This window comes from Scyliorhinus canicula, chromosome 17 (genome assembly GCF_902713615.1).
Source record: "Scyliorhinus canicula chromosome 17, sScyCan1.1, whole genome shotgun sequence".
In the NCBI taxonomy this organism is placed as follows: Eukaryota; Metazoa; Chordata; class Chondrichthyes; order Carcharhiniformes; family Scyliorhinidae; genus Scyliorhinus; species Scyliorhinus canicula.
The window spans coordinates 61621910-61693998 of NC_052162.1; the positions used below are offsets into that span (position 1 = coordinate 61621910).

Here is a 72089-nt window from a genome sequence, read left to right on the forward strand (position 1 = left end):
CCTCAACCTCTGCGGGGAGAAGAAACCTAATCACTATATAATTATGTGAGCAGCAGCTGAGGTTTGACGGTGAGTATGCTGGACTGTTAGAATAGTGGACTGGCTATCCAACCTCATCGAAGAACTGAAGCTGAGGCAACAGGCTAAGAGGTTCTATTTTATCACTCCACAGTGCAATAAGGAGATAAATCCAGGTTAAAAAAAGTTGTAGGCAACAATTTCTTCCTGTTGACAACAGTGTTGTGTCAGTGGTACATGTGGCTACTCAGTGTCTGCAATGCAGTGGATGGACCAAATGTCCTTTTTCTATCGCTCCTTTCATAATTGCACATGCAATGAGGTTATGGTCCAGGTTTGGTTAATAGAATTGACAGGTTATGGATTTAGCCCAGATTATGAGAGGTGAACTTCAAAGTATGGCTGTGGGGTTTGATTTAACATTAGTTAGGATTCAGATTTGTATGAGGCTAATAGACTTCGCAGAGTTGTCGAAGGGAAGCTGTTCCAGGACAGTTCAAGGACGCTGTCAGAATCCTTTCAGGGAAGTTAAATAAGTTGTCTGATAAGTTACTTTTCCATTGGATTCACTGTTAGCTGAACAGTAAAACATGTGTAATTTCAAACTTGGAATAGTAATTCTATACATTTGGAACGTTTGGTTGGATCACTACTCTCTACAGTGAGACGACTGGGAAGTGGTTGCATATAAAATGCCCTGGACAGTGTCAATTAATGAGAAATTACAGCTCTATATGATGGGAAGCAGTTGGTTCCCGCAGTGCTTTGTATAGTAAGAATAAATAGGAAAGTAATTAGTTCAATTGAATGATATACACTAAGAAGAACTGGAAAGCACTAGCTGCTGTAACAGGCTGTACAGGAGGTATGATTGAGGGCTTGTTGGGTACATTATACAATATACATTAACAATCTGGAAGAAGGAACTGAAGGCACTGTTGCTAAGTTTGCAGGTGATACAAAGATCTGTAGAGAGACAGGTAGTATTGAGGAAGTAAGGGGGCTGCAGAAGGATTTAGACAAGCCAGGAGAGTGGGCAATGAAGTGGCAAATGAAATACAATGTGGAAAAGTGTGAGGTTATGCACTTTGGAAGGAGGAATTTAGCCATAGACTATTTTCTAAATGGGGAAATGTTTAGGAAATCAGAAGCACAAAGGGACTTGGGAGTCCTTGTTCACTATTCTCTTCAGGTTAACGTGCAGGTTCTGTCAGCAGTTAAGAAGGCAAATGCAATGTTAGCATTCATGTCAAGAGGGCTAGAATACAAGACCAGGGATGTACTTCTGAGGCTGTATAAGGCTCTGGTCAGACTCCATTTGGAGTATTGTGAGCAGTTTTGGGCCCTGTATCTAAGGAAGGATGTGCTGGCCTTGGAAAGGTTCCAGAGGCGGTACACAAGAATGATCCTTGTAATGAAGAACTTGCCGTATAAGGAATGGTTGAGGACTCTGGGTCTGTACTCGTTGTAGTTTAGAAGGATGAAGGGGGATCTTATTGAAACTTACAGGATACTGCGAGGCCTGGATAGAGTGGACGTGGAGAGGACTTGTAGGAAAAACTAGAACCAGAGGACACCATCTCAGACTAAAGGGACGATCCTTTAAAACAGAGATGAGGAGGAATTTCTTCAGCCAGAGGTGGTGAATCCATGGAACTCTTTGCCGCAGAAGGCTGTGGAGTCCAAATCACTGAGTGTCTTTAAGACAGAGATAGATAAGTTCTTGATTAATAAGGGGATCAGGGGTTATGGGGAGAAGGCAGGAGAATGGGGATGAGACAATATCAGCCATGATTGAATGGTGGAGCTGACTCAATGGGCCGAGTGGCCTAATTCTGCTCCTATGTCTTATGGCCTTATGTTGGGTACGGTAGAATGTTGTAGCGCATGATTGAGTGGAAATCAGCTGAATGCAGTAGGATTCTATAAATCAGTTTGTAGTCATTGTATACAGTTAAGTACCAAAGTGTTGGAGTGGATAGGAAGATGCAATGTGATGTTATAGAAGAGTGAATTGGAAGAGATTATGTACAATGCAATACTAAATTGTGAAATTAATGGAAATCAGTTGGATATAATGAATGGTTCATACAGTGCATATCTTTTGCCTGCTTGAGGTCGCAACTTGTCGTTCGCCTATGAGCTTGCACCGTAACACCTGATTTGCTGCCTTAAAAGAATTTGGCCAGGAGTTTGTTCCCATTCTGAACCGTGATGCTTTTCTCATTGTCAGTTTCTTGACCCAGCTCCGCCCTGATGTTGTTGCTTCACTCCCACATTGTAAATGGGAATTTCTGATCTAGAAATATAGAAAAATAGGTGCAGGAATAGGCCATTCGGCCCTTCAAACCTGCACCACCATATAATATGATCATGGCTGTTCATGCAAATTCAGTATCCCACTCCTGCTTTCTCTCCATACCCATTGATCCCTTTAGCTGCAAGGGCCACATCCAGCTCCCTCTTCAATATATCCAATGAATTGGCCCCAACAACTTTCTGTGGTAGAGAATTCCACCTGTTCACAACTCTGTGAGAGAAGAAGTTCTTCCTCATCTCAGTCCTGAATGGCTTACCCCTTATTCTTAGGCTGTGACCCCTAGTTCTAGAATAGCTTTTGAACAGGTCAGGAATTCCCATCTGAAGCAAGGGCTGAAAGCTCACTTGTGGAGTGATTGATTCCCTCAGTCAGCAGTTGGAATCAGAATCTGGCACTGAGAAAAGCATCAGAGAGGAAGACTGGCTGTGATAGGTGGGAAGTGTACAGGGGAGTATATTTGAATGGGTGAAGGAAAGAACCTGGGAAGGCTGGGAACGCAAATGTCGGATTGGATGACAGGGAGTTATTATCGCTGCTGCAAGCCCAGCTCCAACCATGTAGCCGGAGAGCAAGTGATAGGAGCCGCAGCTAGGGTTCGTTGGTGGTCGCTAACAATCGGGAACCATTGTGTGTTGGAGGTGGGAAGTCAGGCCGGAAATCAAGAGGTTGGGAGAGGACGTTGTGGGCTGGTGGATTGAAAATTGTCTCGGAAGAGGGAGGAGGCACCAGGAAACAATTTAAGGGTGATGGGGAGAGTGCCAATAAATCTTGGCAGAAGATTTGATTGCGAGGCTAGGGGAAGCATCCCTGTTCCTCTGGGCCCACATGTGATGCGGCAAATAGCTTGATCCAGCTGCACCTGTTTTCCTTCAACTGCTGGGTTTTCCAAGTCCTGGGTACCTGGTCTGACCAGTGTTAAATTCAGACCCTGCTAAAATATGATGAATATACCCTAAATTACATATTATAATTATAAACCTTGCTCTCCAGTGTTGGTTACTTCGACAGTCCAAACTTGGTGCAGTTTAAATTAAATTGGTACATTCATGGTGATTTCAATTTTTGCACGTGCTCAAATTTAACCACTTGCCCGCTGCCTCCCCTCCTGACCTTCTTGCCCCTCTTGCTGGGAGAGGGGACATTAAAAGTACTCAGCAGTGTCTCCTGGTGAATAGGGGGCAGCAAGCAGGGAGAACTCCCCTTTGTGAAATTGTGGGGTATGGTTACAGTGATAGAAACATTTTTGTGAATGGGGTTGGAGGAATGAATGATGGTGAGGAGGTTGAAAAGTACCTGGTTTAGCTCACTGGGCTAAATCGCTGACTTTTAAAGCAGACCAAGCAGGCCAGCAGCACGGTTCGATTCCCGTACCAGCCTCCCCGGACAGGCGCCGGAATGTGGCGACTAGGGGCTTTTCGCAGTAAATTCATTGAAGACTACTCGTGACAATAAGCGATTTTCATTTCATTTCATTTCATCTATCCCCTACGGCTATTGCGTCATTTCTGACCTGTTTTCCCAACTGTACACCTAATTCTCCATAACATCCTGTTTGAATATTTTGTCCTGCTTTGCTCCCTTACAAAAATCCCCTTCACATGGTATAGAGTATTAGAGAAACTCAAGGGGCTAAAGGCGGGCAGGTTGGCAGGACCCGATGAACTGCATGCTAGGGGTTTTACGGAGGTGCCTGCAAAGGTAGTGGACCCATTCGTTGAAATTTTCCGTAACGCGCTAAATTCCGCGAGGGTGCCGGAAGATTGGAAAACAGCCAATGCGACTCGCTTGTTCGAAAAGAGAGAAAGGCAGTAGGCAGGGAATATAGGCCAGTTAGTTTAACATTTATTATTGGCAAGATGCTGGAGTCAATAATCAAAGAGGAAATAGATAATCATTTAGGAAAGCTGAATATAATCAACATGATTTTATGAAAGGTAAATCACGTTTGACAGCTTTGCTCTAATTCTCTGAGGACGTAACAAGGAGAGTGAAGAGAAGAGAACCTGTAGATGTAGTTTATTTAAATTTTCAAAATGCATTTGACAAGCTGCCGCATAAGAAGCTGGTGCATAAATTCAAAGCCCATGGGATTGGAGAAAGTGTGTTAGCAAGGACTTCAAACTGGCTGTTGTCGTGATAAGCACACTGAGATAATATGGGCTGCAACTGGATGCAGCTATAACTGAAAGATACTCCAGACCTTGAAGTTAGTTGAATTTATGATTTGATTTATTGAACCTGTCACACAGTTAGCTCAGTTCTCTGTGAGTTCGACTCTCTGATAAACTAAGTGTGACTACTCTATCTGACTGAACCAGACTAGCCCTTAGCCACATGCTGTCGGTGTTATGTGATATACACACCTGACGCACTCTGTAGATGTAGTGGAAAGAGGCGGAGTATGAGTGCCTCGTGCCTTTTATAGTGGGAAACCACCCCCAAGTGTTCTGCCTGCTGATTGGTTATGTCCTGCTCTCTGTGTTCATTAGCTGCCTGTCTGTATCTCATTATGTGCATGTCTGCATATCATGACAGCTCTCACATAGTAAACAGAGAATTGGAATAAATTGGGTCCTCTTCAGAGTGGAAAGATGTAACTAATGGAATACCTCAGGGATTGGGTCTTGGCCCGCATTTGTTCACTATTTAATTGAATGACCTGGAGGATGGAACAGAATGTAAGGTTTCCAAATTTGCTGATGATATGAAAATAGGTGGAAGGGCATGCTGTGATGAGGATATTTTGATTTGGCAACAGGATAAAGATAGATTGGATGACTGGTTGAATGTGGGGTTAATGTTGGGCAGTGTGAAGTCATGCCCTTCGGTAGGAGGAATCAAAAGGCAGATTATTATCTAAATGGAGGGCGACTGCAGGCGAGTGAAGTTCAGAGGGATCTAGATGTTCTAGTGCATGAATCACAAATAGCTCTCAGGCAGGTCCAACAAGTAATTAAGATAACAAACAGCAATTTTGCCTTTATTGCAAAGGGGTTGCTGTTTAAATATAGGGAGGTTTTGTTGCAAATGTACAGGGTGTTGGTGAGGCCTCACCTGGAATACTGCGTACAGTTTTGGTCCCCTTACTTAAATAAGGGTAAAGTAACATTGGAGGAGTCAAAAGGAATATCATCAGGCTAATTTCTGGGATGAGAGGTTTGTCCGATCAAGAGAGATTAACTAGTCTGGCTGCGTATTCCTTGGGGTTTAGAAGAGTGAGCGGTGACCTTATTTAAACATATGAGGACCTGAGGGGGCTTGACTGGGTAGATGATGAGATGTTTTCATTAGCGGAAGACTCTCGAACAAGGGGACGTGGCTACAAGATAAAGGGCCAATCATTTAAAACTGATGTGCGTAGAAATTTCTTCTCGCAGAGGGTGATGAATCTCTGGATCTCTCTGCCCAGGAGGGTGGTGGAGGCTGAATCATTAGAAGCATTTAAAGTGGAGATGGGTAAATATTTGATAGATTGAGGAATAGAGGATGATGGGAAAATGGTACAGAAAAGGAGTTGAGGGCGGCATTGATCAGCCTTGATCTTGTTAAATGGCGGGGCAGGCTTGAAGGGCCAATTGGCCTACTCCTGCTTCTATTTCTTGTGTTCTTGTGTGATCACGCAGCAAGCCCATTCTGGTCAAATCACCAACATTATCTTTCCTTTTTGATGGTAACCAAGTGGATGATACTTTTACGTCTCCCTTAATTTCTCTGTGGTGTTTAACGTAGTTGATCACTCCATTTGACACAGCTCCATACGGCAGTTCATTGGAACTGTCTTTGTCTCGTTCCAGACCTCAGCCTCAGCATATCTTTTGAAGCAGGTTTATTTGCCTGAGTCTTCTGGAGTCACCTCCAGGAATCCCCAAAGGCCCATCCTTGGTGCTCTTCTCTTTTTCATCTTCCTGCTACCTCGCTGACATTAATTGCATGTGCCGATTGTTTATATAGTTAGATATATCAACACCCTCTTCTCTTGACTCTTTAGATGCTCCAGCTCTTTCAGACTGCTTATTTGACATATTGATGGACCAAAGTTTTTCCAGTAGAACTTTGAGTATACTAAAGCAAATTGATTGTTCCATATATCCTGTTCTCTCAGCATTGATTCAGTTCCCCTCTTCCACTGATTGCTCAGGCTTGACCAGACTTCATACTAAAACAAAAGCATAATTTGTTTCAGCTTGTTATCACAAGCGCACTTTTTACCCTTTGGGGAGTAGTGACGTATTCCTGAGCTGATTACCAGCCCATGGAACGGCATTATGAACGCTCCTTCTGTGGTCAACCAGTCCTGGTATTGGACTTGAACCGGAGCTTCCCAGTTAGGGACACTACCGATGTGTCATAGATACATAGATGCATAGAAGATAGGAGCAGGAGGAAGCCTTTTGGCCCTTCAAGCCTGCTCCTCCATTCATCACGATCAATGGCTGATCATCAAACTCAATAGCCTAAACCTGCTTTCTCCCCATCGCCTTTGATCCCATTCTCCCTATCTAGCCGCCTCTTGAATATATTCAATGTTTTAGCATCAACTACTTCCTGTGGTAATGAATTCCACAGGCTCATCACTCTTTGGGTGAAGAAATGTCTCCTCATATCTGTCCGAAATGGTTTACCCTGAATCCTCAGACTATGACCCCTGGTTCTGGACACACACATCATTGGTAACATCTTCCCTGCATCTACCCTGTCTAGTCCTGTTAGAATTTTATAAGTCCCTATGAGATCCCCCCTCATTCTTCTGAATTCCAGCGAGAACAATCCCAACCTAGTCAATCTGTCCTCGTATGACAGCCCCGCCATCCCTGGAATCAGTCTGGTAAACCGTCGCTGCACTCCCTTGAGAGCAAGAACATCCTTCCTCAGAGAAGGAGACCAAAACTGCACACAATACTCCAGGTGTGGCCTCACCAAGGCACTGTACAATTGCAGCAACACATCCCTGCTTCTATACTCGAAACCTTTCGCAATGAAGGCCAACATACCATTAGCCTTCTTTACTGCCTGCTGCACCTGCATGCTTACCTTCAGCAACTGGTGCACAAGGAAACCCAGGTCCCGCTGCACACTCCCCTCTCCCAATTTATAACCATTCGGATAGTAATCTGCCTTCCTGTTTTTGCTTCCAAAGTGAATAACCGCACACTTATCCAAATTATACTGCATCTGCCATTGATTTGCCCGCTTGCCCAACCTGTCCAGATCATGCTGTAGGATCCCTGCATCCTCGTCAAAGTTCACCCTCCCACCCAACTTGGTATCGTCTGCAAACTTTGAGATGTTACATTTTGTTCCCTCATCCAAATCATTAATATATATTGTGAATAGCTGGGGTCCCAGCACCGATCCCTATGGCACCCCATTAGTTACTGCCTGCCAATTTGAAAAGGACCCTTTAATCCCTACTCTTTGTTTCCTCTCTGCCAACCAGTTTTCTATCCGCCTCAATACATTTCCCCCAATCCCGTGCGCTTTAATTTTGCACAATAATCTCTTATGCGGGACTTTGTCAAACGCCTTCTGAAAGTCCAAATATACCACATTGACTGGCTCCTCCTTGTCAACTGTACTGGTGACATCTTCAAAGAATTCCAACAGATTTATCAAGCATGATTTTCCCTTCATAAATCCATGCTGACTCTGACTGATCCACCTTGATAAAAAATTCTATCATGTTATGGTCACTCATTCCCAAGGGGTCTTGGACAGCCAAATTGGCAATGATTCCCTTCTCATTACACAGTACCCAGTCTAAGATGGCCTGCTCTCTAGTTGGTTCCTCCACATATTGGTCAAGAAAACCATCCCGTATACACTCCAGGAGTTCTTCCTCTACGGCATTGTGGTTAATTTAATTTGCCCAATCTATGTAAAGATTAAAATCGCCCATGATCACTGATATTCTCTTATTACATGCATCTCTAATTTTGTGTTTAATGCTTTCCCAACTTCACCACTGCAGTTTGGGAGTCTATGTATGACACCTTTGCCCCTTGGTATTTCTCAACTCTACCCATACGGACTACCCATACATTGTCAGAGCTAGTATCCCTTCTCACTACTGTGTTAATTTCCTCTTTAACCAGCAGTTCCACGCCATCACCTTTTCTTTAAGGCCTGTCCTTCCTAAATACTGAAAGCCCTGGGACATTCAGTTCCCATCCCTGGTCACCCTGCAGCCATGTAATCCCAATTATATCATACCCATTTATACCTGTCTGCGCGATTAGTTCACCCATTTTATTGCAAATACTCCGTGCATTAAGGCACAGAGCCTGTAACTTTGTCTTTTTCATATTGTTTGTCTTGCTCCCAATAGTTTTCTCTTTTGCCTTGTTTGAATTTTGCCCTTGGTTTCTCCACTTATCACTTTTCTTATTCACTTTTCTGCCTTTTGTTTTTCTCCTTGCTCCTTCTTTCTCTGACTCCTTGCACAGGTTCCCACCCCCCTGGCATATTAGTTTAAACCCTCCCCAACTGCTCTAGCGAATAACCCCCCCCATGACATCAGTTCCTGCCCTGGTGTAACCCGTCCAGTTTGTACAGGTCCCACCTCCCCCAGAAATGGTCCCAATACCCCACAAATCTGAAACCCTCCCCCTGACACCATCTCTTCAGCCATGCATTCATCCTATATATCCTGTGATTTCTGCTCTAACTAGCACGTGGCACTGGTAGTAATCCTGAGATCACTACCTTTGAGGTCCGATTTCTTAACTTCCTTCCTAGCTCTCTGTATTCTGCTTTTAGGACCTCATCCCTTTTTTTTAACCAATGTCATTTGTACTGATGTGTACCACGACCACTGGCTGATCACCCTCCCCCTCCAGAATGTCCTGTACCCGCTCCGAAACATCCTTGACCCTATCACCAGGGAGGCAAAATACCATTCTGGAGTCTCGTTTACGGCCACAGAAATGCCTGTCTAATCCCCTTACAATTGAGTCCCCTGTAACTATTGCACTGGAACACTTATTACCTCCTCCCCTCTGCAGCAGAACCAACCATGGTGCCACGAGTTTGGCTGTTGCTGGTTCCCCTGAGAGGCCATTTCCCTCAGCAGCATCCAAAATGGTGGGCGCGATTCTGTGATCCTGAGGCTAAGTGTTGATGCCGTTGTAAACAGCGTCACATTTCTCGACGGCGTCAAATACAGCCTCAGGATCAGCAATTCTGGCCCCTATTGGGGGCCAGCATGGCATTGGAGCGGTTCACGCTGCTCCAGCTGCTGATCCGGGCATGGCACCAGCGCCAACGCACGCATGCGCAGTGGCTTCCTTCAACACATCGCCCCCCCGACGCAACATGGCGCAGAGCTACAGGGGCCGGTGCGGAAGAAAGGAGACCCCCAGCCAGAGAGGCCGGCCTGCAGATCGGTGGGCCCCAATCACGGGCCACGGGCTCATCGGAGGTACCTCCTGGGGTCTGAGGCCCCCCGCCCCCCCCCCCCCCCCTCCACAGGCCACCCCCCCCAACCCTTCCATGCCGAGTTACCGCCGGCTGAGAGCAGGTGTGGACGGCGTCAGCGTGACTTGGCTTTTTTACGAAGGCCGCTCGGCCCTTCCCGGGCCGAGAATTGGCGGGCTGGCCGTCGGGGTGCGATTCGCGCTGGTAGCGGGGATTCTCTGGCCCGGCCCCAGGCTGAGAAAATCTCGCCCTGTATATCTGTTCTGCAGGGGGATAGCCACAGGAGATTCCTGCACCACCTGCCTCGCTCTCTTGCTCTGTCTTGTGGTCACAAGATCTCCAGCAACAACAGGAAAAATTTATGACGAGAGATTAAGCAGTTTAAGCCTTAAGTTTAGAAGAAGGAGAGGAGATCTAATTGAGGTAGATAAGATGATAAAAGGTATTGACAAAGTAGACGTCGAGCGGATGTTTCCTCTTGTGGACCAATCCAGAATGAGAGGTCATAGTTTTAGGATAAGGGGTAGCAGATCTAAAATGGAGATGAGGAGAAATTGCTTCTCTCAAAGAGTCGTGAATCTGTGGAATACACTACCTCAGATGCAGTCGATGCCGGGTCTTTGAGTGAATTTAAGGAGGAGATTGACAGATTTTTAATCAGCAATGGGTTGAAGGATATGGAGAATGGGGAGGAAGCGGAGTTGAGGCCGAGTTGAGATCAGTCATGATCATATTGAATGGTGGAGCAGGCTCAAACAGCTCCTAGTATGTTCTTATATTTATATAATGCATTAAATGTAAGAATTGTCCCAAGCCACTTTACAGGAGTATTACGAAACACAGTATAACAGCTTGGTCACATGACCAAAAGCTTGGCGAAAGAATGCCTGAAAGGGGAAAAGTGAAGGAGAGAGGTGAAGGGAGGATATTCCAGTCTTGGCATTTTCTGACCCACAGCAGCATTTGTTACTGCATCTCCTAACTTACTACCACTGCTGCAACATGGCTTACCTCATTTTGTCTCAGATTAATCGCTGTCAAACCCCTTGTCCATGCTTTCATCACCTGTATCAGTATCTTCTCGGTTCTCTTTGCTGGCTTCCAAATGGCTAACTGATTGCAAACTCCATTGTTCAGATTCAGTCATATAATAAATCCTGTTCACCGATCCTTGCTGTCCTTACATTGGTCCCCTATCCCCAAAGAATTGAAAACCTTCTTGCTCATCTACAAATCTGCCTCATGGCCTTATTGCACCCCACTATCTCCGACCTCAAGGTTTCTCCCGTGACCTCTGGTCTTCTAACCACCTCTGTATTTCCCTTTTTTGCCCCACCATTGGTGGTCGAGCCTTTGTCTTCATGGACTTATTGCCTGAGGCTCCTTTCCTAAGTACCAATGACTCTGTTCTTCTCTGTCCTTCATTAAAATGCTTCATCAATCAAGCTTTTGGCCATCTTTTCCAATTGACCCACAGCAGTTCAGGTTGATTTACGTTTTTCTGTCAAATGTTAAAGATTCTGTAAATATCCAAATTGATGTTATTTCTGTGATGGGGAGGAGGATATCTGTTCAGGCAGAATTTAGGGAAACAATGGTATGGACAGTCTTTTTAATATGGATAAACCCACATGTCATCAGATTTTCCTGTACTTCTGTAAATTAAAATTTGTGTTCTACAATTAATCAGATGTGCTATTTATATTATTGCATGCAAGCAGATTACAGTTACATTTTATTGAACCATTTGATGGAACCATCAATTCAGCGAACACGTGTAGTTGGATCTGAACAGAGGCTTTAATACACTTACAACAGAGCCAGCCTATTCGTTGTTGAACTTCAGATGAACTGGCAGGCTGGCTCTAAGGCACTGATCTTTATACATCGGTCCCAGGGGGAGGAGTCCTGGGCGGAGCCAAGGGAGCAGCCCAGTACAAACTCTCGAGTACTCCAAGAGCGACTCCCCTTGGTGGTCGGATAGTGCAACTGCACTTACAATGGTGGCTAGTGAACATATATACACAGAGTTATATTGGCAACTATATACAGCATTGATCTTACAACGGGTAGATAACGAACATATATACATGGAGTGATATTGGCAACTATATATAGTGTGAATCACATTCACCACACCATTATACATCTAAATGTCCATTTACACATTTTCTGAACACACATTTACATTTCTAAAATATGTTAAAAGTTTGTGCGTAAGTGTGCATCTGGCATTAACCATTACACTCAAATGTCACATTTTAAGAACTCCACTGTGACTCACAATGATCAAAACCCTGAACAGGAGATATGTTTACATATTTATTAAAACACAGGTACCACCTCTGGTATAATATTAATACATTTCTTGGGGAGCATGAGTTCGGACGCTCTAGAAATGCATGTGTAAGACATGTAGGTGTATCAGGATTGAATGTACACTATCCTAATTTTCCTGCTTCAGTGAAAATGAATGGAAAATGACTGGTGATCATAGAATACAGTTGGCCTGAGTTAGTTACGACATCAGAATAAAATAAGTTAAAAGTTTAAAAATGCTATTCAAATCTTTAAACGTCACTGTCATCAGCTTGTTTAAATCTGTGTTTTGCTGTGAGTGTCAGGAATCTTCTTAGATCTCAAACTTGTTTTTACCTCCTACTGTTAGCTGCAGGTTGTTTTGTGGCTGCTACTTTTATCTTAGCAGAAACTGTTAGACAGTGCTGTGCACTTTTTATTTCTCTGAGAGCGAGACAGTTCTGTAGCATTTGAAGAACAATGAGTGATGATTACAATTTTTGTCAGAGAGCTTTTATTTCCTGCACATTCACCAAATATATCCCATCTTTGATCTTTGTTTCTTTAGGAAACAGAATACAGACGAGCATTGAAATGCCGCTGGATACAAAACGTTTGTTGTTAGCCTGGGGCTGAAGTATTGGGCAGACTTGTCTGTTCGTTGTTTGATATTACAGTACCGCACGTGATTGAGTGGCAGGTTTTTGCTAAGATGTGCCTCTGGTATCGTCAGTCCAGTTAAATATTGATGTTGCAACAGAGAGAAAATATTGGCTCATTGTGATGTCCTGTCTCATCTTGAATGGCTGTTGCTGCTTTCTAAAAAGTATATGTAAACCAATAGAAACTGTAAAAGCAATTCAATATATTCAAAGTAACAAACTACATTTCTGGTGAGAAAATCTGACAATTCTGACCAAAATGAAGGATAAAATGTTAACGTTCTTCCCTTGTGTGGTAAAACAAAAACTCTCTTTCTCTCCATGGAAATGAAGGTATTCCCATTGACAATTCACTTGTATCAGTGGAAAGAGATAGGAACCCTAGAAGTACCTACTCACATCAATGATCGGTAGTCTTCAAAGTTTTCTTCTTGTAAAGTAAACTCAAATTTTTGCACAGTCTCCCTTTATGCAGTCTTTGCATTTTTTATAATGTGTGCATCGGTCATTATTGTGGTGTTGGGCTGAGGTATTGCAGGTTCATGCTGCACTTTGTATGGAGAGGGATCTTACATTCAATGAATTGTGTGAGCATTCCAACTTTGGCCTCTTAAAATTCTAATGTCAACTTTGACCTTCAATGACTATATTAACAGTCAATGATTAGTTCTATGCAAGTGTGCCGGCAGACTACAGATTCCGCCTAATAGGTTTTACAGGCCACCTATGGGCGGGAAAGCAGACATGGGGACCTGCAAATTAGTTGATATGCCATCAGCGGCAAGATGGCACAGTGGTTGACACTGCTGCCTCACAGCTCCAGGGTCCTGGGTTCAATTCCGGCCTTGGGTGTATGTCTGTTTGGAGTTTGCACTTTCTCCCCGTGTTTGTGTGGGTTTCCTCCGGGTGCTTCGGCTTTTTCTCACAGTCCAAAGATGTGCAGGTTAGGTGGTTTGGCCGTAATAAATTGCTCCTTACTGTCCAAAAAAGGTTAGGTGGGGTTACTGGGTTACGGGGATATGGCGGAGGAATGGGCTTAAGTAGGTTGCTCTTTCCAAGGGCCGGTGCAGACGCGATGGGCCGAATGGCCTCCTTCTGCACTGTAAATTCTATGATTCTATGCCTGCCTGACCCCACACCCACCTTGATTTTATCAATGAAGGTGAGGTGTTGAATGGATCACCCGCCCATGGCCCAGTTGAAGACCTTATGTTGGAGTTAATGCCCCCACTTTAGGGCCTCATCCCAAAACCACTGTGATGTAATGGATGGCAAGAGATGGCTGCATTCAACATGCAGCCCTATAGGTTTAACATTCTGGGCTGCTGGACAGTTAAAGGTGGGTGGGGGGGCTGAGGGCACCACTTTCCAGGCCCCCAACCAGTTGGAAGACCCCCTCGCCACAATTGCACAGAAACTCCTATTCTCCAACCAGTTCTTCTTCCTTGTTTTCCAAATAGCTGTACATTTTATTATTTCATGGTGAGCGATCGTATAATATCAAGCAATGCACAAAATAAATACAGACATTGAAAATAGGGACTGAATTACTTCTGGTTCAGTTATCTGCTGACCTCTCATCGGAAGGTTGGGTTTATTCTCGACTCTCGTACGCAAGATCGGGGGAGAATAACTTTTCTTCTGTTTCACCTCCCAATTTCCCATCCATTACGTTTCAAGTGCAATTGAGTATGCTTGGCCTTATTTTCTCGAATGGAGATTGAGCTTACCTTTTTTTGTGACCAGAAAAGTTCACCTCTCCTCTAATAATCCTGGTAACTCTTCTTTTTCCATCAGAAATATCCAGCACAATTTGATCAACCCCCCATCGTCTCTCTCTCATTAGTTAGTACATTTTGAATAGACGTGGGAAGGAACATCTCACCCTGAAAGTATAATGTAGAGTCTGGGCTTAGGAGGTAATACGCAAGGCACCTGGCATTGAAATAGTCTGTATTTTGCAGTCTCTGATGAAATGTCCTAAAAGAAAGCTGCCAACATAGACCCTGATGTGGAGTGTTTGAAACAAACCTGTTGGACTTTAACCTGGTGTTGTAAGACTTCTAACATAGACCCAGCAATCTCTGAGATGTGGATTTCTCCTTTCCTGACATTAGTTTGAATGAGGAATCAATTCAAGAGGATCCAGCAACAGTGATGTCATCAATCAAGTAAGGAACTAATCACATTGAAATATTCCCACAGTCAGCAAACCAGGAAACAATTTTCCTTCACTTTCAATTAATTTTACAGTGAATGATTGGGACATATACATTAGAAGCTGAAATATCACAAATAGACTTCATAACAAATTATTCATTAACTTGAAATTTTAATTCGAATGGGAAAAAATTGACTATTCCACAAATATAAAATTAATTTTCCAAGGTCAGGGAGGTTCTTCATTAGTAAAAAAAATCAGGTTTATGATTTTTTTTAACAGCGATATTTCAGTATAAAAGAGAATGCGTGAGATTCTCCGGAAAAGTTTCTAAGTGTGCTAGCGAGCGGGAATTGCTGCGGGTTTCCCAGCGCTCGATCCAGTTAGGCCGGCAACGCTATTCAACGTTAATTGGTCCACTTAACAAGGCCTCATTGGCCTCCCGCCCTGAATACCGCCCCCCCCCCCCCCTTCCGCTAACAACGTCGAGCAGCACTTAAACTGCACTTGTTCAGCCAACTCCAGCCAGCTCTCAACAATGAGCCAAGGAGGTCGGCCCCAAGATTCGGGGATGCTGGCCTGGGGAAGCTCCTGGATGCGGTGGAAGCCTGGAGGGAGGTCTTGTTCTCCCCAGGGTCCCGGAGGGTAAGCCACAAGGGCGGTAGCAGTCAGCCAAGGAAGTGTGACCAGGAGGAATGGCGTCCAGTGTCACAAGAAGATCAACGACCTACACCAGGCAGCATGAGTGAGTAGACACTGTTCCCCCCCCCCCCCCCCATACCCCGAGGGTGCATCCCCCCGGGCAACCCTCACCCCCCTCCCCTTCAATCCTCCCTCCAGCCACCTCCCCCTTCAATCCACTTGTGCTACGGTGGGCAGCACGGTAGCACAAGTGGCTAGCACTGGGGCTCCACAGCGCCAGGGTCCCAGGTTCAATTCCCCACTGGGTCACGTTCTCCCTGTGTCTGCGTGGGTTTCCTCCGGGTGCTCCGGTTTCCTCCCACAGTCCAAAAATGTGCAGGTTAGGTGGATTGGCCATGCTAAATTGCCCTTAGTGTTCAAAACGGTTAGGAGGGGTTATTGGGTTACAGGGATAGGGTGGAAGAGAGGGCTTAAGTGGGTCGGTACAGACTCGATGGGCCGAATGGCCTCCTTCTGTACTGTATGTTCTATGTAATCCTCCCTCCACTCCTTCAATCCTCCCTCCAGCCCCCTCCCCCTTTAATCCTCCCTCCACCCCCCTTGCCCTTAAATCCTCCCTCCACCAACTCCTTCAACCCTCCCTCCACCCTCCTTGCCCTTAAATCCTCCCTCCACCAACTCCTTCAACCCTCCCTCCACCCCCTCCCCCGTCAATCCTCCCTCCACCCACCTTGCCCTTAAATCCTCCCTCCACCCCCTCCCCTTTCAACCCTCCCTCCACCCCAACCCGCCCTTCAGCCTCACCCTACCCCCCCCAACTGTGAACCACTCTGTGTCTCCTCAGGAAAACCTCTCCCATAATCAATGGGAGAGGGCCCAGACTGGTGGTGTGGTGCCGGAATTGAGAATCCTCACCTCCTCCTGGAGGTGACTGGTGTGGCGGAGGACAGAGCGGTCACCAACGCGGAGGCTGGCGGACGCCGCAGAGGTGAGGAACCACCAGGCTCCACCCAGAGGACCTGTCAAACATGAGTTGTTATTCCCTTACTGACTGACCCATCCATCCCCCTGGCCCCATGTCCATTCTCCCAAAGGTCCAGCAGCTGGCGCCGCTGCCCCATCCCGGGTGGCACCTTCTCCTGACCCTGAGGAGACCACCTCAGAGGAGAGCGCCGAGGACGCAACTGTTAGAGTCGAGGCACAGCTGTCATCCCCACCGTCCACCAGTGCAGATACACACACCTCAGTGGGAAATGTTAGTGGGCAGGTTTCGGGGGCACAATCTGCTGCTGAAGTACATCAGGTGGAGGTAGGAACTCCCAGACGAGACAGCAGTCGGAGGTCTGCTGGATCCCTGGGCCCAACTGGGTCCCAGCCTGATGCTGAGCCTCTGGAACAGGGTTACCCGGAGATGATGGAGATAATAGGGAGCGGCCGGAACATCCATATGTCAGCATCACTCCAGCAGATTCGTAGCTGATTGGCGGAGTCCCAGAGACTACGGACATAGGAGATGACACCGGCAATGAGTGGCACGGAGGCCAACACTGCTAGGGTCGCAAACGCAGTGGAGAGCCTGCTGCCCGACGTCGGCACCATGAGTGAAGGTGCCCAAGGCATTGCGCAGTCGGTGACGGCCGTGGCTGATGGTCTCGGCAGTATCTCTGCCTTACTGGGGATATCACCCAGTGCCAGGCCGACCATAATGAGGTTCTGCAGAACACGTCCGCTCTCAGGTGGGCATTGTCGAGGCGCTGCAGAGCATGGCCCATTCACTGAGGAGCATCACCGAGGGTATCAACACAATGGTGCAGACCATGGGGAACCGCCAGAGCCAGTCGATACCGGGGCTTGAACCAGCTACCCCTCCATCACAAGGTGAACCCCAGGGCCTTATGGGCACCGACTGGGAGAAGGAGGGCCAGCCCGAACCCGTCCCATGGAGCAGCGATGGTGGCCACAGCTCCCCCCAGGTTCCATCCCTCTGATGAGGCCACGTCTCGGGGTCAGTACACGGGACAGGGCGGCATGGCAGTGCATGTGCCATCGGCAAGTGAGCCGGGGCCCCAGAGCCCCCAGAGGACGCCCGCCAGGGGCCTTGAAGTCCGCAGGACGAGGTAAGAAATTGGCTGCCTCCATTTCAGATGTGCATCCTGGGGACACACCTAGACATAGTGGTAGAGCTCGGAGGGCAAAGCACACCGAGAATGGGCACTGGGGGAGGGGAACAGGGTAGGTAGGGGGGTAAAGGGTGGATGGGGTTATGGGGGGTGGGGGGGCTGCACCATCGGGAGAGTGGGGGCATAGATTGAACAATAAATACACTCGTGCACAACCAGTAGGAAGCCTCTGTCACTTTCTTCCGCAATGCATCACCGCGTGCAGGTGATGGGTGTGAGCGATCACTCAGCAGACAGGCAGGGGTCAGACTATGGCATGGATTGAGCAGCACCAGCATCCAGCTCTCTGCGGGTCATCATCACCCCCCTGCCCTCAATAGTGACTCGCTGACGGTGCCGACACAGTCCCAGCACCCTGGAGTGATGCGCTCCTTACCGTGGGAGGGTGGGAAATGGGGGTGGTGGGTGGGTAAGGACGCGACGATGGACCAGGCCACGTGCTAATTGAATCAGGCTTCCTGGACTCTCACCGCTGCTGCCTGTCCTGCGGCATCCGGCAGGGCCTCAGGTTCCTCCCCGGCCTCGTCCTCCAGCCCCTGCTGGTCCGGCGCCTCCTCGTCATCCTCGTCCACATCCCCCTCCTCCTCCACCTTCTCCTCCCCCTCCTCCTGTGAGGTGGCCACATGCACCTTGTCACTAACCTCTAGCACGTCACCCCGCTCCTGTGTGAGTTTGTGGAGGACACAGCAGACCACCACAAAGCTGGTGGCCCTCCAGGCGGTGTACTGGTGCACCTCTGGAGTAGTCGAGGCAACGGAACCCATCTTCATGAGTCCGATACACCACTTAATGACAGTTCGGTTGGCCGCATGGGCCTTGCTGTAGTGGTTCTCCGCTTCAGTCTCCGGCCTCTGTACTGGTGTCATTAGCCAGATCCTCAGTGGGTAACCCTTATCTCCCAAGAGCATTATTTTCATCTGGTGGTCGCACATGAGCTGTATGTTGAACCCCTTTCGGTTAACATTGGGCACACCCAGATGGCCCAGTCCGTGGCAACTATGACTCCCTGGACCTGGGGCATGCCAGGTAGATGATAGAGAAACCTGCTGCCCGTGCATCCTGTTGGGCCTGGTCCTTATCAAAAACTATGTAGTCTTCCGCCTGTGCATACAGGGAATTCGTAACGTGCCGGATGCCCCTGTGGGCTGTGGCCTGTGAGATACCACACAGGTCCCCACTCTAGCCCTGGAATGATCCCGTGGCATAAATGTTCAGGGCTGCAGTGACCTTGCTGGCCACCGGAAGCCGATATCCTCCTCCTCAATGTGGTGCCAAGTCCGCGAGGATATGGCACAGGTGTCGCACTGTCTCCTTGTTGAGGCGGAACCTCCTGCGGCACGCGCTGTCCATCATTTGCTTGAATGACCAACGGCGTCTAGACACCCTGGCCCGTCACGGCCCCCCCCACCCCCCTGGATCCTTCCCTAGCCTGATGGTTGGCTGGGTCCTCAGGGTGTGGGGCGGGGTCCGCCACATGGACTGCTGTCTCGGGCATGTGCAGACGTTGCTGCTGCTCCTGACTTCTCTGGCATCTGGCTGCATCGCGTAGCAGCAGCACCATTAGGGCTAAGTCTGCATCCAACATCCCTGCCCAGCATTCAATATCTGTAAGGCATTGGGAGAGGATGTTAGACTGACAAACAGCAGTGGCTCCCACCCTGGGACCCTCCATTCCCCCATTGATTCCTCCCCACTACCCGACTCGGAACGTCCTCCCCACGTACTCCATGCCTCAGCCAGCCTCCTCACCAGGCCCCAGACCCTGCACCCCAGACACCCGCTCATAACATCAATGGACCGGGTGCTGGCCCGCTCCCCGTGGCACTCACCCACCCTCCGGCCTTGGACATGTCGCTGGAGCTGTGTCCCACCCTCTGGGTGTTTGGATGTTGGCTGCTGCGTGTGTGGTGTTGTCTCCCGCAGTCTTCAGATACTGTCCAGGCATCACGGTCTGATTGGGATTCTTGGCAATGACTCCCACAAGCTACATGGCCTGCCTATCCACTGGAATACACTTGGGTTGTGTGAAGTGCTCGCTTAACCACGATTACCAATTCCCTTATTAACAATAGCCTTCAGCCACATGGCCAGAGGCCTCGGCAGTCGGTGGGAGTTATGGGTGGTCCGGGGGCAGACGGGCAGGGACCAGTGCTGCCCCTGGAATGGGTACACATGATCCAGGGGTTGGCATGGTGGTGCAGCGAGTGGTTGGCCCCCACCCTCTCATGGAGGCCCACCCCATCGGAGGTTCCCCGCACCTCCAGCTGAGGGTCCCCATCGCCCACCGAGCACGGGCAGCAAGCGCAGCATCCCCTGGGCTCTTTAACTGTGATCAAAGATGGGCACTCATCCCCACAGAAGCCCTTCCGCCAGGTTCTCGTTTTCCAAAAGGACTACTAATCGGCGCCAGTGTGACCACTTGCTAGGGAGGCCGCTGAATGACGGGAGGCCATTGGATATGAGGTGGCTCTCGTTAATTGTATGGAAATGGGCCTAAAGTGGTGATAATTGGTTTCTCGTCACACTACGGCGGGATCCCGATGTCGCCTACGAGAGTGGGCTGGTTGCAACACAAACTGTTTGCCGCCTGATGCGATTCCCGTTTTTGGCCTCTCTCGCTATTCACCGGCCTCGTTACGCTTGAGAGTGAGTGTAATGAGGCCGGAAGATTGTGCCCAATGTTTCCATCAGTTCAGTGATTTCTAATTTGATTGTCATCAGCTGGGACTTCAAACGCACGCCATATGAAGAAGCATAGAATCACTGACAGAAATGTTTGGATTTCTGCCTTTAACTTCACATGTGCATTCTCCAGAAGCGGTTCTCACTTTCAGAGGATAAACATTTTTGCCCTCATTACTATTGCAATATCAAGGTCAATAAGTGTACTCAAGAGCTGACACAAATTATCTGGTGTGGCTATGTCATTAAATATATTTATTTGACTGATATTCTTGCTGTTCGGACACTGGCAAAGAAAGCACGGCTCCACAAAGTACTTTTTCCAAGCTTTATAGCTGGGGAAGCAAATTTCTGTTCCGGGATAAAAGCAAAATACTGTGAAAGCTGGAAACCTGAAATTAAAACTGGAAGTGCGAGAAAAACTCAGCAAATCTGGCAGTATCTGTGCAGAGAAAAACAGAGTTAATGATTTGACTCCAATTTGACTCTTCTTCTAAAGATTAAAAGTACTGAAAATACAAGTGTGAATTTTAGTCACATGTGGCTTCCTAAAGGCTCAGGTGATGCCAGGGGCCTATGTCTGTCCAAGAGGATGAGCTTATTCGGAAGGAGAGTCATACTGATTCCGAACATTTCCTCGCTCCACCGATGCTGCCTGACCTGCTGAGTTTTTCAAGGGCTTTCTTTTTTAACCTAAATTTTGGGAGACATCCGGACAATCTGAAAGTACTATCAACCCGAACGTCTTGAATGCTGTTTTGCTCCAACCCTGACCTCTGGGGCGGGATTCTCTAATCCCGCGGCAGAGTGTCCACGCCATCGTAAACGGCGTCACGTTTTATGACAGCGTGAAAGGGCCGACCCCACAAACTATTCTAGTCCCTACAGGGGGCCAGCATGGCAGTGGAGCGGTTCACGCCTCTCCAGCTGTTGTCCCAGGGCAAACAGGGCACTGCGGGATCCGTGCATGCGCAGTGACGCCGGCACCAACGTGCGCATGCGCAGTGGCTTGCTTCAACGCGCTAGCCCCGATGCAACATGGTGCAGGACTACAGGGGCCGGCGCATAGTAAAGGAGGCCCCCGGCCAGAGAGACCGGCCCGCCAATTGGTGGGCCTCGATCGCGGGTCAGGCCACATCAGAGGACCCCCCCCTCCCCCCCGGGGTCGGACCACCCCTCCTCCCTCACAGACCTGTTGCTCTCTTTTGTGGCTATAAATATAGCAGTTAATAAGGTCGCCTTTCTTAATCTTCATTATGACTATGCTTTCAGAGTCGCCAGGTATCTCTTGATACCGCCACAAGGTTCAACCAAATATCGATCAAAGAGCCAATACACCAGTTAATTAGTTCAAAGTCAATTACACACAGTAAGATCTACTCATGCACAATAACACTACAGGCTAAACTACGTCTATCACTAACACCTATACTTAACATCGGGTGCCCACTTAAGTCAGAGGAACAATGGGTGTTGTTCGGATCTGAGGCTGTTGGGTTCGAAGAAGTAGAAGGAGTATAGCTATGGTCATCCGTCTGGTAGCGAGCGTTGAACTTGAACTTACTTGCTTCTGGTGGTGCAGGTGGAGGGGTCTCTCCAGTTGAGAGCGGATTCCAAGAGAGAGAACACATGGCGGGGGTTCCTTCTTATACTCGGGGGGGGGGGGGGGCCTTTGCGTGTTTTTAGGCGGGCCTTAAACTTTGTCGCAATTAATTGGGCAGCTTCTCGATCACCACCATCGATCTGAGCCAATAAAGGGGCGGGTACCTTAATGGCTGGGCGTGTCCTAAGTGGCTGTTGACCTTGCTTTGTTTGTATCTTCTTGCTGAGGTAGTGGCGCCGGAATGTCTGGGACGGTATCGGCTACCTGAGCACTAGTCTTTTGTTCATCGGAGATGGGCCATCAATGTGCAAATCGGCCAAGAGTTTCGGTTCTGTCTGCAGTCTGTCTTCGGAATACACATTCAGGCTCTGTGCCTGCTTGTTTGCTTTGCATTATCCATTTTTCCCTGTATGCTCTGCGAGTGTCCATTTTATATGCTGAAAGTGGCCATCCCAAATGGCTACAGGCCACCCCCCCGACCCTTCCACGCCGAGTTCCCGCCGGCTGAGAGCAGGTGTGGACGGCGCTGGCGGGACTCGGCTTTTTCACGACGGCCGCTCAGCCCATCCTGGGCCGAGAATCGGCGGGCCGGCCGCGTAGAGCGACCCGCGACCAGTGCCACGCCAATCATGCCAGCGCCAATGATGCCGATTCTCTGGCGTCGGGGCGGCATGGCGTGATTCGCGCTGGTCGCGGGGATTCTCCGGCCCAGCCCCGGGCTGTCCCCCTTTTGCACCGGCCATCTCCGGCCCGGGAGCCACCTTGCTGAACTTCACTTTTAAAATTTCTTCAACCAAGCCTTTGGTCACATACACCATTTATCCCTTCCTATCCACATGCCCATTTCCCTTATTCTGAGGTGGGAAGGGTCCTTGGACAGTTCCTTGGGATAACGCTCCTGTGAAGTCTTGGGCTGTTTTACGACATTTAGGAGGATGTCTAAATGCAAGTTGTTGTTGTTAAATACACAACATGGATATACCAAATGGAAATCATGCTTGACAAATATACTGGAATTCTTTGAAGATGTAACTAGTAGAGTTGACCAGGGAGAACCGTGGATGTTGTTTATTTAGACTTTCTGAAGGTTTTTGACAAGGTCTCACACAGCAGATTACAATGAAAAGTTAAAGTGCATGGGATTACGGGTAGTGCCTTGAGATGGTAGAAAGCTGGTTAGCAGACAGGAGGCAAAAGGTTGGAATAAATGGGCCTTTTTCCGATTGGCAGGCAGTCACTAGTGGGGTACCACAGCGATCTGTGCTAGGACCCCAACTGTTCACATTATATATTAATCATTGGATGAGGGAATTAAATGCATTGGCGGGATTCTCTCAGCCCAGGCCGGGCTGGAGAATAGCCGGGATAGGCGCGAACTGCGCGACGCTGCCCCGACGCTGGTCCGCTGATTTTCCGGACAGTGGAGAATCGGCGCCATTGGTGCCGGTGCGGTCGGTGCGGCACTGGTCGGGGGCCGATCTATGCAGCCACCCCGGCGATTCTCCGGAATGGGCCGAGTGGCCACGCAAAAAATCCTAGTCCCGCTGGCGCCATCCACGTATACTCTTACCCTGCGGGACCTCGACGTGCATACATCTGGGGGAGGCCTGGTGGGGGGTGGGGAGGGGGGGGGGGGGTGGGGGGGGGGGGGGGGGGAGGGTGGTCCAACCCCGGGAGGGGCCTCCGCTGTGGTGGCCTGGCCTGCGAACTCTGGACAAGTTGAGAAGATTGACAACCCTAGCTTTGAACTGGTTCTTGGATCGGTATAGCCCTCTCTCTGGACCAATTCCTCCATTTCATACATACAGCGCTCTGGTCTGCTTCCACCGTGTTAAGCAGGCTCAACATTAGGCAGAAAATAAAACCAGAAAGTGGTGGAAATGCTCGGCAGGCCAGGCAGCATATTTGGAGAACGAGGTAATAGTTGGAATTTTACCTGCCCTGGGTGAGAAGACCACAGGTGGGAGTGGGTGGTGGGGTGGGGGTGAGGTGAGGGGGGGGGGGGGGGGGGGGGGAGAAATCAATTTCTGTAAGCAAGTACTCTATTAGGGACCATGAAGAGAGGTCACTGGCATTTTGCTGGTGGTGGAGCAGCTCACGCTGTGGAAAGGCTGACAGCTTCATGCAGGTCCCCTTTCTGAGGCAGCTCGGTGGGGAGGTGGTGGAGTCCTCAGAGTCTGAGGTTACATGCCCCACAAAGGAGTTTGCTGGGAGGACGGTGAACCCTTTATGGCCTACACTTCCCCTGAGAGTGCCTTCCCCTCCAAGTAGCGGGGTGTTCCATCCACGGTCAATCTGAATTTTAAGTTATACTTACTTGTCCGAGGGCACCCCCATGTTGATGTGCCCTTTTGAACACCAGCCTGCCTCAGCAGCACCTGCCCCTTCCATTGGGGCTGCAAAGGCTCTTGAATTGCTGTCCTTCTGGGCGGCATGCCTGCTAGATTTAATGGTGGACCCAGAGACGGCCAATTAGGAGGCTCTCTCCAGGAGAATTGCTGAGCTGACTCCACTGTTGGAATGGTTGGGCTCAGGACCCCCATTTGGTTCTGATGTTGGTATGTTGAAGCCTGCGGTAAAATAATGTTGCAAGTCACTGACCTTTGATCAGAACCTTTGTCCAGAGTGGAATTAGTGTCTTTAGTAATCATTGATGAAAATGTAGCTCATGTTTGGGCCATACTCCTGTAGCACTGCTGCATTGATGAACAATGTGAAACCAAGGCAACATAACTATGCAAACATAAAATTATCATGTGGATATGTAAACAAGTCAATTAAATTAAGCATGTTAAGAATTTTAAAGGCTTGCGTTGAGCGATAAAAGCAACTGATGAAATGTGAAGACTGAAACGAATATTGCAGAAGTCACTGGAAAAAATCCCTGAGAATCAGTTTGAAGTTCCACAAAACACAGAGGAAAAATATCCTTTTATCCAACACTGAAGGGAATTTCAGAGATGCAAACTGAATACAGATCACGTCATCTCCATTCACTGGGCATCAGACTGCATTCAAACCTCATTAGAGCATGGCCCTGAGGATTCAAGTATTATGTGTTATAGGGGTACATGCAGCAGTAAATCCAATAATATTAGCAGCAGCATAATGCAATAGGAAACATCAAGGGCTGACGTCTATGAGGTTTATAAGCACAAAAGCTTTATTATGTGAGGTATATGGAATAGATGGTGTTCTCGCCAAGAACATTATAACAAGGATAGATGTGCAACATAATATTGGAACTAAGATCATTCAATGAAAGTAGATTGTATCGTTAATGTTGTTGCAAAATTATTGCCAACATGTTAAATTGTTGAGGAAAGTGGTATATGATCGATTGGGTGTTGTAACTAAGAATCTTGTAATGAGGGTAAGATGTGTTAAAGCTGAAAGCCTTATGAGGGAAATGGAGTGTTTCACATCAAATCAAAAGCCTTATAATGAAAGGTAGGCGCATTGCAAAGAGAATTACTGAAAAATTTATATTGAAGCTGAAACATAACGCAGAGAGAGACCGTTGTTTCAGAAACTCTCAAAAGGAGGGCAGAAACATTCAAGGAATTCTCTCATAAAGAATATTACCAGGAGAGTGAGTGTACAAGCAACAGAACATCTCTGTTACAATGAGTGAGGTGACAGTGTAACAGAGATTTTCACTCCCTAAACCGAGCTTCAGTTTAAGCCCATGTCCCAGGGAGCAAAGGACAATGTTGAAATCGCCTCAGCCCTTCAAACTGTAAACTTTGAGAGAAATGTCTAATTTATAAAAGCATTAAGAGAAATTTATGCAGTGCAAGTCGCAAATTGAATCTAACTTTGCTTTAAAGTGTGACTATGGGACGTGCAATAATAGTGTATTGCAGAGATTCAAAGTCCAAAGAATTTAAATCGTCTAGTTCTGTTCATCTCTCTGACAAATGCGCATAGTAATAATTCTCAGCTTCAGTCCAAATTCATGAGTTCTGTAAATAAAAACCTTAGCAAGAATGAGATATACAATAGAATTGATATCTTTGTTCTACTGATGATTTCCCAATGCAGGCTGTAAATGATGGCTTTGAATAGTTAATGACAACAGCCTGTAATTGAGAAGACACTGATCTGAAATTTCTCCATCCCAATGCTATGTTTGGCAGAGTGTTCTCAGAATTCAGGAGGAAAATTTATGGAACTTTAGCATTCTCATCCTCATGTAATTCCTGTTACTCAAAACCCTAAGCCCTAATGCTTCACAAAGGAGAATTAGAGACTGAGTAGTGGTAGCAGTATTAAGGGGAAAAGTGTGGTTAAACAGTACCTATTGAGGAGATTAAATAAATGGCAAGGTAGAATAGTTTATGGATCAAGATCTAGAGAGCAATGCCTATTTGGCTGACGCTTTAGTCACTTATATCGGAGTAGAGAGAGGGGGAGAAATACAGAGGAGGCCAGAGTCTGAGATCCGACTCAGCTTGAGAGTCCTGGAAGAGGCTACAGGGATAGCTGGGATAAGGTTGTCCAGGGATTTATAAGTGAGGATTTAAAACTGAATACAATGTGGAATAGGTAATTGATAGAGATCGATGAGGACGGAAGTGATGCACAAGCAAGACTTAAATGCGCGATGGAATGTGGGGGCTAATGTTTTGAATGCATTGCAATTTTCATAGGCTGGAGTTGGGGAGGCTGAGGGGGGGATGGAAAGTTTTGAAATCTAGTCTGCAAGCAACAAAACATGTAATACGTGGAATTAGATGATGTTGGGGAGGTGAAAATAAATAATCTTTGAACTGGATAGGACATAGGGTCCGAAGCTCAGATCAGGATCAAACAGAACACTGAGCCTGACTGAGCAACTATGGAGGGGGGTGGAGCCTCCATGGTTGGAATCAAATTATAAATTTTGATGGGAACTGAAAAGTGTTGTCCTTGGTGTTTCCAAAGTTCAAGTGCAAAAGTCCCCAGTGCTTTCATGATTTAATGTTGCGCAAGCAATCTGACAACATAGTTGTAGTCACTGAGTTGAGGGTGCCAGCAGGAAAGTAGAATTGAGTGGCATCTAGCCCAAACTAAATTTCACAGAGGCACTGGAGTGTGAGCAGGAAGAAGAAGTAATACAGTTCCTTGATCACTTGGATTCGAAAAATTGTTTTTTTTTTGAGGAAATAGCATGTGCTGTGGATATAGGGGAACTGTTGGATGTAAATGGACTTAGATTCCCAGGAGGCATTTGATAAAGTGCCACATCATAGGTTAGTGTGGAAAATAAAAGCTCATATTGTAGGAAGTAACATATTGGCATGGATACAAGATTGGCTGGCTAATGGGAAGAAGACAATAGGTCTAAGTTGGTCTTCTTCAGGTTGGCAAGATGTACTGTGTGGTGTGCTAGAGGGATCAGCGCTGGGACCTCTGCCGTTTACGATTTATATAAATGACTTGGATGAAGGGATGCAAGGGGTGGGTGCCAAATTTCCTGATGGCACAGAATTCGGGAGGAAAGTAAGTTGTGAACAGGACATAAGGAGGCTACAAAAAGATATAAGTGGCTAAGTGATTGGGCAAAGATATGGCAAATGGAGGATAATTTGAAAAAAAGTGAAATTGTTCATTTTGGGCTGGAAGAATAAAAAAGAAGGTTTTATTGGTGCAAGATTTCAGAGCTTGGAGTTGTAGAGGGACCTGGGTACTTTAGTGCATGAATCACAAAAGGCTACTATATAGGCACAGCAAGTAATTAGGGAAGCAAATAAAATTTTATAATTTATTGTGAGGGGAATTGAGTACAAAAGTAGGGAAGTTGGGCTTCAGTTGTACTGGCACTAATCAGATCCCATTTGGGGTACTGTGTGCAGTATTGTTTACCTTATTTAAAGAAAATTGTGAATGCGTTGGAAGGAGTTCAGAGAAGGTTTATCAGGCTAACACCTGGAATGGGTGGGTTGTCTTATGGGTGAAGGTTGGGCAAGCTAGGCTTGTATTCACTGAAGAGTAAAAGGTGACTTGATTAAACCGTATAAGATCCTGAGGGGTCTTGAAAAGGTGGATGTGGAGAGGATGTTTCCGCTTGTGGGAGAATCCAGCATTAGGGGCCACTATAAGGGGTCGCCCATGTAAAATGGAGATGAGGCAATTTTATTTACTCAGAGGATTGTGAGTCTTTGGAACTGTCTTCCTCAAAAGGCAGTGGAAGCAGAGTCTTTGAATATGTTTAAGGCAGAGCTAGATAGATTCTTAGTAAGCAAGGTAGTGATATGTTATCGGGGGCAGTGGGATGCAGATTTTAGCTCACTATCAGATCAGCCAAGATCTTATTAGATGGCGGAGCAGCATCGAGGTACTGAATGGCCTACTCCTGCTCCTTGCTCGCATGTTTGTATGCTCAGAATTTATAGAATTTACAGTGCAGAAAGAGGCCATTCGCCCCATTGAGTCTGCATCAGCTCTTGGAAAGAGGACCCTACTTAAGCCCACACCTCCACCCAATCCCCGTAACCCAGCAACCCCATCTAACGTAAGGGCAATTTAGCATGGCGAATTCACCTAACCTGCACATCTTTGGACTGTGGGGGGAAACCGGAGCACCTGGAGGAACCCACACAGACACGGGGAGAACATGCAGACTCCACGCAGACAGTGACCCAAGCGGGAATCGAACCTGGGACCCTGGCACTGTGAAGCCATAGTGCTAACCACTAATAATCTTTATTTTTATTGGGGACTTGTGGGAGGAAACCAGAGCACCCGAAGGAAACCCACGCAGACACAGAGAGAACTTGCAGACTCCGCACAGACAGTGATCCAAGCCAGGAATCAAAGTGGGACCCCGTCCCTCTGAAGCAACAGTGCTACCCATTGTGCTGCCCCATGCCACCCTGCTGCCATGGTAATAGTATGAGGCACTAATAATAGTGATTGAAGGTCTGACCTCCATGTTTAGCCGATATTTTTGTTACTTTTTATAAAAACATGTTCAAGATTTTGGAAAATAAATGCTTAATATTAGATAACAGATTGAATTTGCTGGGTGACTTTATTACTGAGAAACTTCAGGATCTTCATGTACTCATTATATTTAATAGTTATGTTCTCAATGTGATTGATAATTGTTTAGCATTCAAACTAGCCAACTTCTCATTATATCAGTAAAGCTAGTTTAATTAACTGCTTTAATATTATTAAATATTGCCTTGTCAAATAATTGAAAGCAATCATGTCAATCCAGTTGAGTCAACGAGAGTATGAAACAATCTGTCTGAGCTAATTAAACCACTTCACCTCTTAATAGGCAAAATGGCTCCACAAAACATTTTCTGCATTATTCTGCATATTGCTTTGTATTTTTGTTCTGCACCTCAGTTATTTCAGTATTTTATACATTATCCTGTGAATATTATCTTTCACAATATTCTCTGCTTAATACGATGTAACGTATTTTCAGTTGATTCACACATTGCCCCATGAAATGTTCTGCGTAATTTTAATCATTCATGGAATGTGGGTTTGCTGACAAGGCCAACATTATTTGTTTATTTTTAAAAACTATTTTTATTGTCATTTTCTAATTGTAACAGTTTAAAAAATAGACATATAAAACACGTAGGGCTGGATCCTCCGATTTTGAGGCTATGTCCGGAGCATGTGTCTAGTCTTACAAGCAAAATGTCGACGGCACCCCCGCACCGATGCTCCGCCCGGTGGGGGGCTAGCAGCCACGCCACGTAAAGCACTTTACCTGTAGATACGGATGGAGAATCGCCAGGTCTATGGCCGCTTTTGCGCACAGCGGCGACCTGCGGTGGTCGGTCAGTACAACATGGCGCTGGTCGCATGCGAACGTGGCCTGCCAGATAGTGTCCCCATGTAACCCCTCTCGCCACCCCTGGACCACCCCCCACAAGTCCTCCCAGCCCCCGCCGAACTGCACTGGCCAGCGGAACGGCTCCCCCCACCGACTGTGGCAGCGCTAGATACAGTCCGCAGCCACCACACGAGGTTGACGAAACCTCAGAGCACACGTACCCTACGCCATGAGGAAGTCGGTCCATCGAGGGCGGAGCATCGGGGGAGGCCCTTCAGGTAACACCCTGAGGCTGTCCTAACGGCGTGTGACGTACTCACCGATGACACTGCTATGGAGGGGGCGGATCATCCGAAAGATGGCACCGCCCCCGATTTCGCCATCAAAACGAATTCTCCGGCCAATCGCCGAATGCGATTTCGGCATCAGCAATTGGAGAATCCAGACCATAATATTTACAGAATAAGACGTTTCTTATGTACAATTTCACATGTACCTCTTTTATTGGCCCTCCCCCTTTTTTTGCTCCCTCTCACCCTGCCCTTCCCCTATTGCTAGTCGGGCTTCATCCTGGCCCCATCTTCCTCCCTGGGTGTTGTATTGTTATATTCTTTCCTTCATGTTATGATTTTTGCTATTACCCCTGTGGCTTTTCTGGGGCTGTGATGACTCTCTAGCTCCTCACCCTCTCTCTTTTCCCATGTCCCTTCCTGGTTTCCTTCATTGCCTTTGCCTGCCTCCCCCCCCCTTGTCCCTCTCTGCTCTGCGCGCTTGTCTGCCCTCATCGGGTCCCCCCTCCCTTCTTTCATCCTAACCACTATTGGCTTCAAACTGGTCTTGGAACAGGCTGATGAATAGTCGGCATGTTTTGTGGAAGCCCTCGTCTGACAGGTCTGCCAGCCAGACTGCAGCTGTGGGTGGTGCTGCTGATTGCCAGCAGAGCAGAATTCCCCGGCATGCTGTTGAGGAAGCAACAGCAAAGGCATCGGCCCTCTTCCCATATGTAGTGCTGGCTGGTCCGATACTTTGAAGCCCGCCACTCTTGGGCACGACTCCACCCTCACCCCTACAACCTTGGACATCGCCTCGAAGAAGGCTGGCCAGAACGTGACAAGTCTGTGGCAGGCCCAGAACATGTGGGTGTGGTCGGCCGGGCCTCCCTGGCACCGTTCACATTTGTCCTCCACCTCCCAGAAGAACCTGATCATTCGGGTTCTGGTTAGGTACCCCCTGTGCACCACTTTGAGCTGCATTAGGCATAGTCTTGCGCAGGAGAAGGTGAAGGTGACCCTACTTAGTGCTTCGCTCCAGAGTTCCCACCCTACTTCCGTCCCAAGTTTGTCCTCCCATTTCTGTCTTGCTCTGCCTAATGGTGTTCTTGCCCTTTCCAAAAGTCGTCCGTACATGGCCCCACAGTGCCCCTTCTCTCTACTGAGCGCGTCCAGCAGTTCCTCCAGCAATGTGTCTCTCAGTGCCCGAGGGTACCTCGTAGCCTCCTTCAGGAGAAAGTTTTTGATTTGTAAGTACCGGAGATCCTGTCCGTTCAGTAGCTCCAATCCTTCTGTTAGTTCGTCTCGCGTCGTTTGTCTGTCCTCCTTGTAAATGTCCCTGACCGCGAACATACCCCCGTCCTGACTCCACTTCTTAAAAGTGGCATCTCACATGGCTGGTTTTGAATTTGTGGTTACTGCAGAGGGGAGCCATGGAGGACACCTCGGTTAAACCAAAATGTTGTCTCCTTTCGTATTTTGCCAAGGGGGATGGGAGCACTGCTTTGACCAGAGCTCGGAGGGTCGATCCCTTGCAGGAGGACTACTCCAGCCTCAACCATTCCGTATTCAGTTCTCTCACCCATCCACTCACTCTCTCGGCTGTGGCTGCCCAGTGGTAATATTGCAGGTTCGGAAGGGCCAGGTGGCCCATGTTTCTTCTCCATTGCAGTGTAGTTTTGGGCTTCTTGGATTCTTCCCCCACACAGAAACGCCATGATCATTTTGTCTATTCCTTTGGAAAAAGGCCGTGGGGATGAAGATCAGTATGGATCTGAACAGGAAGAGGAACATGGCAGTACGTTCATCTTGATCGTCTGCACCCTCCCGTCTAGGGAAAGTGGGAGTGCATCCCTTCTCTGTAGGTCCTATTTAACATCCTCTGTCAGACTGGTCAGATTCTATTTGTGGATCCTTAGCCAGTCATGGCTATCTGGATCCCCAGGTAGCGATATTTTATGTGGGCTAATTTGAATGGTAGACCCCTCAACTCTGTCCCTCCCCCTCTCCGGTTCACCGGGAATACCTCACTCTTGTCCAGGTTGACTTCCAGGAACTTCATGATTACTTTCAGGCTGTTCTGCGAGTCCAAGATGTAGAGGAGCAGATCATCCGCATAGAGTAAAACTCTGTGCTCTCTGCCTCCTCTTCAGATACCCGTCCAGCCTTTCGCATCTCGCAGGGTGATCTCCAGGGTTTCGATTGCGAGGGGGAACAGGAGCAGGAACAGTGGGCACCCTGCCTTGTGCATCTGTGCAGCTAGAAATGTTCAGATCTGGTGGTGTTGGTCCGAACACTCACTTCAGGGGCGTTGTATAGGAGTTTCACCCATGAGGTGAACCCAAACTGATCCTGTACCTCCCTGAGGTACTCCCATTTGACTCTGTTGCAGGCCTTTTCTGCACCCAAGGAGATGATTATCTCTGGTGTTCCCTCCCCGCATGGGGTCATTACCACAAACAATGGCCGCCTGATGTTTGCAGTGTGCTGTCTATCCTTGACAAAGCCTGTCTGGTCCTCTGCAACTACCTCTGGTATGCAACTCTCCAATCTCTTGGCCAGGACTTGCGTGAGTATTTATGCATCCACACTGAACAGCGAATGGGTCTGTATGATCTGCATTTCGTTAGGCCTTTGTCTTTCTTGGCTATCAGCGATATTGTGGCCTGAGTTAGCGTTGGAGACAGGATGCCCCTCGCTAGCGAATCTGTGAACATGTCCTGTAAGTGCGAGGCCAGGGGTTGGTGCAAATTTTGTATCGAAGTCTGCCGGGTGTCATGTTATTCACCCTGGGGCAACATGGGTTGCAATTGGATGCAGTTGCACTTGAAAGTAGACTCCAAACTGTGATGTTAGTTCAATACGCTTTATTGAACTTGTTAAGCAGTGCACACAGTTCGCTGTGGGTTTGACACTCTACTAATCTAAGCGTGCTTACTATAACTAACTGGACCAGACTAGCTCTGAGTCACATGTAGAAGGCGCTAACTAATATATACATCCTGACTGTCACTACAGTTATCACCAGTGGAAAGAGGCAGAGTGTTTTATAGTGGGAGACCACCCTCTCGTGTTCTGCCTGGTGATTGGTTGTGTTCTGTCCTGTGTGTTGATCGGCTGTACTGGGTGTCTGTCACTGCCTGTCTGTACCGCATTATGTGCATGAGTGCATATCATGACACCAGGAACACATTGGGTCCCGGGCCTTCCCCATCTGCATGGAGCTGATACTCTCCATGATCTCTCCCAGTTCTTTGGTGCTTCCAACTCCCTCCATCTGTTGTCCCCCACGATTGGCATCTCCAGTCCATTGAGGAAGCGTTTCATCCCTGAGTCTCCGTCGGGAGGCTCGGAGGTGTATAGGCCTTCTTAAATGGGCGAAGGCTCTGGATCTTTTCACTGGGCACCCTAATATTCCAGGAAATAATTATGGGTGGGGGTGGGTTTCTGTCTCCCCCCTTCCTGCGGGATCAACCATACTTACCTGGTGAATGTGCCCCTGCACTCCGGGGTTTTCCTTTGTTAGGGGGCCATCCAAATGGCCATAGTCACTGCTCTCACCATGAGGGTGGGCCCCTGTACTTTGATGTTTCCCTTTGTCCAGGGGGCTCCCAACATGGCCACCAACTGTGCGTCTGCCACGTGGGTGTGCCCCTTTGTTTAGGGACCTTCCAAAGTGGCTGCTTGCGGCGCCATTTTGTATCCCCAACCTGCTCTTTACCTGCCGAAACAAATCCGAGACCCTTCCCTTTCTTCTCTTCATGTTCCCTTTGTGTTCCTTCTCTCCCCTCTGTCCCCCCTACTATCCCCTCCCTCCATGTTCCTCCCCTCTCCGTCCCCTCCTTAACGTTCCCTTCCCTGTCCCTGTGTTCCCCCCCACACTCAGGCGCTCCCTCCCGGCCAGTTACGCCGTGGCCCAACTTGCTATCATACTTCCTGCACTAACTTTCCCCGCTCGTGTGGTGGCCCCCTTCTCGGGACTGGTCTTACCCCTGTCTCATGCCCACTGACTGTCTACTCCCTCTGCCTGTGCCTCACCCTCACCTGCATGCCACTGCTCTCGCCCGTCCCTGTGACCTGATCATTCTGATCAAAACGAGGCAGTGGGGTCCGACGCAAACATAGTGTGTGTCCGTCATGGTTCTTTCTTTCTCTCTTTCCTCCTCTGTTTCACCTTCAGCATTGCCTTGCCTGCCCCTTGTCCAGACAATTCGTTCGAACAACCACCTGCACCGAGGTGTTGAAGGAATGTTCTTTATTCTGGAACGTGCCCCAGAGCCTGGCTGGGAGCAGCATTCCAAATTTTACCCCATTCCGGTACAGGCCCGATTTCGCCTGGTTGAATTCAGCCCTGCATTTTGCCAAGTACGCCCCAATGTCTTGATAGAATTAGATTTCAAGCCCCCTCGCCTCATGGGTCTGTGACTCGCGGCCTTTTCCTCTGCTCCTGCCGTCTCTTCGGCCTCTCAAGCTCCCATTTGCTGGCATGCTGGTTCTGTTCCTTCTCTTTCTTAATTGAGGGTGAGACACGACCGAGTTTTCGGCTAATTTCACCTAAAAGTGCCTGTTTGGCTATGTCCTGAAGGAGAGCCGAATGAGGTGTGCCTGCCCAGCTCATGACTGTCCCGGATGTCCCAAGGTCAACATTTATTGCTGTCCCTAATTTACCTTGAGAAGGTGGTGGTGAGCCACCACCCTGAACTGCCCTTAACTCCCTTGTCAAACAAAAATCTATCTAACCTAGCGTTGAATATATATAATGATACAGCATCCACTGCTATTTGTGGAAGAGAATTCCACAGAATAATGACCCCTGAGAGTAAAAAATTCTCCGCATCTCGGGTTCGATTCAACTACCTTGTAGCGCCCAACTTGGTGCCGGGACGAGACCGTTGAACGTTTGCGACGCTTAAAATGTCTGGATTGGTCCAACGGAATCTTTAGACTTTTCAATCTGTATCTCGCCCTCATTTGGCATGACCCAGTTCAGCTGGATTATCCCGGTGACCGGTACACAATGGCCGTGCCTGCGAGTCCTTTCCACGGTGCCGTTTCGTACTGGTCCACACAAACTTGGGTGTTCCAGACCCCCAGATGGTCGGGGACTGAGAAGTGTGGCACTCTGGCACTCCCACTGGCACCCTGGCACCCAAGCACCTTGGCACTGCCAACCTGGCACCCTGGCAGTGCCATCCGGAAACGGGCCAGGTAGAGGGAGGGTGAGGGGGGGTTCCCGGGGCCTCACCAAAGTTGGGTTGGGGGGGGGATCGAAAATGGGGGGGGGGGGGGAAGGCGTTGAAAGTGGGGGGAAGATCAGGTCAGCCAGCCAAAGTGGTGCCCTGATCTGCGAGGAGCCTATCTTGCTGGCGAGCTGGAAACCCCCTGAGTGCGGCCTCAGCGGAGAGAAACTCCCTGAATCCAAAAAAAGGCAAAGTGCCGTAGAATAGTGAGATGTTTCTTGGTGCTGCAGCTGCCGAGAAACACCCCTCTAAACACACCCGAAATCGGGCACAGAAACCTTTCGGATGAATCGCACCCCTCAATTTGAAGTGGGAGACCCCTAATTTTTAAATTATGTCCCCTGGTTCTAGACTCCTAAAAAGGGAAACACCCTTTCAGTATTCACCCTGTTAAATACTCTAAGGATTTGATATGATTCAATAAGATCACCGCTCATTCCTCTAAACTCTATAGGGTATAGACCCAACCTGCTCAACTTTCCTCATAAACTGGCCACTTCATCCCGGGAATCAGCTGAGTAAACTTCCTCTGAGCAGCCTAAGAAGGACAAAAACTGTACGCGGTCCCACGGAGGTTCTAAATCACTATAGCACTGGTGGGCAACCTGTGGCCTGGGTTGTGGCCCATCTGGGTTCTTAGTGCAGCCCACAAGACTGTTACCCGTGTGCAGGGTTGCCGCTTTCTGCTGATTTCCGCCCAGCATTTTTTTCCTGCTGGTATAATTGAAGTAATATATACGTAAAGCAAAGGCAAATTAAACAAGGTGTAGGCTGATTGCACACAACATTGACTGTGAGAGCCTTTTGTGTGCCGTCTGCTTCCAAAGTGTAAATATTTCTTTTGTTATTATCATTTGAAGTTGATGATAGTTCTATTAATATATAAATGATTAAGCATTTTTTATAACTTGCTATGAAATATTCAGCATGTATTAAATGTATTTAATCTTATTCACAGGGCCGTGGTTAGTGAACAAACATGATTTCAATCTTGCTGCCCACTGAAATGAAGGAGGGCCATTCATGCGGCCCACTCACCAGGCTAGGTGTCCCATTCTGGAATGGAAAGATAGCCTTAGACTTTTTGTTTCTACTGCAAACAGACTTCTTAAAACCCTCTCCCCTCCTCCCTCACCTCCATCAAGTGCCTGGAGCTCAAGGACACCTTTGTCACCCCATCGACTGCCATCGGCTGCCATTTGCTGCCTTTGCCACTACCCTGTCTTCCACCAGCGCACTGGGACAAACTTCCTTTAATGCTGCCCTTCCCCTAGCTCTGAACTTTCATCTTTCTCTAGTTTCTCTCATGATCTCTCTGAGCTCATCCAGTCCAATGTGTCTCACATCCTGTTCCCTCAATCCTACTCCCATTAAATTGATCACTACTTTTCCCTTCAACACCATTAGGCAATTTTAACCTGCCTTCATCACACTTCTCCTGGAAAAAGGTTTGACCCCCCCCATCCATGCAAACTACCACCCATCTCCAACCTCCCTTTCCTCTCTAAAGTCCTTGAAGGTGTCGTCACCTCCCAAATATGATCCTATCTTACCCAGAACTCCATGTTTGAATTCCTTCATTCAGGTTTTGAACCATCCAAAGTACTAAAACAGGAGGAGAATTCAGAATGTCTAATTCACTGAACAAACGTCCTTCGGGACTTGTGGGAGGAAACGGGAGCACCCAGAGGAAACCTACGTAGACACGGGGAGAACGTGCAGACACCGCACAGACAGTGACCCAAGCAGGAATCGAACCCGGGTCCCTGGAGCTGTGAGGCAACAGTGCTAACTACTGTGCTACCGAGCCACTATTATCACTATTATGGTCACTATTCCCAAAGTGTTTCCCCACTGAAACTTTGATCACCTTTACTTATAAGACTACCTGCCCATTCCTGGTAGTAGTCTAGTAAATCTTCACTGAACTGCTTCTTATGCATTTTCATTGTTTTTTTAAGAAAGGAGCCAATATTGTACACAGCATGACAGATGTACAACTAGAATTCCATGGGAATCAACTTTGCTGAGAGACATCGGCAGGATTCTCTGTTCCCCGGCGCCGATTTCATAATCAGCGATCGGGCAGAGAATCCCTTTTTACGATGGAATCGGGGGCGTTGCCTGTTTTCGGATGCTTCGCCCCCTCCAAAACAGATAAGCGATGAGTGCACCGCACGCTGTTGGGATGGCCTCAGGACATTACCCGAAGGCCCTCCTCAATGCTCCGCTCCCGATGGGCCGGGTTCCCGACTGCGCGGAAGACGTGTGATCTCAGTGGTCAGGAACCCGACATGGCGGCTGCGGACTGTGTCCAGCGCAACCAATAGTCGGGCGGGACCCATGCTGCTGGCCGGGGGGGCTTCGGCAAGTGCTGGGGACACTGGCGTGGGTGTGGTCCGGGGGTGTCCAGGGGGCCACTAGCTGGCAGGTCGGGTCCGCACACGGCCGCCACCATGTTGTGCGGTGCGACCACTGCAGGTCGCCGCCGTGCTCATGTGCAACCACTGACCCAGCAATTCTCCAGGCGTTTTTATCGGGAAGGCCGTGCATTTTATGTGACACGGCTGCTAGCCCTTTACCAGTCGGGGTATCGGTACTGGGGCCGTGCCGATTTTTGCCAAATAAAATGCCACAGATCCTTCGGGCATAGCCTGGAAATTGAAGAATCTGGCCGCTATTATTAAAACTTTATCAAACACTTTTGGAAGTCCACGTACACCACATTAACCGCATTGGCCTATAATTTCCGAGTATTGGTGGAAAGCCATGGCCCGCTATTACTTGGCCAGAAATTGTGCACTTACCAGCACGCAAAAAGCCCGGCGAACCTTCTAACTCCATTGGCAGCCACGGCCTCCAGCACGACAGTCTGTGCAGGCTCCAGTATAGTTTTGATATAGCCGTGTCTCCTTGTGACGCAACAGCTACGGGAAGCCCATTGAGGGGAGGCATTTAAACTGCATGATTTATATTCAAGACGCAACAAGTTTTACAAGTGTTTTAAAGGTATGTAGAAGTACGTTTTAACAGTTTTGCCCTTTCCTTTGGTTGTTGTTATTGGTTATTTTAAAGTAATTTTTAATTTTATGCTTAAAGGTGATTATTATTTATTTATAAGTGAGCATGGGTTTTGTTATTTGTTTTAAATCTGTGAAACTATTTAAATCTGCACTATATTATGATAGAATTTTACATGTGGCATGCTTAAAAGTGTTTGTATGCTTTAATTTAGATTTTCACAACTGAAAATTTAGTTGGAAAGCAGAGAAGTTAGAACTTCTCGGACCATGAACAATGGAGATTCTTGAAGCCAGGACAAAATGTAAATAACAACGTCTCCTTACAGTCCTGCAGGAAGGGTCATACAATGTTGTTATAAGATGGTTCTGACCTGGTCATATGATTTAGAAAGTGTCTCCCCAGGGCTTTTTGCTTTTAGCTGTCACTGTCCTTGTAACATCTGATTTTTAAAAATTTGTGTTTGTCATTATTACTTTTTTGCTTTGTCTACCTAAATTATGTTACTAAGTTCAAATTATCGGATGCTAAGTTTAAATACTATGCTTTGATGTTTGAATAAAACATTTACAGAATTTGTAAAGTTTAATGCAAAGCATTTATTACCAAAAATTATTTTATAAATACCAAACGTTGAAAGCAGTTAACATTTCGCTTAATGTTTATCAGCTGAACAATGACATTTTGTGTCGTAACAACCTCAACTTTCACAAATTTTTTGCAATAAAATAAACACAAGTCAATAAAATATATCTTTCACATGGTCCTGTCTGTTTGTAAATGAGAGGGAAGGGAAGGGGGAGAGGGGTGGGAGGGAGGGTAGGGAAGAGGGAGGAAATGAGGTGAGGAGGGAGAGAGGGTGTTGACATATCAATTATTAATTTTACAAGCTCCAAGTCTGAAAGTAGAAGCTGCTGAAGTGCAGTGACCTGGCACACATCTCCTCTGACATCATTTCGTATGATGTCCTTTGCCATAATTAGGGGTGGGTAATTGATTTGCTTCCTCACCAGGCAGAGATGTCGCCTGAATCTTCTCTCATGATCCCTGTGCCTACGTTGAACCCTCAAAAGAACGTCAAGGATTTAAAGAAGCCAAGCCAAGCGTGATGCCCCAGCAAAGGTGAAACATGACTACAGAGTGTTATCCGAACGGGGTTCTGCAAAATATCTGTCTCACATTAGCTTACAGGAGGCTTGCATACATCAACAAACGCTTTGTTAAAAATTTGTTAAAGCATTTGAAGTAATCACTGAGGCTTGTAAGGATAAGCATTACATCAAGGAGACTCTTAAGCAACGCAACTTAAAATACATTACAAACTCCGAATGTATTTAGCTCTGAATCAGCTGGGAGGACAGGCCTGCTAACATTAACAGGAGTCAAAAGCGCCAATATTGTGGCCATGATCATCTGAAACTAACTCCGCTGGGCTGTCCAGAAGCTTAGGATGCCAGAGTCCTGACTGCCAAAGCAAATCTTTTTCACCCGTCTCAAGGCAGGATCCCGAACCAGAGGAGGACAAAGGAAGCTCTTCAAAGACACCTTGGAGACTTACCTCAAGAAATGGAACATAGACGTCAATACCTGGGAGACCCTTGCTCAGAAGAGACCTACTTGGAGCAACCTCCTGATCAAAGGGACTCAATTCTTGGAGAACACCCGACAGCAAAAGGAGGCCCAGGAAATCATAGAATTAGTACAGTGCAGAAGGAGGTCATTCGGCCGATCAAGTCTGCACTGGCCCTCTGAAAGAGCACCCCACCTTGCCCCAATTCCCCCACCCCATCCTTGTAACTCCACTAGGGATAATTTAGCCTGGCCATCCACGTAACCTGCACATTATTGGGCTGTGGGGGGAAACTGGAGCATCCGGACGAAACCCACGCAGACACGGGGAGAACATGCAAACTCCACACAGAGAGTCACCTGAGGCTGGAATTGAACCAGGGTTCCTAGCACTGTGTGGAAACAGTGCTACTGTGCCTCCCCAAGAGCCTGAGGAAGGAACCCACAACCTAGAGACCAAGGACCGATCCCACCTTCTGGTAACTCCTTCCAAGTGAGTGGTTGAAGATGTGGCTCTAGGATCATGCTCATCAGTAACGCAAGGACCCACAGAACCCTTGACACGGTAACACAGTGTATCTTAGGTGGGCTACCATACTTGTTAACTAGTGATCACCGAAGATTACACACACTCCAGACCTATTGTATCCATTATCATTCATTTAATGGAATTAACATCCTCAACACAAACCAAAGGTTAAAAAAAATCTTCCATTCACTTTCTGTGACTCCAAAATCACTTTAAAAACAGTGAAGTACCTTTATAATGGAATTAATTAAAAGACTCATGACAAACCAAAGGAGATTGAAAAACAGTTTTTTCCCCACTGTTACCAAACTCCCAAATTACCCAATTATGGACTGAACTGATCTCTCCGCCATCTTCTCTACTGAGTAGCACTACTCTCCATATCCTTCACCCGATATCTATGTATTTACATTCGATCGTATGTCCTATGTTTATCATGTATGGAGCGATCTCTCTGGATTGTATGCAGAACAATACTTTTCACTGGACCTTGATACATGTGACAACAAATCCAAATCCAAATCCAATCACTCCCCTTCACCATTGAGTGATTTTGAAGTACTGAGTTGACAATTGACAGCAGGGGTCTTGTAGGGGTGGAGTGGGCAGGTCTTGCAATGTAGGGGGGAGGGGGGTAGACATCACTCCCATCAGGAATTACCCCCTCGGCCCACCATGCGATCCAGCATGTCGGGTACACGTTTGGTAATACTTGTGAATCCCACCCACGTGATTCCCGGCCCACATGGTCCCGGAGACTCTGATGACTGGCCCGCTAAGTGGGTGGAATTAGCATCCAGTCAGCGGGAGGCTGGATCATAGTGTCAGATCAGTGCCCGACACAAACTTCTGTTTCAGGCAAATGCCTGATTCTCCACCCGATCACGATGTGTGTTTCCGGCGTCGGTGGGGGACAGAGAATCCTTGCCATTTACTTGTTTTTGGAGGAAATTATATATTCCTCTGCATTTCTGAGCTGCACTAGTTCCCTCTGGTCTTTTCATTGTTCAGGAATTCCTAGTGTGCAAAATGCCTCTGCTGAAGTTGGGGTCGCCATTTTAAATGGGGTCAAAAATCAGACTTTCTCCCTCACATCATTTTCGTCTGATGGTGCAGGATTTTGGAAGTCCATTAATGGCATGTCACATTTGTGGGTTTCTGAAGAAAATGGAAAGCCTGCTGCGGGGTTGAGAACATTCTGAACGGTAAGGGTTAAATGTTTTCACTCCTTCAAGTGACGCTATTAAGTGTTGTATTGGAATATGGATTTATTTTTAATGCAGAGATCCATCATAGAATCTGTCCATTGGCCTGCTTCTGATGGTCTGTATCTTCACCTTTTCATTGATTGATAGGCACTCTGCTTTGAAATGGAAATGGATATCTGTTCGGTCAATAGATCTGAAAGCTTTTGCTATGACAATTGCTCTCTTACGAATGCTTGGCTAGGTTTCAAAAGCTTAAGCTCAGTAGGTAGGCTTAGAACTATTGAAAGTTTTGCGAGACTATGATAACATGATGTGTCTTTAATATGGTTTCTTGATTGTTTAGAAATCTAATTAGTTTAAAAGATTACCAGCTTTTTTTCTCCTTGAGATTTTTTTGTCCATGATAGTGTATTTGCAGTCAGGGATTTTTAAAAAATTGTTAGAGGTTTCCTGTTTTTCTAACTATGTTAAATTAATTTCCATTGCTATTGCCTGGCTCCTGAGGCTTGTACATTGTGCATTCTAGGTAAGCTGCAATGGGGGATATGTTGGGGGGGGGGGGGGGGGGGGGAGGATATAAGTACCAGAGGGTGGCATGAGAGATCTGATGGGGCATGGGGTGACTTGGGAAATGAGTGTGGGTGAGGGCAGTGAGGGATGATATTTAAGGAGCCTTTAAGCGATGTTGAGAGCTGGGCTGTGCCAGTGGAGCAGTGAGGTGGGCCAGTTTGAAGGCTCATCTCAGTACCATCATGGTTAGCAACGTGCATTGCAAATTGTGGCCCTGTGCGAAAAGACAAAAATGGTGTGTGAAGCCACGCATGGGGCAAGTGTGCAGTTTGTGAGTGGTGAAGGTGCACTGGTCATTTTTCTTCCCCAGTCCCAGATGAAAATTCGGCCCACGGCATAAACTTGTACTCCTGTAAGACCTTTTTTTAATGTCCTCATGACCAACATTGCTCTCTTAAGGATAAAGCAGTGCTTTATGATGTATCTAATATCTTCTCTCGTGTTTTTCTGAAGACTGTCTCTCAGCATGCTGTAATGGTCATTATTTTGCCCCGGAGGAAGGACATATCACTATCAATGGACTTATTCCCAAAAGACGCAGCAGCTGTTCTCGATGACTATATGCTTGAGATTTCCTCTGCTAATAACAGTAAGTTTATGCTTCTCAGTAGTAACCCATAGAATCATCAAATCTTGCTTCACAACATTGCTCAGCTATACCAAATTCAGTGTGCATTGTGCTTTGGAAAGAAACAAATCACTGGTATATATTTGTGCTCCTGAAGAGCATCTGTTTTATTCCCTGAAGTCTGCATCACTGTACAATTCAACAGGAGCTGTGGTTATGACCTGTCTCTATTCAGTAACATCAAGGTTTTGTTTCAATTCCACCTTTATCTTTTCCACACATGTTCAGTGACTAAATAAGTGAATCGTTCTCAATATCTATCTGTTTTTATGCCGTCTTCAAGTAATGACACTGTTGAGTGGTGTGGTGCTAAGAGCACCAAGCATGCTGCTCCAGCGGTTCATCTACATCTGTAAAAATAAATGAAATGTCACATAAGTTGTAAGAAGGCAGTGTTTCAGTACCCATTACAAATGAATGCTGAAGATCCAAATAAGTTCTTATTAAGAAATTGTCTGGGGTTTTACCCCCACCCCCCCAGCTGAAGTCTCGAGGTGAATGACTTGGCTCACTGAACCGTCTTGCACTGACCAATTTCCATCAAAATGAATGTAAGTCGCTAACTCTTGATTAGGTTACCCTTGAGCTGCTGAGTGAGTGAATTAACTCTTTCATGTCAAATCATGAAGGAAGAAGCCAAAGCACAGTTCATGCACACAACTATTTGTTACATCATAACTTAAGATTGGGCACATAAACATTTGATAGGCATGCAAAATGGTAATTAGAGCCAATCGACAGTTGTGAGTATGTAAGAATTTCAGATATGTTGTGCGATATGTATTTGGAGCAGTAAAGGTTAAAAGCCTGAGTTAGTGTGTGACTGCTGCAGTCTTGTTTCTAACAACAAAATCTAGCTTGAAAGACAACTGAGTTTTGGAGCCAGGGGTGCACTTAAAGCATCATAAATATTTGGGATAATGGAATGTTGATTGGATTATGGGGATTCCCTGTGGAGTTAATTAGGTTTCCGCTTGGTAAGATTATGCAATTACTGGGAGGAGCCAAGGTATCAGGCATTTTGCAAAGTAGCATTAGTTGTGTGTTCGTTAGCGATGTTAGCAGAAGTCAAGCATCTCAGCTCAGTTAAAAGCTTTGTCTGTAGATTGATTAGTAGTTTCTTTCCAAGCAGTTCAAAAGAGTGTGGTGAGAAGGTGAGCTGAAACAAGCCGAAGTAGCTTTTGAAGAAATACAGCCAGCATTTCTGCATGTTTCTGACAGGATTCAGATCCTTTCTTTAAAGCAATATCAAAGAATCTCTCTTTCTCAATGAAGATCTCGATAAAGCAGGTATTCCTGAGGGCTAACTGTATTTAATAGTGGATTGAGAGCTGAATTTCTTTTCTTGTTTGAGTGGGAATAAATATAGCAGCTAATGATTACTGTATTCACTCTATTAATCAGCATTCTATAAGGGATAATTGTAAACTATTTTCTGCTGTGATGTTAAAGATATTTTAATACTGCATTAGTAATAAAGTTTGTTTTAATATATCATATCCTTATTTCATAGTGAAAGCACTCCTAGAGCAAAGTATCCTTTCCTCACAGGCCTAAACAATTAAACATTAAATATTGGGGTTTCTGTCCAGTGTCCTCGCCACTGTTGGGGTCTGGTCCAGGATTGTAATACAGTTGAGTAAAAATGTTGATAGACAGTTACCTAACAACATGGGTAGGAAAAGTTACACAGATAATTCAATGTGCACATTGTAAATCAGTGTTAATAAATGGAGTATTAATTATTGTGTCAACCAGTGTCTGAGATGATAAATTAATGAAATTAGTTTGAAAGCAATTCCTTAGATAGCCAACAAGTTAATAATTTTGAATGGCGATTTTATGAAATAGCTGAAGTGCACTTACATGATTAGCAACTTTCACTCTCTTGTGTGGCATGGTTGGGTCCCCATACGATTTCCTACCTTGAGACTTACGCATTAGCCTCTAGAGAATTGAATTGACGAAGCTCTTCACGTTGTGTTATCTGTTTTATTTGGATATTCAGTTCTGACTGAAGCCACACTTGAGTGGTAATATCTGAGCTGGCTTCCCACTCACTTTATAGATTTCAGACAACTCGTAAATAAATGACAATGTCAGCTTTGCCTGTAATGGGATACTATAACTACAATTTAACCTCTGATACTCTATTCCTAAACGTGCCTTGCTCTGGTCTGTCTGTCTCATTCATCTGCCAGATAAAAGGTCTTCCACAAGATGAATAGTGGATGTTAGCATTGTGGCAATCTTACTGACCATGTAATCCAGAAACTGAGATTAATGTTTTAGGTTGCACTGCATCAGCTTAGGCATTGGAAACATCAAAGGCACATTTGCAAAGTTTAATGGCAAAGTTCTCTGCCAAAATTGAGAGTCCTCTCCCATAGGCAAGTCAATCAACACCCTGAATTAATCATATTCACTGAATCATACCTTACAATCAATGTGCCAGGTTATTTTTACTACAATCCCAGGGTATGTACTGTTCCACCAACAGACCATCAGACTCCTCTCAATCATCAGCTAAATAATGGAAGGTATCCTCAACAGGGCTATGAAGCTATGAAGTTAGTTACTCAGCAATGGCCTCCTCACTGATGCTCAGTTTGGGTTTTGCCAGAGTCATTCAATTACAGACCTCAATACAGTCTTGATGCAAACATAGACAAAAGAGCTGAACTCCCGAGGTGAGGCGAGAGTGATGGCCCTTGACATCATGGCAATATTTGACTGAATAAGGTATAAAGGAGTCTAAGTAAAACTGACGTTAATGGGAATCAGGTGGAACATTCTCCACGAGTTGGAGTCATACCTGGCATAAAAGAAAATAGTTGTGGTTGTTAGCTGGCAAGAACATTTCTGCACGGGTTCCTAAGGGAGTTGTCCTTGGCCCGATTATCTGCAAGTGCTATGCCATTCCCTCCACTCTAATGCCAGAAGTGGGGATCTTCCCTGATGATTGTGTAGTATTTGGTACCATTCACAACTCCTCAGCTATTGAAACAGTCTGTTCCAGAATGCAACAAGACCTGGATTACATTGAGGCGTGGGTTGATAAGAGGCAAGTAACATTTGTGCTACTCACGTGCGAGGCAATGACCATCGCCAAAAAGAAAAGAGAATCTAACCCTCTCCTCAATACATTTAATGGCACAAGAATCACTAAAACCCCCACCATCAAAATCCTGCGGTGACCAGAAACTTAACTGAAACAGCTGTATACATACTGTGGCTACATGAGCAGACAGATTCTGGGAATTATGTGATGAGTATCTCAACTCCATACTCTCAAAAGCTTTGCCACCATCTGCAAGGCACAAGACAGTAAAGTAAGAGTATAGGAAGATAGGAGAAGGAGCAGGACATTCAAACCTCCGAGTCTGCTTTTCCATTCAACACGATCGTGGCTGCTCCAGTTATGTTCTAAATTCCATTTTCCTGACTGTCCCCCATAATGCTAGACTCCCTTGTCTATCAAACATCTGTCTGACTGCCTTGAATCAAGTCAACGATCCAGCCTCCACTGCTCTCTGGGGAAGAGAATTCCACATACAATGTTTTGGAATGTGTACTCCCCGCTTGCCCAGATAACCGCAGCTCCAGCAACACTAAAGAGGTTCAGCACCACCTATGACAAAGCAGCCCGCTTGATTGGTACCTCTCCACCAAGTTAAACATTCACTCCATTCACCACCGGCACACACAGTGACAATGGTGTGTACCATCTGCAGTGCACTAACTCGCCAAGTTTCCTTCAGCCGCGACAGAAGGGGTCATCAACTGCTCTATCAGGTGGCACTTACCCAGAAATAACCTGCTCAGGGATGCTGGGTTCGGGTTCCGCCAGGGTTATTCAGCTCCTGGCCTCATGACAGACGAAGTTCAAAGATGGGCAAAAGAGCTGAACTCTAGAGGTGAAGTGAATCCAAAGAATCCCTACAAAAGTATCCCTAGAAAAGTAGATCCATTGGCAGCCATTTTTCAAATTCTTTGGACTCTGGAATAGTTCCTACAGCTAATATAACCTTGCTATTCAAAAAGGGAGGCAGAGAGAAAACAGGAACTAAAGACCTATAGAACTACAGGATTTCATTGCATTGCATTTGGAAAGGAGTGGTATAATCAGACAAAGTCAGCATGGATTTACGAAAGGGAAATCATGCTTGACAAATCTGCTAGAATTCTTTGAAGATGTAACTAGTAGAATTGATCAGGGAGAACCGGTGGATGTGGTTTATTTAGACTTTCAGAAGGCTTTAGACAAGGTCTCACATAGAAGATTACTTTGTAAAGTTAAATCACATGGGATTACGGGTAGTGTCTTGAGATGGATCAAAAGCTGGTTAAGAGACAGGAAGCCAAATGTTGGAATAAATAAGTATTTTTCTGATTGGCAGGCAGTGACTAGTGGGGTACTGCAGGGATCTGTGTTAGGACCCCAACAGTTCACATTATGTATTAATGATTTGGACGAGGAACTAAATGTAGTATTTCCAAATTTGCAGATGATACAAAGTTGGATGTGAGGGTGAACTATGAGGCGGATGCAGAGGTGCTTTTTTCAGTGGGATTTGAACAGTCTGAGTGAGTGTGCATATGCATGGAGGATAAGTATAAGATGAATAAATGTGAGGTTATCCACATTGATCGCAAAAATAGGAACGGAAATTATCATTTCAATGGGTGTAAATTGAGAGAGGTGGATACTCAGTGAGACCAAGGTGTTCTCATGAGCTATGGCCAATACTGTCTGTGGTGCGAACATCTGGTACAGGTTTTGTACTATCACTAATTGTAGACAATAATTCGTCAGCATGCCGTCGCAAATTCGTTCATCGTCAGATTGTACAGTGTATGAAATCGGACCTGTTTTTGGCTAATATAATTGCTGGAGTCCATTTTATGCCTGAGGTGTGATTTCTTGCAAGAACATGTTCCTCATGGTCAAGTCTCTGATTTCTGAATGTTGTTCCCTTCTAGCCACTTGTGTCTGATATTGTTGCCTAACTCTCTGAAATTGGAGTGAGTCAAAAAGTAGAACTGTGCGCATAGTTTCCTTTTTAACATCAGTATAGCCAAAGAGCTTTGTTGAATGCGCAGTATTTCTGTATGTCATTAGAAAGCTATTGACATATTTAGGTAGAGAGTCTTTATCCCTCAAAACTTTCACTGTATGGTTGAGTGATTGTACGAAAAGTTCAGCTCAGCTGTTGGCAGCTGGATGGTAGGGAACAGATTTGAGATGACGGATGCTACACCCCTTCAAGTAGTCCTCGAATTCAACAGATGTGAGCTGCGTAGTGTTATTGCTCACAAGTTATTCAGGTCAAACTGTTGCTTGCGTGTTGTTCAGACAAATGGTTTGTTGGCCTTCATAACGAGAGGATTTGAGTACAGGAATAGAGATATTTTATTGCAATTCTATATGCAAATGAAAAATGAAAATTGCTTATTGTCACAAGTAGGCTCTAATGAAGTTACTGTGAAAAGCACCTAGTCAACACATTCCGGCGCCTGTTCAGGGAGGCTGGTATGGGAATTGAACCGTAATTCTGGCCTACCTTGGTCTGCTTTAAAAGCCAGATATTTAGCCCAGTGTGCTAAACCAGCCCCTGGTTTATAGGGCATTGGTGAGGCCATACCTGGAGTATTGTGTGTAGTTTTGGAGTCCTTATCTAAGTTCTTGCAGTGGAGGGAGTGTAGCGAAAGTTACCAGGCTGATTCCTGGGATGGCGAGAGTGTCATATGAGGAGAGACTATATCAGTTAGGATTGTACTAATTGGAGTTTATAGGGCAGCATGGTGGCGCACTGGTCAGCACTTGGACTGCGGCGCTGAGGATCCAGGTTCGAATCCCGGCCCTGGATCACTGTACGTGTGGAGTTTGCACATTCTTCCCATGTCTGCGTGGGTTTCACCCCCACAACCCAAAGATGTGCAGGGTAGGTGGATTGGGCACGTTAAATTGCCCCTTAATTGGAAAAATAATAAGTGGGTATTCTAAATTTATTTTAAAAAAGAAAATATTAATTGGAGTTTAGAATAGTGAGGGGAATCTCATAGAAACTTACAAAATTTTAACAGGATTAGTCAGGGTAGATTCAGAAAGAATGTTCCTTATGGTAATGGAGTCCAAAATTAAGAGTCATAGTTTGAGAATAAGGAGTAAACCTTTTAGGACTGAGATGAGGAGTAATGTCTTCAACGAGAGAGTGGTGAATCTGTGGAATTCATTACCACAAAAAGTAGTTGAGGTGAAAATATTGTGGAATTTCAAGAAGGATATAGCTCTTGAGACTAAAGTGATCAAAGGATATGGGGGAGAAGGCGGGATCAGCGTATTGAATTTGATCAGCCATGATCGTAATGAATGGCAGAGCAGACTCGAAGGGCTGAATGGGCCTCCTCCTGCTCCTATTTTCTATGTATGTTTCTATGTATCCAGTCTTCCGTTGACAAATGGAAAGTAACATTTGTGTCACACAAGTGGCAGGCACTGAACATCTCCAATAAGAGAGGATCTAACCATCGTTCCTAACATTCAATGGCTTTCATTATCACCACTGAACCCTCCACTATCAATATCCTAGGGGGTTACCATTGACCAGAAACTGAGCTGGACTAGCCATATAAATACTGTGGCTACAAGAGCAGGTCAAAGGCTAGGGATCCTGCAGTGAGTAACTCACTTCTGACTCCACAAAGCCTGACAATTGTCTGCAAGGCACAAGTCAGGAGTGTGTCGGAATATATCCACTTGCCTGGTTGAGTGCAGCTCTAACAGCACTCAAGAAGCTCAACATCATTCAGGAAAAACAGCACTCCTGATTGCTATTCATTCCGCAAACATTCACTTACTCCACCACCGATGAACAGTGGCAGCAGTGTGTATCATTTACAAGGTGCATAGCAGGAACTTAGCAAGGTTTGTTTGGCCACACCTTCCAAACCCACAATGGCTGTTATCTAGAAGGACAAGGGCATCAGATATATCACCCGGAGTTCTCCTCCAATTCAATCACCACCCTAATCTGAAAATATATCGCTGTTCCTTCACTGTTGCTGGATCAATCCTGGAGCTCCCTCCCTAACAGTACTGTGGGTGTACATCTCAGAGACTGTTGCGGTTCAAGAAGGCAGCTTCTCACCACCTTCTCAAGTGCGACTAGGCAATAAATGCTGGCCTAGCCAGTGATCTCCAAATCATGTAATTTAATGTAAAAAAAACTTTCCAAATCTGTGACCTCTATCACCAAGAAACTTTTAATATATAATAAGTTTGAAGGAAGAAATGGTTCAGAATTAAAATGGTTTATTAAAACGGTTTATTAAGGTCACACAGTTCAAACAGACAGTGGGAACTGCTGAATAGCATGAGAATAATCAGATTAGAACGCCAGACAGAAACAAGGACACATTCGTTAGTATGTAAATCTGGGCAGCGTTCCTAGTCCAGTTTTCACGACAACGGATAAAGTTTGGTGGGAGTGAAATATCTCAGTCAAACCATATCTAAATTTAATGGACAGACATTTCAATTGAATTAAATGAATTATAATTATTATGACCCAATCACAGACAGAAAGGGGACAGAACATTAACAATATCAATTACCTTAAAACTAGGTGCCGGTTTTGAACAATTCATTCCGAAATCACCTTACTTCAATTCTTTAACTATTTCCTGCGCTTTGCTCTGAAAGCCGCCATTTTGTCTATTTTCAACTTCTCTGTATTGTGTATTTTAATTTCGAGAAATCATCAAGAACTGTAATTCGTATTGAATTCAACTCAGTCATCTGTATCTGCTTGGACAAAACAAACTTTAAAACAATCTGTATTTGCAAGCAAACTGACATGAGACTTTTGAAAACTGACTGAATAAAGCTACAATTTACTTCACGCATGAAGCACAGTTTAAAGTTCTGTCGAGTGATATATAGCGCGGCGACACATAAGATATATTAACCAAAGTACAGATCTATCAGAGCAGCAGGCACATGGGGAAACCACCATCTGCAAGCCACTCTCCAAGCCTGACCTGGAACTGTATCATCATTGCTTCACTGTCATTCGGATGGAATCCTGGAAAGCCATCCCTAATAGCTCATTGGATGTCCTTAAACCATATGGACTGCAACAGAACAAGAAGGTTCCTCACTACCATCTTCTCAAGGGCAATTAGGGATGGGCAATAACTGCAGGCCCTGTTATCAATGCTCACATCCCACGAACAAACTATTTTGGAAGACCCAAATTCAACAACATCTTCAGTGTCAAAACTTCAGAAGAATTCAACACTATGCAACACCACCTGGAATGAATGCCTCTGGAATAACTGTCCCCATGTCAGAGAAGCCCCCAGACCAATAGCTGCCTGGACTCAAGATCAGACTGCCCACGTGATGAACCAGCCAATTGAAAAGTTCTACCAGGACTGAGGAATGCCTGATGATGAGGACCAGTCTTGAACCACAAACTTTATGAATTCACAGCACAGCTAAGCTCAACTGATGTTTGTGGCTCCATACTGGACAGATAACAAGATAAGTGTTAAACCAGAACAGAGAAGAATCAGGAGAAGACATGTTGCTAAAAATATTTGCTTTTAATATACTTGCTGGAGACATCCATGATCAAAGGACCAGAACATAATCAACTTTGTCATTATTCAATGCCAGGACCAAATGGACGCCCTCATCACCAAAGCGATGACCAGCCTGCTGGACAGACCACCGACTGATTCACTCCTCTATGTCCATTAAACTCTAGTAAAAGCAGCGGAAGCTGAAACAACTTAGAAAAAGATCAACACTGAGTAGCTTCAAGAGCCAAGCATGCGAGTGAACTTCCAACAATGTTTTCTCCAAAATCTCCAGAGCGTCCACTCTAATGGGATGAAGGAAAACTGGAAAGAGCTGAAGAAAGCCATCACCTCATTCTGTGAAGTAACCTTCGGCTACAAGACCAGGAGACACGCAGGCTGGTTCAACAAGAAGGCCACGCCATCCAAGCCCTCATCGAAAAGAAGAGGAAGGTTCTCTGCGTCTGGCAAAATGACAGCAAAGCAAAGAGGAGAGCTCATCAATTAGCCAAGGTGGAGGTACAAAGAAGAAATAAGGGAATCAAGAACCAATGGCAGTCTGAGAAAGCTAAGGAGCTGCAACTCGTCGCTTACAAGCATGACATCCAGAGCTTCTTCAGTGCCACCAAGGCAACATATGGACCCAGTACCCTAGGCCTCAAACCAGTGTGGAGTAAGACGGAACCCTTTTGAAAGACAGAGAGGACATGAGCCTTCGATGGATAGAACTCCTAAACTGTAATACAACCATAAATGAGGACGTTTTTGAGGAAATACCCTAATTCCCCATCAAAGATGATCTTTAACTCCCACCAAGCGTGGATGAAGTTGAAATTGCCATTAAACACATAAAGAATGGAAAAGATGCAGGAGTGGTTGAGATCCCAACTGAGATTTTCAAACTTGGAGGCGAAGAGATCACCCGTTATCTCTGACAGCTGTTGCTGAAAACCTGGGATAGAGAAGAAATTTCTGCTGACATCAGGGATGTCGTCGTTGCCACCATCTTCAAGAAACGAGACAAAGCGGACTGTGGAAACTACTGAGGAATCTCCCTACTCTCCATCGCTGGGAAAATCATCACCCAAATTCTTGCGAGCCGCCTTCTCCAAATCTCTGAACCAAACTGTGGAACAATGGACATAATTTCCACTGCTCGGCAATTTCAAGGGAAATGCCAGCAGAAACATCAACCAATCTACATGGTCTTCACTGGTCTGACTAAGGCTTTTGACTCAGTCAATTGAGAGGTACTGTGGAAAACCCTGTCAAATGCCAGCTGTCCAGGGAAATTCATCAACATCCTCTGACTCCTCCATGACAAGATTTTGCGACAGTCCTCACTGATGGAAATAAGACAGAAACCTTAGAGATCAAGACTGGAGTCGAGCAGAGCTGTGTCATTGCCCCCACCCTTTTCTTCATCTTCATCGCCACCATCCTTCACCTTGTCAAGAACAAGCTTCCCAGTGGAGTGGACATCGTCTACAGGATGGATGGAAAAATTTTCAACCTCAACAGGTTAAAATCAAAGAAGAAAACAACACTGACATCGCTCGTGGAACGTAAGCATGCAGATGACATTGTCGTCTCCACTCTCTCAGAAGAGAATCTCCCAGCCATGCTTGACACCTTCATGGATGCACACCAGTCTCAGCCTCACCTCAAGAAGTGTTCTTTACCAAAACTCACTCCAAGGCAAGATGCAGTCACTCCCTTCATCGAGATCAACAGAGAAACCCTCTAAAACATGGAACGTTTCCCATACCTGCGGAGCCACTTTTCCTCTAAGGCTGACATCAATGTGGAGATCCAGCATTGTATGCAATCCTCAAGTGCCTCCTTTGAAATGAATGAATGAAAATCGCTTATTGTCACGAGTAGGCTTCAATGAAGTTACTGTGAAAAGCCCCTAGTCGCCACATTCCGGCGCCTGTTCGGGGAGGCTGGTACGGGATGCCTAAGGATGAGAGTCTTTGACAACCGCGCCATCTGTGCTGACACTAAGATCCTCGTGTACAAGGCAGTTGTCCTCCCAACACTCTATAGAGCTCAGAAACCTGGGCTACTAATGGATGCCACCTTAAGGCCCTGGAGAGGTATCATCTATGCTGTCTGAAACAGGTTCTCTGCAACAGCTGGGAGGACAGGCATAGTAACATCAGTGTCCTTGAAGGAGCCAAGAGCTCAAGCATTGAGGCCATGATCATCCGAAACCAACACCACTGGGCCGGCATTGTCTTAGGATGTCAGAATCCCGACTGCCAAAGCAAATCTTCTTTGCCCAGCTCAAGGAAGGATTCCAAACAAGAGGACAAAGGAAGTGCTTCAAAAACACCCATACGGCTTACCTCAAGAAATGCAACATAGACGTCAATGTCTGGGAGACCCTTGCTCAGAAGAGACCCACTTGGACAAACCTCCTGATAAAAGGTACACAATTCTTTGAGGACAACCGACTGCAAGAGGAGGTCCTGAGAAGGAGCCTGAGAAAGGAATACCAGTGATCTATAGTCCAATGACCGAGTCCACGTCCCAGAAACACCTGCCAAGTGTGTGGCCAAGATGAGGCTCTATCAGCCATGAAAGAACCCACAGAACCATGACCAGCAACACGGGATTTCTTAGGTGGGCAATCATACTTGTTAGTGAGTGATCACTGAAGAAGAAGATATAGTTACATTTATATTATCAGAACCAGTACAGTATATCCACTTTGTAATATGAATTCCAATGTTCTGAAGCATACCTGTTCCTTGTATTTGAGAGGGTATTTGTGAAGCTCAATCTGTAAGGAGACACACATTTCCTTCAAATGACCTGACTGAACGTTTACATCCTTAATCAATTTCTACCTGATAGCTGAGTGAGCATTATAATCTGTACACTCTGCACTCTGGTGGTCTTCTCATTTGGTGCGACTTTATTGTCTGCAATTCTTTCATTTCATCTTTCTCCTGCTCCCCTCCTGCCTCCACCATATGGAGGTTGAGCAGGCATTACTCTTGTCTGACTTAAGCCCTCTATGTTGGATCTATTCCACTTCTGGCTCAAAAGAAACAAGGAATTTTGAATCATTCTTGGGGAGAATCTAACCATTGTAATGCATACCTAGAACTGTTAGATGTTGACATTGGGTGCCTGAAATGAAAAGTATTCCATCTGACAACACTAACATCCCATACCCCGACAGGCAAAAAATTCACAAAAAATTAATTTGCAGCAACTTTGTGAAAGCAATAATGTGCTCCACACGATAAATTGCTTCTTGAAGCGCAGCGATTGTTATTTAGCCAACAATTTTGAATCAATTTCATAAATTCAAAAGCAACCAAGCTGAACTGTCGATGCATGCTGAATGCTAAAGGTGTGAGTGGACCAGTGAGCTGAAGTAAGTTCAAACACAATCCTCAAAAATTCTCAGGTGAAATAAGTACAAGGGCAAGAGTGAATCTGATCCCAAGCATGAGAAAAATAATGTTGCAATTTCACTGAAGGATTTGCCCAAGTTTCAGTATCAGTGGTGAGTAAGGGTGCAGAATGTATCTATCAGGCTGATGTAGAAAGTCAAAGTAGGAAGGCATCCAAACAGATGTTGGTGCATAAAATGCAAGTGTGCATGTTAATGAGCATGCCACCAAGGAACTGGTCTCCCTGCTCTCTGTTTACAGCCGGGGTTTTTTTTGAGTGTGGTGAGATGTGTTGCTAGTTCTGTTTGGGAGACTTCTTTTCTTTTTAAATGTATTTTATGATTAGCAAATTTTAATTGGGCAAGCAAACAGTGTACTCTCTGGGCCGTCAAATCAACATGAACATCTTGTAAGTAATTTGTTGAACATTGTCGGTAATAAGCTACACGAAGCAGCCAGGACATAAATGGGTTCTGCTCTTTGTTTTTCTCTTCAGTGAGAAACCATGAATCATTCATGTGGTCCAGAAAAAAAGCAAGCTTCAAAGTGGATGGTACTGATTGGATGTCCTGCGTGATTTGCTGGGGTAGGCCTACTATCCACCAGGGACCCTCCTCTGCAGTAAATAGGGTCTCCAAAGCAGCCAGGGGCACAGTTCACCATCATATAATGATGCAAAGGGTCCTCTGAATCAGCGTGAGTGGCATGCGTTGTTGCGCCTTGCCATCCCAAGTGATTTCAAGAAGTCTGGCATGTTGATGTGATACAGTTGTTAATGGATAAACAAAACTGAAGGAACTCTTTGATTCTGAATATTAAAGCAATTTATTAGCAGGATGAAGAAAACAAATTTAAGTAAACTGCCTTAATTTGAATTCAGAAAATGCCTCAGACATGATTTATTTTGCAGTAGTTCAGTGCTTTTATTTAAGGGTTCAATGATATTCAAAGAATGCTGACAATTAACTATTATTTAATTAAATTATCCTAATTGTATTTAAAGGAATGCAATTGTTTTGATTAGTCCAGTTTAAAATGTGTATAAGGGTGAATGCTTGCGTGCTAATGCAAGAAATAATGCAGTAACATGTCAGGACATAGAAACAATGGACGCGATTTACCGGGGAAAGTTCCGAGTATCGTATTGGGCGCGACTTCCCGGGTACATCCCGATGGCCGAGCAGGCGAGACCGCAGCCCGTGTTTATGGAACTTTGTGCTGGAAATGGTCCCCCACGAGTTTAACAGTGGAACTGGCTGTCCCACCAGCTGATTTGCTGAGACTATGCCCAGCAGCTCCCCACTAACAAGGGGGAGCAGCTTATAAACGCTTCCTCAGAACTAATTCCCAGGCAGCACAAGACCATGGCACCACGTAGACCTCCGCAATTCGGGATGCCAACCTGGCTAGGCTGCTGGATGCCATGGAGGCGAGATGGAACATCCTGTTTTCCATCGGGGGCTAGAGGACCAGCAATAGGGCAGCCAATGCCACCTGGTAGGCAGTGGTAGCAGCTGTCAGATTGGACAACGTGACTAGGAGAACCGCTGTCCAACCTCAGAAGAAGACCAATGACCTCCAATAGGCCACAAGGGTAAGTTAAGGCCAGACTCTGGCATCAGTCCTGCCTGCTATCTCCCTAACCTTTGCCATCACCCCCCCCCCCCCCCCCCCCCAACAAGTGGCTGGCTGGCATCTCGCAACCCCCACCCCCAACAGCATATCACTGCATTTGTGCCCCAGCATATCCTGGCACTCACCAGCACAATCCCTCCATGCCCAGGAGTGGTGCCCACACATGCTACCTGCCATAGAACCGCCCCCAGTGCATTAAGCATGCGACATGCAATGCTCCCTCTCTGTCCCCGCAAGAGAAGTTGACCCATAACTGATGGCAAAGGGCTCAGATGAGCGACGGGGCTCCAGACATCAGAGTCCTCACCCTCTGTGTGGAATGGGCTCTAAGGAGCCTGTTGCTTGGTGTGGACTTTGCACCTCCCGGGACTCTCTTTCTGGGGTGGCAGCTGGAAGTGGGTGGGATCAGGTAAATTCACAGCGTCAGCACAGGGGACGACTCTGAGGTTCCTTGGTGGGGTCTGGTGAAACTCCAGGCTGCATGGGCAGTGTGGGGGATTCTGGCATGAGGAGGTGCTTAGCTCCATGACGGCAAGAGGATCCTGACATAAAGGAAAAGAAGAAGCCTGTCGGAGTTATTCCCCTCCACACCCCCCCTTCCTCAAGCTGCAAGGGACAGCTGTAGGGCAGCTGAACAGCTAATGGCCCGAGAATCCAGTCTTTCAGGCATGTTAGCATGGGTGGCTGACTGTTCAGGATGGATGGCTTGAACGATCCACTACCCATGATAGCTTGGGGAATGAAGTTTAAGGTTAAGGATCAAGTTGACCGGCCCTGGGTCACTGTCCGTGTGGAGTTTGCACATTCTCCCCTTGTCTGCCTGGGTTTCACCCCACAACCCAAAGATGTGCAGGTTAGGTGGATTGGCCACGCTAAATTGCCACTTAATTGGAAAAAAATAATTGGGTACTCTAAAAAGAAGAAAAAAAAAGGATCAAGTTGAGTGGAAATTGGAGTTTAGAGATTAATCAAGTGAGCCATGCCTGCCACAGGAGGAAGTCACTTCCCTAATAATATCACTGACCCTTCCTTGATGAGTCAATTATGTCCATTTAGTCAACATTGCAATGCATGATTGTGCCATGGATTGCCACCCACTAATTAACCATTTGGGAACAGAGCCCCCCAAACATTGAACTCCATGGCTTGCATTCAGTACTCCATAAGAGCCCTCCAGTGTAATGATATGCATAAGCAATTCTGTGCTAGGTTATGCAGGAGTTGCCAGGTTATGCAGGAGCTGGCGCCACATGGACTGGTAGGGTCACCCATTCCCTGTGACCCTGAAGGTCACAGCTGCGCTGAAGATTTATGTTAGCAGCTCATTTCAGGGTTGCATGGGGGAACACTGCTGCATTGCTCAATCCGCCATACATTAGTGCATAAAGAAGGTGACTGATGTGCTATTTTCAAGAGCTCACAACCACATCAACATTGGCCGGATACAGGCTAGCCAAGACGTCAGGGCCATGGGCTTCATGCGCATAGCTGGCCTGCCCCAAGTGCAGGGTACCATTGACTGCACGCACATGGCTCTGCATCTTCCATGGCTGCATGGGGATATGCTCATCAACTGCAAGGGATTCCATTCCCTCAAAGTGCAGATTGTTTGCGACAATGCAATGCGAATTATGCAGATGTGTGCTCATTTCCCGATTTCCACGATAGCTACATTGGTGGATGCTCTCAGATCCCAGCTGTTTTCAAGGGCGAACAGCTGCTGGAGGGATGGTTCCTCAGGGATAAAGGGTACTCTATCAGGAGATTGTTAATGACTCCAATGTGGAGGCCAATAACACCCGCAAAGACTCGTGACTATGAGTTTTATGTTTAAACACGTGCTCTGGTGGAGCAGATGTTCGGCCTGCTAAAGATGCAGTTCTGGTACTTGCACCAGTCAGGAAGAGCCCTACAGTGTAATGATATGCATAAGCAGTCTGTATGTTAATATGTTGGACCTCCAACCAGCAGGTGGCAGTAGAACTACACCACGTGACACTGCAACCTTGGGGTGTCTGAATGAGAAGTTGTCGTGGATTAGCTCTCGTATTCTAGTTGTTAACAGTTTACAGTTCGTTCGTAGTATTAGTATTGTTTTCTACCCATGTTATTGTAATTTATGAAACCTTAACTAGTCATGAACTAGACGTTCTTTGCTGCACTGACTCAATCATTTCAATGTGCTAGAACATAACATCCAGTAGAGCCCCCAAGGCTCCCGCACACCATTGTGGTGTACTGTGCACTCCAGAACTTGGTACCATAACCAGGCGAGGAGCTAATTGAGGAGGAGATGGAGGGCCACCTCATTCCTCAGATGAGGAGGAAGTTAAGGAGGGTGGCAAGGGGCAACCCTCGGAGGAGGAGGAGGAAGGACTTCTGGTAATAGCAAGGGCCCGAATGGGAAGCAGGGCTCGTGACACCTAATTGCATCTCACTTTGGGGAGGATCAGGACTAAGGTGGGCGAAATCCTTCCCCCCCCCGCCCCCCATCCTGAACAGGGTTCAGACATCTTTGCCAGCGGGATATCTTCTTGGTGATCACTCCTTTCATGGCCATGGTACAGAAGCCCAATGACCGGATCATGCAGGAAAACAATGAGGTTGTCCTCATCCTTACAGTGAGGATAGAGCAATGCTCCTCATATGTCCTGTAAATGTCGGACACCTACCTGACAGACACTTGAGCACTCCTTGCCACTGAATGTGGCGATCTATGGGGGATGAGACGCTGAATGACATATCTCTGCCGATATTGCTTCCACTGAGGTTAGGGGTGCCAGTGTGTGTCTGCACCTATTGCAGAGGTGGACAGACTCTCACAACTTTCAGCCGATGGTTTTCTCATGTTAGAAGGTTGCTTTAACAAATGAATGACCTGTGCTTTGGCCTAAGTTGTGATGGGGAGATGGGAAAATGGTACTCATGACTAAGATTACATCAGCATGACTGCATCAGTCCACTGGGAGTGTGAATGCAGGGTGGGGGTATGTGTGGTGGGGTTGGAGCAAACATTGAGTTGCTATTCTTTCAGAGGAGAAAGAGGATGCACCGGCATTGCACCTCCAGCCTAAATGTTGGAGTTGGCTGTGCATACTTCAATGTAATGAGATCAGGGAGGAAATTTAAGGCGCATAACATACGTTCAGTGCTGCTTTATTAACCCCCATGTGGACCATGGGGAAACAATCATTGATCTCCCTGATCTCTAATGGAATACAAGCTCCTTAGGGGGAGGAGACCAACCACCTGGGGCTTGGTAAGGCAGAGGATCAAAGCAGGTCCAACTCATGGCCTGATCAGATCTATCCTCACAGAGAGGCCTTCACTGGGCGTGAGATGCTGTGCTAAGCATGTAATTGTAAATATGTAAATAAATTCACCTTCATTACCCACAGCTTCCTTATGAGTTATTATAGCTGTTAACATAGGTGATTACTCTCTCCTTGTGCTTAAACCCACTCATGCCCACAATGTGACTATAATCTTTTAACCTTCCTCACCCAAACACTACATCCAGATATCTCCCCAGTCTGAGGCTGAGGCGACCTGCTGACTTTGTGGGGCATTCCCTTTCGAACAGCACAGGTATTGTAGTGCTCCCTTCCTAGGTGTGCAGGGCTGGAGGTGTGCAGGTCACAGGGAGGGGGGAGTCAGATGGGCAGAAAATCCAAAGGTCTCCTGGGTGGAAGGCCATGGGCTGTGCACCAGACAATCCTCTTCCCTGTGGGTTCCCACCGGGCCCCTGGCCTACTCCATTGGATGGAGGGGCAGATGGAGTGAGATCCAGACGCTCCTGTCCTCTGGCATTGACACTTGTGGATTCCCACAAGTGCCTGCACCATGCAGCTCATGTGCTCAGCAATGGAATGTATAACCTAAACCATGGAGCGGTCATCCCTCCACCATGGAGTGCACGTCCTGCACCAAAGTTTCCATTGTGGATGCCACCCTCTCAGTGTTGGCCTCGTTACCTCGGATTACAGGCACCATCTCCTCAGACAGACAGAAGGTGATGGGACCTCTCCAGTTGGCCTTGCAGTCTGAAGAGGGATGCAGCCATCCTTTCCGTATAGTGAAGACTCTGCCTTTGTAGCTCCAGCAGCTGTTGGACAGCCGAACCCAGGGGCACATCATCGGCCAGTGGCTCAACAGAGACGGGTGTTGGTACCCTATGAGGTGGCTGGGAGTGGGATCACTGTGGGGGTGTGATTGGGTGTGTTGAGAGGTGCAGCAGCAGATATGAGGCCCCAGACATACCCTGGCTGCATGAAGAAGGCCACCATCTTCTCCCTGCACTGGATTCCTGTCCTCTTATGCAGAGTGCTCGTGTGCACTATCGCTGTCACTGCTTCCCATGAGAGGTTGGTCACATTTCTGGCTGGCCGCCTCTCCGTGTGAGGGTAGAGGATGCCACGCCTCTGTGCTACCCCATCCAGTATCTGCAGCGGGGATTCCTCAGAGAATTGTGAGGCTGTCTTCATGGCTGCCATCTTCCCGATTGGACTTGGAACAAATGCTGGGGGGGGGGGGGGGGGGGGGGTTGCTGGGGAGGCGTTTAAAAGGAGCCTCTCCCCACCTGATTGCTGATAATACCGAGCGAAGCCTGGCCACTCTGAGTGTGATGTGAAACTTGTGGAAAAAAAAAATCTTTCAAAATGGCTGACGATAGGGGCTGGTTTAGCTCACTGGGCTAAATCGCTGGCTTTTAAAGCAGACCAAATAGGCTAGCAGCACAGTTCAATTCCCATACCAGCCTCCCCGAACAGGCACCGGAATGTGGCGACTAGGGGCTTTTCACAGTAACTTCATTGAAGCCTACTGGTGACAATAAGCGATTTTCATTTCTTATGCGATTTTTCTCGCTGACAGCACAGGCGGGATTTTCACTGGTTTTTCTCACAGAAGCCGACACTGAAAAAATATTAGAAAATTCTGCCCACTGTTTTCAATTTTATATCTTGCTGCACTCAAACTTGAACCATCAAGTTGTGGGATCTTAGCCTCCGATCACAATCAGTACATTAAGGTACCTACTGGTTGGGTGCTCCATGAACATAAGTGGAGGATATTGAAATGAGACAGGCTGATATACCATGGGCGGGATTCTCGGTTGGCCAATGCCAAAATCGGGAAAGGCAATTGGGCGGAGAATCGGTGCCGATGCTGAAACCGTGGCTGGGCCGGAATGCACGTTCAGTAAACACCATTGGCATATCATTAGCAGGCCTGACCCGGTATTCTCTGGGGCCTCTGCGATTCTCTGCCTCTGATGGGCAAAAACCCCGACAGCGCGGTTCACTTGTGCTTTTAAAAATCGTGAAACCGGTGTGGTGGCTGCTGAGGGAGAGAGAGAGAGAGAGAGGAGATAGGACACAGACAGGATAGACTGTGCAGTGCCGGTCCGGACACTGTCCGGGCTGGCTGGTGTGGGGGGAGGGGGACTTGAACCCATATCCCCAGAGGATGACTCTGGGTCTCTGGATTACTGGTACAGTCACAATACCACTTAGCCACTGCTGCCCCATGTGGAGGACTCCAGGGCAACTTCTTCCTGACCGTATACCGCTGTGCCGCCAAATCTGTTGGGTATATCCTGCTGGTGGCATAGGAATATACCCAGGAATGGTGATCTGGAGGGCAAGATTCTGTGAGATTGACTATGCTGGCCTGTTGCTTGACAGCTCTCCAAATGTTGGCACAAGCCCCCAGATGTTAGTAAGGCAGACTTTGCAGGGTTTGCCATTGTCGTTTCCAGTGCCTTCATCAATGCCGAGGGTTTGTCTGGTTTCTGATACAACTGACTGGCATGCTCGGCCATTTCCGAGGGGTATTTAAGCATCAACCACATTGCTGTGGATCTGGATTCACATGTAGGCCAGACCAGGTGAGAACTGAAGATGTCTTTACCTGAAGGACATTAATGAAGCAGCTGGGTTTTTTTTACGACAATCGACAATGGTTTCATCATTAAACTTTTAATTCCAGATATTCAGTGGATTCAATTTCACCATCTGCCATGACGGGATTTGAACTCAGGTCCCCAGAGTATTATCCTGGATCACAGTCCAGTGACAATATCACTATGCCACTGCCTCCCTCAAACTCTGGCATCAGGCAGGACCTTTCCTGCAATGTTCCCTAGAGGACACAATTAAGAGCCAGCAGCTAGTTAAGAGTGAAGGGTAAGGCATCCATGATGCCTGTCTGATCAGAGGGCTGGCCACCTTGGAGCCTCGGCAGTGCTATGAGGACAGGTGACCAGTTCTGATGTTGCAAAGGAAACAGGAGAGTGCCTCCATTTTGAGATGGCCTTGTAAGGGGGAGCATAAAATAAACCTTTACTTTGTACAAGCAGGTAGGATCTTGAGAATGGAGAAGAAACCTCTCCAGATGTATTTTGGAGCAGTGAAGCATGTCATTGCCGCCAGCGGTCCCCTCAGTGTGCCATCGAGCCTTCGATTCAGATGGACCCTGCCCCTTTAAGGGGATGCTTTCACGAGGCTGCCTCCAAGCAGCTGCCAGTCTTTAATGCAATGGAACGCCGTTCTGCCATTGGCAAAATGGTAATGACCTGGGAAAATTCCCCTTAATTGGACCTTTAATCATTCAAATCGGCTACCTGCTTCCGCTCAGTAGGCAGAAGTTCCTGCTGCTGTCAAACCTCCCTGGTTGGGGGAGTGCATTGGGAAGTCATACCAACGTGGCTCTCCTGCAGTTTACTGAACCCATGCCTCCATCTTTTGAATTCCACCTGGCACGTAATCCACCTTTCTCCATTCATAATGCATGGAAACTGAGTGTTCAACTGGTAGAAGCATGAAGATGAAAACCAACCCCACAAATTAGCATATTCCAGAGTGGGGTGAAAGGATACAAGAGGGATGAGCTTCAATTGATCTAAGGACTATTCCTGTCTGTTCTGTCTTGCAGCTGACGGTGACAGAAGGTTAATCGGTGGCTCTCCTCACTTGTGTCAAAGTTTTATCATTTTCAATGTGACCAAATTTCTTTGTGACAGTTTTCTTCAATATTCTCAGGGTAGATCTGTAGGCACCAAACCAAGAATCCATTGAAAATATTTCCCACTAATTTTCTTCCTTTTCCTTTCGAGAAGGAAAAACTGTCACCAATAGCCCTCCAGTGGCAAAGCCAAGTGGCCACTTGCGACACATGAGCAGGCAATGAGTATAGGTAGGTTATCTGGACATGGGTAAGGGGTCTGCCAAGCATCATGGTGTTGTTATCTGTCACTGGGTGGAATGAGGTCATTGCACAGGAAGCCAAGTGCAGGAACCTAGTTTAGTTCCTCTTCCCAGCCAAAGACATTTGTAGCAACCTGGCCTTAATTCCTAATGAAAACAATGAGAGCAACACAGACCAGAGTTTGATCCTGGAACTTTAATGGTTATCGCTATTGACTGTGATACTTCTCCAACATGCAAATTAGCACACAGCACCGATTTTCAGATGAGATGTTAAATTGAGGCCCCAGCTGCGAAGGCAGATGGACACAAACGATCCCAAAGCACAATTTGAAGAAGGTCAGGGAAATTATCCTGGCCTCCTGGACAACATTTAACCCCCAAGCGATATCATTTAAAAAAGATGATCTGGTCATTTATTTGATTGTTTTTAATGGGAACTTGCTGTGTATTAATTGGCTACCATATTTCATTTATTACGACAGCGAATACACTTTTTTAAAAAATGTGCTTAATTGACTAGTTAGTACTCTGAAGCATCTTGAGGTTGTAAAATAAGTTCCATCAAAGTTTGTTCTTTCTTTACAAATAAGAAAATGGCCTCACCAGTTTGATTTACACTGTCTGCTAGCCTATTTTGTTTATTCTTTGTCCTTCTAACATCCCTTTTCACCTCTTTATTACAATTTCTATATTCCACTTAATTTTCTTCAATATTGTTAGACTCAAGTTGACTATGCACATTCCTTTCAGCTTCTAGTTTAGTTTTAATATCTCTATTGATTCATAGAATCCCATCCTTTGATGCAACCTTTTTGCCTCATAGCAATATATCTATATTAACACTTCTGCACTCCCTCCACCCCCTATTTAAAAACTTTCCATTGCTGATTCATTTATTGAAATCAAATATTTCCTCTGCTTTGATTTACTTTTTATCAAGCGGATGTGCTTTTACTTTTCTACGTTCAAATGAGAGGGGGTAAACAACTAGAAGCCATTGGGGATGGAACTGCTCTCGGATCCACAGTGTAAGCAAAAGTGTTAAATCTGCTGTTTCTATAATTGTAATGGAGGGCTTTCATGTGTATCATGGGAGATGGGGATGGTGGTGGTGGAATATGGTTCACTCAATAATATACCCTTGTCTGCTTTCACTCAAAGGTAAGAGGATGAAAGTGCTGAGCAGCAGCTCCGGTATATAAGTTGTAAGACAGACAGAGAAATCGGGAATATTAATGCCTTTTGATAACAGACTGCGTATTAGCCTCTTTTTCACAGTGATGCGAATAGGGATTCATATTCTCACTGCCTGCTCGATTTGTTGTGAATCTAGGGATAGCAAAGCTCTGTGCATACATATTTAACACACTCTTTACAAAGTCATTCTCATTGACACTCCATCACCAGCACATTTTTAAAAATGATTTCAAAGACTTTATAAGATAGCTGCACATCTTAATATGTTTGTCAATATTGCTGTAAAGACGACTTGGTATTTTTTATATTTTCTCACAAATGTTCTCCATTTCTATCTTGAGGGTATTAAACATCATCATTTATATGTGCTGGTCGATATTCAACCATGAAAGCACCATCATATCTCCATTCAATTCTGCCCCAATGTAATATCCATGCGCAATCTTCCCAGAGGTAACTGCTGGAAAACAAGAGCACAAGAATTAGGACCAAGAGTAGGGCATTCAGCCCCTTAGACCTGCTCCATTGTTGATTCAATCATGAGTGATCTATCAGGCTTGTGAATTCTGGCTGATTTTTTCCTTTCCTAACTTGGGTCACTGCTGATGCCTTGGCTGGGATCAGCTACCTCGGCATAGACCAAATGTCACATCTGGGACATTAACTCAGCGTCAAACTGGATATACTCCCTGAACCATTGGATAGCTGCCAGTACTGTCAATGCAGTACAGCTGCTCATTTATATGCATTACATTAATATAAATGCATTTCTGTTGCTACTGCAGTGATTGTTAACAGCATTGCTTGTGCTGCCTGCTGTGGGTTGAAAGCAGTGGACATGCGAAAAATTATGTTGCATAGTGCTGACTGTGGATATACTTGTATATCTACATGGTACGCTGTGACACCCTGGGTTAGTGCACGGTCAATTCCAGCCCCACTTGACCCGGAGTCACATCACAAGTGAATTAATCAATAATTCTTAGAAAAATACCGGACGTCTTTGACCCTTGGCCGCCCCGTAATTACAGTCACCAGGTTTGTAAGTTTAAACACAATTATTGTTTATTGAAACAAGACCTATTATGAAATCTGCAGCAAATATAACTGGTTAACGATCACCTAATTCTGGGGGGGTGGGAGGGGGAAGGGCAGGAACAACAAAGGAGGGTGCCAGGAGGGAGAAAGGAGAGGGGAACACAGGCGGGAAAGGAGACACAGAGACCACAACGGCCACAGCAAACGTGGCAAGGGGATAAAAAATAAAAGAGCGAAAAGAAAAAATGAGAAAATAAGTCCATGTAAATAGCAAAAACTGACCACGATGTAAAAAATGTGGCCCTCCCTTGCTAAATTCTTATTGCTCTGTGTATATTTTTATTTTGTCCTGTATACCAAAAACCCAATAAAAACATTGAAAAAAAACTATCAGCTAATTCCTAGTCCCCCATTTCATCTCTCCCCTACCTCTACACACACACACCCACCCACACACACACACACACAAACACAGAGGGGAAGAAAGGTGGAAAACACACATACGAAAAAGACAAAAATAATCTTTGTTTCAAAGGGGTGTTTCCAGCACCATGCTCCTCTTCAAACCTTGCTTTCAGTTCAAAGTTTTTGCTGTAGATTCATTCATACAGGTTTTCTGCAGCTTCAGAAATACAGCACTCTTAGCCTTTCTGGAGAGAGCGAGAAAGCATGTTCTTGTCTTTCTGTGTCCAGGAGCCTAACTGAAACCTTCAGGTCTCTGAGAACCATCGCACTGGGATATGATCCAATCATCACCTGTAATCGGGCAGAGTACAGCCTTTTGGGCCATTTCAGTGTCTCCCCCCCCCCCCTCCCTCCAGCCAAGCCATCAAACCGAGACCCAGCCCATCTCTCTCTCCATTAAGTCTGAAGCTCTTGCTCAAACTCGCAGAAACTAGCACTCCTGTAACTTCTCATTCTCTCTGCTGCTTGACTTAATGATGCATGTCCATTAATCATCCAATAATAAAAAAAGATAACCGCAAAATAAAAGAAAGTGGAAATAATAGAAGGAACAGGAAGGTCCCTACAAGTATTAGAAATATAAAAAGTGACAGTAGTGGTCACCTCGATGGCCGAGGTGGTCACCTTTACTAACATCAGCAGAGTATGGTCAGTGTGAATCTGGCACAAGCCATGCTGGATTCACTTATCAAATTGAAACAGCTGTAAACAGTGCAAAGCAGATCATGGAATAAAAATAGTGCATCTCTTTCTGTCAACCTTATCTCACTTGTGACCTTCATCACTCTCAGAAATGACAAAACACTGATAATGGATACATCTCACCACTATAACAACATGAGAATATAAAGTTCCACACCAAGCTACTATTAATCTTTTCTCTACAGAAAACACATTGACGTCCCTCGTCACACACCCTGCTGTGGAACAAAGATTGATCCAGACAACTGCGAGAAACTCGGAAAAACTACCCTCTATGGACAGAATGGACATCTATTCTAACATATACACATTTTTGGCTGTGAAATTGGACAGGATCTAAAAACGAGCTGAAACCATTGAATATGTTCATACCTATTGTTGTACCATACACATGTCCTCCTCACATCCCACTTCCCCATCTTCCCAGATGTTCTTCTAATTTGTAAGCTGAAGATAGTACAGGAATGCACCTCTTACTTGCAACCTAACCCACCTTTTTAGTTTTCTCCCTTCAGGTACCAAACAATGGCGACTTCCTGTTCTCTCTCAGGAAGACAGTAATCATCCTTCCACAGCTGCCACTTCCCTTGCTATTCTAGCCCAGACTCTCTGAAGGTATTTGATAAAGTGCCATTCAACATACTTAGAACTCATAGAATAGAAAGGACAATAATAACATGAGTACAAAATTGGCCGAGTGACAGGAAACAGAGAATAGTGATTAATGGATGTTTATCGGACCAGAGGAAGGTTTGCAGTGGAGTTCCCCAGGTGTTAGTGTTTTCGCCCCCAGCATTCCTGACATACATTATTGACCTGGAACTTGATGTACAGGGCACAATTTCAAAATTTGCTGATGAAACAAAACTTGAAAGTATTGTGAGCTGGGAGGAGGATAGTGTAGAACTTCAACAGGCCACAGGCTGTTGGTGAAATGGGCAGACAAGTGGCAGATGGAATTTAATGCAGACAAGTATGAAGGGATTCAATTGGGCAGGAAGGGTGCAGAGTAACAGAGCGTAGGAGCACAAAGACAGACACGTACACAGAGGCCAGGCACTAACTGAATGCATAATAATAAACAGTTGACTTTTGTTAGTGATAATTTATACTTTTGTTTGGCATGCTGACTCTTAGGGTGTGGAATTCCTTCTGGTTTTGGTATATCTCAGTGCCTGCAAACTAATGTGGCAGCCTATGATATTCAGGAAGCTATATGTTCACTCCACTGACTTCTTTCTGTGAGAGAGAATTAAGCATATTCAACTTTCTTCGAATAGTGAGTCTTTGTGGATTTTCTGATGCAAAACTGTTGGAATATGTAAGTATCACTTGCTCCAGCTTGACCCACTTTATGGCCACCATCCCTTTACAGCCAATTCCTTCATTACTCTGCTCAGAGATTGCAATTGTGACAGCAGCTAGCAGAGTCCGGTGACAATCTGCTTCATAAAGTAGAAATTCCCAACACTCTTTCCTTCACTGAATTTTAAGAGGGGGAATTACTCCTTCAAATCTCTGGGCAAACATGACCTCCTCCCTTTCCTTCCTCCCTCTTCCAGCAGCTTGCTTTGCTCTGTGCCATCTCTGCTCATTGTCAATTTTGTATTCCAAGGGGCGATGCACCCATGTCTGTGAGCAAGTGATCTTTGAAGTCAGAACTCCATCAGCATACCACTCCTTGGAGACGTTATAACTTTGAACAACTCTGGAAACCATCAAATGCATCTACAATCAAATGAATGAGTAGAACCCGGTCAGCAAGAAACCTAAAAGTAGCACTTAATGCATATTCAGCTGGTCAAAGATGTGAGGGCATTAGCTGGAATGTTAAGCTCTAAAATGATAGTTATTGTGTCAATTCAGTGTCACAAGCTGTTCATATCATGATCTGCCTATTCTGCATGCACCTGGCAGAAGCTCCTTGCATACTCACGGATGCCTCACTGAAATGGCATCTGTTGGGGCTTCCACTAGAAGTGAGCACAAACAGCATGGATGTCGTTATGGAGGCTAAACAGCACTCATAGTTTTGAAAAAATCAGCACTATTTCACAATCTGTTTCTCATAAATAAGCATATACCATGTACTGGGAAATACTTGATTAAAACCATTTTGCCATATTTTTCAACTAAGTATGGATTGTTGTCATATGTGTCGCATTTCATTTACTGGGCTATGAGTTCTCAATTGGGCAATTTAAGTGTACACTTATTCATTTAGACAAGGGATTCCAAAACTGTGGGTCCTTGATGGGGTTTGCAGAAGTCACGTTTGGGGTGCGAGTAAGTGCTTCGGAGGAGAGGGAATTGAAAAGAGGGGCTACTGAATGAATGATTGGGAAGAGAGGCACACATGTGTAGAATGGAGGGGTTTGGGAAGAAGGGCTGCTGAGTGAATAATTGTGTGGGGGAGAGGAACTGGGAAGAGGGGCTGCTGAGTGGATGATTGGGAAGTAGGTTGAGAAGAGAGGCAAATGTGGGGGAGTGGTTTGCGAAGAGGGGCTGCTTTGTGAGTAATTGTGTTGAGGTGGAGATTTGGGAAGAGGGGCTACTGGGTGAATAGTTGTGTAGGGGGAAGGAGGTTGGGAAGAGGGACTGCTTAGTGAATATTGCGTGGGGGTGGGGGTTTGGGAAGCGTGGCTGCTGGGTGAGTGATTGTGTGAGGGAGGGATGTTGGGAAGAGGGGCGTGTGTGTGAATGTCTGTGTGGTGGAGCGGGGCATTGCTTACAATGTGTGTAAGGTTGGGTTGAGAGGGGTTTCACTGAGTACACAAAATAATAACATTTTTACAAAGTACTTTAAAAACTCAGAATTTCATATTTATGCGATGTACTATCATATATTGATCTATAATAAGCAAACTTTAATTATTATATACTGCTATGCTGCTTTATTGCTTTTTGATTTTACTAACATCTGGAGTCACATTAATTTTGGAATTATGTTTGGTTACAAACATTGGAAAATAGTTTGGGAGGCACTCATTTAGACTGTGTTGCTAATCGTTAACTTCTAACAACGTTTAATATCATTGACCTGGATTTGAGAATCAACTGCTCGCTTTGGGGGAACTACATGGCAGCAGTTAGAGCTTGCTGGCTTAAGTGTTGCAGTTTTTGAATGTTTCTGATGTGTGTTTGTAAACTGAAAGCCAGCAAGGTGTGTTTTCTGGAACCAAACACTATATATCCACACAAATCTAGTCTTCCTTTGAGTAAAATCTTACTAATTAATGCAGCCTAAGTTACTTGGCTCTGTTCTTTATTTTACGGATACATGCTTGCTGCAGTCAACACACAATCAATAGGGCCCCGAGTGGCAGATGAAGTTCCAGTGTCCGGTTATAATGAACAGAGACGAGACACGCAGTAGTTCTCGCCAATATTTCTGTAGTAGACAAATTCAGACATTTCAGAGTAACAAATGTTTTATTTTTCTGCAAAATCCAGGTCTACAAATGAGCAGCCGTGTCGACAACTCATTCTGGATCCAAATCTGCAATGGAACATTTTCATCCTCTGGGGAGCTTGTCAGTTGTGAAGATGATGCAGTCAGCTTCAACCCTTTTTACTTGCGTTGCTTCTTCACCAGATACTAGAAGTGACATTCTATGAAGCCAAACCCATTTAGAGAGAAGCTGATCTGTTCGAAAAGCTGCTTACAAAAATAAATGGAAATTGATGTCACACCATTCTTGAGTTACTCCACTTAGGCCAGCCAGGACTCTACCCTTTTCTTTCTTATGTCTTTGGGAAACAAAGGTAGTTTTAAGGTATTTATTTTTGCATTGGTAAACAATAGAAATAAAGTATGGTTATAAGTGGGTTTAATGTTTCTACGCCTGGAAGGTTAAAACCTATAGTTAGATTCATGCTGGACAAAGGTGTTTGTATACGTGAGGGTCGGTTAAGTTCCAACTGAGTGAAGAATAAATAGTAGTAGCAGGGGTTGCTTAGCATCTGGAGGTTGATGAGAGTAAAGCCTTTAGATTTTAGTTGTAGCTGAATTATTTTGCAGTTGGCGACAGGACATCAGGGAGTGAACATTGCTCAAGTCTGCCAGAAGAAAGACTGGACAGGATAAAAGCTGCATAGAGACAGGCATCCTAGCATATCATTTATTGTCCAGATAACCAGGGAATTGGGACAGAAAGAATGTCTAAGACAACTGAAGTTAAAAGGACTGGAACCAAGGGGGCAGCACGGTAGCATTGTGGATAGCACAATTGCTTCACAGCTCCAGGGTCCCAGGTTCGATTCGTACTTGGGTCATTGTCTGCGCGGAGTCTGCGCGTTCTCCTCGTGTGTGCGTGGGTTTCCTCCGGGTGCTCCGGTTTCCTCCCACAGTCCAAAGATGTGCAGGTTAGGTGGATTGGCCATGATAAATTGCCCTTAGTGTACAAAATTGCCCTTAGTGTTGGTTGGGGTTACTTGGTTATGGGATAGGGTGGAGGTATTGACCTTGGGTAGGGTGCTCTTTCCAAGAGCCGGAGAAGACTCGATGGGCCGAATGGCCTCCTTCTGCACTGTAAATTCTATGATTAACAGAAGAATTCAAGGAAGAGTAAACAAAATATTCTGAGTTCAAGAGACAATTACAGTAACCAGATTTAAAGATGTACAGCATACTTTAGAGGTAAATTAAACATTTGATGTCATTTTAATACCATCCTAAAGGGGTTGGTGTAAAATCCTGGACTGGATTCGCTGTTAAAAGTGAAGCAGAGGCTTTGTTTAAAAGTATAATTTGTAAAACCTGGACTGGATTTCAGAATTCCAACCGCTAAAGGAAAGCATTATTATGTGAAAACATTTTAAAACTTGTTTGTTTGGGAATGGAGTTTGGAAGCTTTCATTGGAGGATTTTGAGGAGAAATCCACAGACACTATTTTTGGTTCAGAGCAGAGTGTGTATTTGACCACAGCCAACCTGTGTGTTTAAAGGGACTTTGTTAATAATCCATTATTTTAAAAAAAAGAGTACCTTTTTCTTTTCCTAATTAAAGGACAATTTAGCATGGCCAATCCACCTACCATGTATATCTTTGG

The 72089-nt window shown here is 46.0% G+C and overlaps 1 long non-coding RNA gene across 1 annotated transcript; it reads right to left on the bottom strand.

Annotated features, from left to right (window-relative positions):
- Positions 1-11888: 11888 nt before the first annotated feature.
- LOC119952378 lies at positions 11889-38158 on the bottom strand. The gene is made up of 3 exons (XR_005457842.1): positions 38079-38158; positions 14442-14597; positions 11889-12868 (listed from the first exon to the last, which is right to left on the bottom strand). It is a non-coding gene; the product is annotated as an uncharacterized LOC119952378 (long non-coding RNA).
- Positions 38159-72089: the final 33931 nt, after the last annotated feature.